The sequence below is a fragment of the Phoenix dactylifera genome, chromosome 2 (assembly GCF_009389715.1).
Source record: "Phoenix dactylifera cultivar Barhee BC4 chromosome 2, palm_55x_up_171113_PBpolish2nd_filt_p, whole genome shotgun sequence".
Lineage (NCBI taxonomy): Eukaryota > Viridiplantae > Streptophyta > Magnoliopsida > Arecales > Arecaceae > Phoenix > Phoenix dactylifera.
The window spans coordinates 21,324,887-21,396,975 of NC_052393.1; the positions used below are offsets into that span (position 1 = coordinate 21,324,887).

Below are 72,089 nucleotides of genomic sequence, written 5' to 3' on the forward strand. Positions count from 1 at the left end.
CTACTTCTTCAAATCCATGGTACAAGATACGAGTAATGGGTTAGACAAGCCATTGCCTACCTCTGTGAAACACGCAGTGCACTAGCCGTTGTAGCACCTTTTCCTCATGCCAACAATTAAGCTCAAATAATTTCAAGCCATTGCTCCTTTCAGGAACAAAAGTCAAGCCATCGCGCTCCACAACGGTCATCTCTCACCGGCAATGACGCCATTCGATGTACCGGCAATGTAACTTCGGGTTCATAGTGGAAGTAAGTATCTCCACATTCAAATTTTTGATTTCATCTCTTATAACCTTATTTATTCTATGAAGACTCTTTAGTTATTAATGATGATCTTGAAGAGTGATGAGCTAGGTGTAAAGCAAATGGGATGCTATCAAAATTATTTTCCATTTAATTTGAAAAATATTTGTGGCATCTATAGTTTTTGGACAATGATTTTTTTATAGATGTAAAGGTTCCATCAGCAGCTGTTCCGTGGTCCATTGAAACGCTGGACTTTGTGTCCACTTGCACCATGGAAGCGATAAAGAATAAAAAGCCATTGCCAACTCTGTCCATCTCAACGGATGCACAATTTTTTCAAAAGCTCACTACGAGCTAAAGTGCGGTCCCACGGGAAACCAAATACGTTCATCATGCGTCCAAGATTATGTTGTGGGAAAAAAAAAGTAAACAGTAAATCTTAGGTCTGCCAAATGAAATCCCAGAAAGAGAACAAAGAAGATAAGCGCGAGCGACCGACCTCCCTGGCATTGTCCCCCACAAGTCTATGGCCTTTTCCAGAACAATCTAAACTCTATTTAACTTCTTCTTCTTCCTTTTTTTTTTTTTTTTTTTTTGCTTGCTTGCTAAAACAAATGACTCATGTAATTCTACTACGAATATATTTTAAAAACTAAAAAATAATAAATTTTGAAACATTCTAAACAGCTCGCTCTCTTTGATATTTTCAGAGTGATTTATCATATACGAGGTCATGCAGTCTGCCATTCTATTAATCTCTCTGTAGATGTGGCTAGCTTGAAATGCCACATCGCCACTGATCAAAGCAATCACGGTCCGGATGTCCTGCAGCAAAGGGTGGCACCCTACCTTTATTTTTATTCATTAATTCTATCTCCTTAGCCTTGGAGGTGGACCACAGATTAAAGCCCACCATTTATTTTGTCCATCACTGCCTCCATAAAGCTTCCATCCAGTCCTTGGATTCCCTTCAAGTCACAGGCTTTTCTTTCCTTGTTGGCTCTATCTTCTTTTCGTTGCTTGAAGAGTTTGAGGAGGGAGAGGAGGAGGGAGAGGAGGAGGGAGAGGGAGAGGGAGAGATGGAGGGGAAGGAGGAGGATGTTAAGGTTGGAGCTAACAAGTTCGCGGAGAGGCAGCCCATAGGTACAGCAGCGCAGAGCCAGGACAAGGACTACAAGGAGCCACCTCCAGCTCCTCTGTTGGAGCCAGGGGAGCTCAAGTCATGGTCCTTCTACAGGGCTGGGATAGCCGAGTTCATGGCCACCTTCCTCTTCCTCTACATCAGCATCCTCACGGTCATGGGTGTGGTGAAGTCCAGCAGCAAGTGCTCCACTGTGGGCATCCAGGGGATTGCTTGGGCCTTTGGAGGCATGATCTTTGCCTTGGTCTACTGCACTGCTGGCATCTCTGGTATGTGGTTTTTCCTCCCTTTTTTTTTTGGCCAGACATTTAATAGTTATCTTGTGTTTTAAATCTTGTTTCTTTTCTTTTCTTTTTTGTTTCTAGTTTTTTAAAATTTTTGGCAGCAAATTTCTGTTTCTAGTTTCCTAGGTATATCTTTGCTGAGTTAGAAGATCCAACTTGAAGAAGTCCTTTCGCTAAGGAAAATTTTGTAGGTGTTTAGTTTCCCTAGTCTATTTCTTTTCTAAGCTCATAAAAACTCAAAAATCCTTGTCTAACCTTGAACCTGTAGCCTATAGGCTGTAGGAGCTTTTTTTCTTTCCATCATTTTTTGAAAAAAAATAGTAATTTTTGTTTTTTTAATCTTTTTTATACTATATACTGGTTTTTGCCTGTTGAACATGGAAATTCTTCTGTACTTAGATCCGTTTCTTTTAACTTCGGTTTGTGTATTACAAAGAAATTAGTAGTAAAACCAGCTAAACAAGCATCCTTGAGAGCTCTAAAAACTCTGATTTCTCAACAGGGGAAAACCATTTTTTTTTTTTGGTTCTTCATATGGAGGAGTATTATTATTATTATTTTTTTTTGAGAGCTCTATATGCTTGTCTTTCTACTTGGGCAGGTGGGCACATCAACCCTGCAGTGACCTTTGGCCTGCTGCTGGCAAGGAAGCTATCCCTGGTCAGGGCTCTGTTCTACATGGTGATGCAGTGCCTGGGTGCCATCTGTGGTGCTGGTGTGGTCAAGGGCTTCCAGACGGGGCTCTATGAAACTAATGGTGGTGGAGCCAATGTTGTTGCCCCTGGCTACACCAAGGGTGATGGCTTGGGTGCTGAGATTATTGGCACCTTTATCCTTGTTTACACTGTCTTCTCTGCCACTGATGCCAAGAGGAATGCCAGAGATTCTCATGTGCCTGTAAGCATTCCTTGCTTTCCCTCAAGATGGAACTGGTGGCTTTTCTTTCTTTCTATATCTCTTGAATCAAATATAATAACTCTGTTCTGGCTTGTAGTTCTGCAAGAGAATATTTGCCATCTCAGAAACTTCTTGTTCCTTTCCATTTGGCTGATGAGAATTATTGGGGTTTTGTTGCAGATTCTTGCTCCCTTGCCTATTGGGTTTGCTGTTTTCCTTGTCCACCTGGCCACCATCCCCATCACTGGCACTGGCATCAACCCTGCGAGAAGTCTTGGAGCTGCTATCATCTACAACAGGCGCCATGCTTGGGATGACATGGTAAGCCTTTTACATTTGTTCAGAGATTGGGGTTCTTTTGTATCAAGTATCCAGCGCTGATAAATTTTGCAAATTTTTTGGTTATGTTCTCAGTGGATCTTCTGGGTGGGTCCCTTCTGTGGAGCTGCCCTTGCTGCCATCTACCACCAGATAGTCATCAGAGCCATTCCATTCAAGAGCAGGCCATGAGCTTGTTTCTGGATTCTGTTCATCAGACCTTGTGGCTTCCTTCCATATCCAACTTGTCCTGCTGTGGTCTTCCATTTTATCTATCTTCTTTTTCTCTCTCTCTATTTAATCCCACTTAATGTATTCCAGGACCCACTGTTGTTTATTAAGTGTGTAAATTAAGTAATGATGTACCACATCTAGTTTGCTGCTGCTTCAAGAGTTTATATTTATCTTTATGCTCGTCTCCATCTCTTACATCTCAAGCTTATCCTCTCTATCATCAAAAAAGCTGTTGGAAGTATGGACTATTCAAGGAGAACTGCTAACAAAAAGAAAGGGGTGGGGTGTATTTAAATGAGGAAAGTTGAAAAGGTGGTGGAGTTAGGTAGTACAGTGCAGGGATGATGATGGTAGGTTTCTAGATTAGAATTGTTGGATGAGAATGGTGGGGAGTGGGGACATGCATGCATCGTCGCATGGGATGTCGTTTGGAGTTACTTTGGGCAGCCTGGCCTTGGGTGGTTCTATATACACCCCCCCTATTGCTCAGGACACCCCCCAAAAATTTAAAAAAAATTAAATACTCTCTACACCCCCCCATTTGCTAAGGACACCCCTAAAAAATTAAAAATTCCTAAATTATCCCCCACCCTCCCCACCCCCTCACCTAAATTGCTCTCTACACCCCCCAAACCCCCCCCCCCACCCCGCTCTTCCCCTCCAAAACACCTCGCCAACGCCCAAAACCCCCCCGTTCCCCCTTCTCCCTCTCGTCGCCGGCATTCTCCCGATCTCCGACCACCTCGCCGGCTTCTCCCGGAACCATCTCGCCGGCTTCTCCCGAAAATTTTTTTTTTTACGGTTCGTGCTCCGTTCGGCACTGGATCGCCGAACAAAAGGCTTCTGTTCGGCTGAACAGTGCCGGACAGAAGCCTTCTGTTCGGCACGGTGCAGCCGAACAGATCTGTTCGGTTGAGGGTTGCCGAACAGAAGGCTTCTGTTCGGCACTGTTCAGCCGAACAGAAGCCTTTTGTTCGGCGATCCAGTGCCGAACGGAGCACGAACCGTGAAAAAAAAAAAATTCGGGAGAAGCCGGCGAGGTGGTTCCGGGAGAAGCCGGCGAGGTGGTCGGAGATCGGGAGAATGCCGGCGACGAGAGGGAGAAGGGGGAACGGGGGAGGAGGGGTTTAAGGGGGGTTTGAGGGATTTTTTTTTTTTTTCTTTTCAAAACGAAACGGAGGAGGAGGAAGGGGGGTGTATGAGAAAATTTCAAGGGCAATATGGTAATTACACTAAAGGTTAGTTTGGGTATTTTTTTTTTGGTTTTTGGGGGGTGTCCTCAGCAATAGGGGGGGTGTATATAGAACTACCCATTGCCTCTTGGTAAGGTATCTTCAGAGCAGAATTCCAGATTCCCCCTCACCAAGACAAGATGGGAAGGCATGATGGCCAATGACATGTTACATGCAGGCATTAAGCACAAAAGGAAGCTCAAGCCCAGCCCGTGTGTGTGTATTTATTGGAGGGATCACAAGCTGGCCATGTTTCAGGGGGTTGGATGGGTGTACTACTGCGGTGAACTAGAATCCCTGCAAGCAGCTGAGATAAGAAGTCATTAGTAGATTTTTTTGTTTGTTTTTTTGTTTTTTTGGAGCATAAAAGGTCTGAAATAGGTTGTATGGTTTCTGGTATTAGATGCATGTATGGATTATGATGGAATGCGGGGGGATCATCAGAGTACTAGCAGTAGAATTTTAAAATATTGTTACATAAAGAAGCATGCAAATGGGTTTAAAATAATTATACTTCTGGAGTCGAATGTCGCCTTCTTGGGAGAGATTGAGATCACAAACGCAGGCAGCCTTCTGAAAATTATTATCTCCAGCTGCTTCAATCCACGTACCTTTTTTATACAACTTCATTTGATTTTGAATCTCCACCAACCGTAGGTTGAAGGAATGTTTTACTAGAAAAACTTGTTTCACGAGTCTTTTTTTTTTCTTTCTTTTTTTGTAGAAAGAAAACCGTAGCTTTGCTTGTGCGTGGGAAACCCTAGGGTGCCTTCTCTCCTCCATAAGAGTATTGCTTCTCTGCTTGCGGGGCTTCCAGGTGAATTAGTATCCAAGATTTTGAGGATAACTGTGGTGGATGGGGCCTACCACCAGGATCAAGTTGGTTGGCGTGATGGCTGTCATCCTAAGGTGCAGGTCTCCTCTGTTAAATGAAGGTCAAACTGCAAGTTCCTTCTCGAATTCAAGCATTTCTATGGAGACCAGCTCGTCAATGTTTCGAGCCGAGGAGGATTAGGTTCATCAACATACATTGGCTGTGACAAATCAGATGAGGATCTGGACGGCAATTATGGTGCAGAAACATGCTCCAAGGCATTGGGAATAGACTGCAAGCATAACTTATTGCCATCATGCAATCCAATTCATGCAGCAAGATAATTATGGTATCTTCAGAATATCCAACTGTTTCAACAGATGGATCACAATATAGGCAATCTGGTTCGCTCCCCAGTGGTGATAGTCGATAATTTCAAGCCTGTACAAGGTCTCCATCACTATACAGGATTGCTTGACAACATCCCTATCTGGGGTAGTCCTTCCCCCTCATCGTTCACCTTGTTCTACTGTTCATGAGGTGCTCTGGGTTTCCCCACTTGAAGGTGTTCTTCAGATTAACTTTGATGGTTCTCTCAAGCAGAATGGCAAGGCTGGAGCAGCGTCGCCGCAACTAGATGTTCCATCCCAATTTTGGAGTTGCATGGTGCATGGGAAGGCCTAAGGCATGCAGATTGCATGGAACGTCCATTTGGATTTGGATAGAGGGTGACTTCCTCACAGCTACTTCATGTACTAATAGGCAGAAAGCATCCTCAACCTCAACTCATCATTGGTTAAAGGGTGTTACCAGATTCCATTACTGATTTCTGGTGCTCGCACATTCCTCGTAAGGGAAATCAGGTGGCTGGTAGGACGGTTCCTCTAGCTACTGATCTGTATTCCCCATTGTCTGGGATCACAATTTTCAACTGGTCCAAATGCATGCTCTACTTGATACCTCTGGACAAACACCAAAGTGGATATGTAATCTTATACTCAGATACCAGACCCCTCATTTTACTCCAACAAAAATAATCAGGTTCAAAAATGTCGTCTTGTAATTTGCTCATAGATTTGCCCTGTAAAAGTGCAGAACAGAGGCGATGAATTGGGTACACAGCCATGATATGCCAAATGGAAAGGAACTGAGAAATAGAAGAGGCTTGCCTTCACCAAGCGAAGCTTGTTCTTCGCTTGTATAATCCAACGGTAACTGCAGATGATTCTTTTTCAGCAACAGATCTAGATCTCTTCTGAAGCGCATCTTACCAACTGGAAATATTCTCTCTTGGCCTTCCCATGGCACCTTCCACCGTCTACTGAAGTCGGCACTCAAGATGCAATCTTCTGAATTTAAGAAGCACCTCAACAATGGCCAGTCCCAAATCATGATGCAGATTTATGAGCACGATAATCACGACAAACATCAACATCTACGATTTGCAACAATGGAATATCGACAACCATAATAGAGTAGATTGATGTTGTGACTTCAGTGAAGTGCCATAATAGAGAAATATCGACAGCCAAATCAATGGAAAGAACATCATGCATTTCTTCCGCAATCAACATATCAATCCACTCCCCAAGTAGTTCTTTCGGTGCCCATACAACCAGCAAGATTACCCACCAAAACCACTGTCGATCAGCACTAGACAACAGCTTAAACAAGTTGATCTTGTTGTTGCTTATCAATCTCGGTCTGCAGCATCAAAAACCCACAGAAATATCTTGGCATCAACCGGACCAAAGCTTCTATCAGCCTCATCTGAAACCTGTTATCTTGGTCGAGGCTTTCCATAACACCAATGCATTCAACATGATTGAATAAACTGGGTCAGGGCATTAACCACAGACATCCACCACAGCTCCCACTCTTAGAATCAAATGTCCACGAGTACATGTTTTGAATGTTACATAGAGCCAATGTTGGAAAAATTAAAAAAAGGACAGGTAACAGCAGTAGAAATATTAAAACACTGCTGCTGACATAACCCAGATTATATCAGCAAGGATAGAGAACCGAGAAAAGAAACAACAGAAGAAATGCTGCAAGATCAGCAAAGAATGCCAGCCGTTTTTTTTTTCTTTTGTAATTTCTAGCAGGTGCACATACAACAATGATATGGCTCTGGCACCTCAACCAACATCTCAATATCCAAACTGACAATATAAATCTGATGAGGTTGGGAATGAACTGGCAACACAATTTCTCGAAAGCTCGACCATCTTTGTGGTGCAAAATCTGGTCACAGAATGTAGTTTCTCATCTTCTGTACAATGGTCTTGGACCCCAAAAAAAGAGTATACAAGCACAAATCCTACTATTTCCAGATTTCTTGCTTCTCATGTTTGATGGTTTCAAATATACAGTCATCAACCATGAACTGTTGAAATCTCACTGTATGCACACTGCAGGTTTTAATATAACCATTGAATGCCGTCCTCAATCTGAAAATTCAACTTCAAATTCCAACAGCAGGTTCACAATAAGACAGTCTATTCTGTGGAAAACCAGTGAGTTGAACAAGTATTAATACAAAGCAAAGCAGTAAAACTGTGAAATTGAGCTTTATTTGCAGTCACTCCATATCCTCTGCGTTGTTATACGACGCCCTAAATTGTCAAGGTAGAAATATGTGGTATTAGAAAGTGAGGTGAACCAAAAAAGTTGCAGCATATGGAAGTATTTATAGCTGGAAATATCATTAATGACTGGCAAATTCTTATTTGCAGAGAGAAAATAACCCATATTATGTATAGAAAAGAAATTTTAGAATTTTAGAATAATCCAAAAGATTTTGTCTGCCACCTTTTTCCCCAAAAGTTTACTTCGTTCCTAAAATTCTTAAATGTTCCTTTCCATTATGAATAGCGATTGTATGGCTAATCATTGTGAGTATAATGGTAGATCTCCCTCATACTCAGTAACCTGAAATTAACTTTATCTGCCCCCCATCTCAACTCCATATTCATTATTATCTTTGAACTGTTAGCCCTTAATCTCCTCTGTTCATTATTATATTGTTTGGAGTTGGGAAAAAAATGATCCGTGGAATTTGAGATGGAGAGGTTTTATAAAATTTTCGGGAGCAAATTTAGAAATATTGTTGATAACTGACACAATTTATTTAACTATAGTTTATTAACCTACAAAACAGGGGTGCAGTTTAGGTCCCCTACGAAGATAAGGGCAATTCCCTAATAAATGCCCCTAGGACTTTCATTAGCAGTATTTCCAAAAACAAATGATATGCATGCACTCTTTTTTGTCTATCTATAATATATTAAATAATGACAATTTTGAAATCAAATAATATTCCTTTCAAATTCTCTCGTCAACCAATTACTCCATTTCTAATAGGACTCCTTAATAACCAGAACTTAACATTAACCCATGTCTCTAAAATCTCTCTTCCCTCTCTTTAGCTGTCTCTCTTTCCATATTCCAGTTCCTCTTTCAATTGTTAACTCTCAATTTCCACTCTTGATTGATATCCACCTTATGAACTTCCCTCTCCCTCCCTCTCTCTAGCCTGCACACCCACATCACTTCCCATTACAGTCGCTGATGTGTATGGGCCACTTCCTAACCATTTCTTGCTGTAATACATTTTCCGCAAGTTATTTTGCTATTTTTACCATTCAAATATCTTTCAAAGTATCCTAATTAGCATTGTCACCTTCCATTGAATTTGGGAATAAAATAAATTTGTCATATGCAGTTCTCTTTTTCCATATAGATAAAATCTCTTGATTCTCTCCCTCTTTTCCTTAAAAAGTAATAACAAAGGCAAGTCTACTAAAGAGGGCTCTATTTAACAATTTAAATGAATATCTCTAAATATGTCAACAGCCGATGAGTGCACATCCAACTGGTGGCATATTCTTATCATATCTTTATTTTACTTTAACATTGTTTTTGCTTAACTTTTTTTATGCTGTTTTGGTTGTGTTTTTAGCTTATTCTATATTGTGTTTTATTGTCATTTTATCCTATATTTCTCTTATGATATTTTTTTTCACGAATATTTTATATTATTTATTAACTTATTTTATTTTTTAAATTCAATTTTGCATATTCTGTTTACCATCTTTCATCTAAAGTTCATTGCATGTGCCCATTTGCCAGAAAGCAGCCGAAGTTTTTTGATTCCAATAACACCTAGTTTTGCACATGTTAGCCATAGAAGATATTGTATAACTAATTAATTAATTAATTACAAACATCTGATTAGTGGATCACTCCCAAGAGGTCTCCCAAGACCACTTAACACTGACAGGCCATAGTAAATTAACAAAGTTGGTGAAACCAATTAAAGCTGCTAGGAAAAAAATAAATAAATATATCAAGGGCTATTACTTTGAGGTAGCCAATTTCGGTAATTCCAGCCAGAAATGACAAAATTCCTACCATTGAAAAGATCTACTGAGAAAACAAGCAAATTAGAAGAGCAACTTACCAATATGAACTTGATGCACGGTGGACATGAACTTCAAGACCACTTCTTCAGCCTCCAACTTTCCAAAAATTTATCCTATGGTTCACCTCGGGCACTTAATCATACAAGATTAGTTTCCTAAGAAAATGAAAATGATCTAACCATGCCAGAACCAACAAAATAATCCACTAAGCTCAAAACAAGCCAGCACTGGCTGACCAGCTCTTAACAAAATCAGATACAATTTGTGCTGCCAAGGATAGAAAAATCAGGGCTTAAAGTCTAGTCAAGGGTTCAGCTTTGTGTGATCTTTCACAATCTGATGAGGCACATGATAGTCCAGTACAGACTGCCTTTCATATGGATCCCAGAGATTCCCAGGTCCTGTCCTTGCAAATTGAGCACTGAAAATGTCAGATTCAGATGCCATCCTTTCCCGAAGAACAGGAGAGCCCTGCTGCATCCCCATAAAAAGATCAAGCTTGGGATCATGATAGGTAGTCCCAATAGGATAGAGATCATTTGGGGATCTTGACATGCCTATGAAACCCTCTTGAAGGTAAGTTGACTGTTTGGGGTGATTAAATGGAATACCATTGCCACCTGTCAAAGGTGTGGATGAGCCTGAGGTGGTTCTAGGGCTTGATATGGGCGAAGGGGACATCCTTCCATTGATATGTTGTGGAGACCTCGAATTCAGAAGAGGGCTTCCGATTGGAGAGACAGGACAAGATATGTTCCCCATATGCATATCACTGCAAATCAGAACACAAGTCAGAAGCATATTGAGTTTCACTTTATCACAATAGTCTGTATTTTGTAAAGAACATGGGCATTAGGTAGAACAGGCAAAAAAATTGGTTAAAGGTCATGGGGAACCCTTTCAAATGAAACATCCAAGGGCATCACAGCTACAGTTGCTGCTCAGAAAACATGCATAACAATATCAAATTACTTGCAGTAGGTAGGATGTCCACAGCCAAACTAGATATCCTGCCCAACCCCAAGTTATGTTTGAAGAAGAAACTAGAACAATTAGTGTCAGCCTCAAGAATGAACATCTGTAGCATCTAAGCAACCCTTAAACACATGCATGAGATCGAAGGATCAAATTTTTTATACAAAATATTAAGCGACTCCTGGCAAAACTGTCTAAAGAAGATCATACTTTTTCAAGAAGACTAATGATAAGCCTGAAGCAATTTTACAAAGCAACACCAGACAAGTGAAGGGTTTGCCCAGTGCCTCGAGAAACTTGCCTGTACAAAAAGCTGAAGCATTGAAACTACTCTTAAAAGGAGGAACCAAATAAATCTTTAAGAATACCAAATTAGCTAATTTACACTTTCTCAGCCCAGCACATTTAAATATTGCTGGCCTGAGACTCATGTCCCTTAACCAAGTCAAAATTTATGTTAATCTAATTATAGACAAGAAATTCCCTCCGGTAATTGCATCCACAAGAAGCTAAAAAGAACAGCATACCCATCAGTAGGAAGGAAAAAAAGAACAGCATACCCATCAATTGGGAGGAAAATTATAAGCACATAAACTATTCATCCATTAAGACCCTGCAGTAAGAGAACTTTTCCATGTGGTGTCCTTAGCTCAGTAGAAGGTGTTACTGACAAGAAACCTCCAATACTGGTATTTTTAAGCTTTGGTGACGATAAAATTAGTGATCAGCTCAGTTGGCCATCCCAAGTGAATCAAATTAGAGTTGATTTCATTTACTAATTGGATTTATGGCTAAAAAGTTCATTTCACCAAGTCCTCAAATAATCGACTGCTTTTTCATTCTTTTGGTGATTAGGGTCGTAAAAACAATGTAGGTAAGTGCACTGCTAGCAATAGCATCAACAGGTTGGAAGGAGCAGGAACAATGAACTCTAAAAATACTTTTAAGGCACTGTATTCACACTAAGCCAGACCGGCCAGCTGGCCCCCGAAACGACTCCTAGAAAACCAACATAATTTATCATAACTCTCTGAATCACCAGCAAAACCAGGGATACCTTCCAACCAATTAGAGTTCAAATGAACCAAAAGGTTTAAATTTTATATAAATTTAATTTGAGGGACTGGGACTGGGGAGTGAGTTCTACTTCTTCCATCCATGAAGATCACATCTCCCTCTTCCTCTTCTTTAACAACCCCTGTGGTGGACAGCTACAGTGGCATCTCCAGCAGCAGACAAAAGATGATGGAAAGTCTCCTCTCTCTCTCTCTCTCTCTCTCTCTCTCTCCCCCCCCCCCCCTCCCCCGCCCTCTCCCTCATCCCCCTCACCACAAAAACAACAAAAACAAAAACAAAAAACAAAAAAACAGAGAAAAAAAATCTGGTTTCCCTCCATGATTGGCTTGACTCTCAAAGGCCAAGATATATGGCTCCAGTGGAGCAACATCTAGACCAATCTGACGGGGTGCTCAACTTTCCCCCTTTTTTCTCACCTCCTGTCCGTACTCCCTCCATGCTCAATCTTGAGCTCCAGCAAGGATAGTAAGGCATCAAGCTCTTGGAAAAAAAAAAGAGAGTGAGAGAGAAGTTATCTACATAACTTAGCCGAAATTTGCAGTTGCCATAGCTTTTACATATTTATGAACAAAGTGAGCGATAATATTCAATGGTTCAGTTTTCTCCAAGGGAAATATATACAGTGGTTTAGTACTAGCAGTTACACTTACCTACCAAGATAGAAGAAAAATATTATAACAATCACGTGCGATGCACAACACACAAAAGACCCTTCCTAAAAGTTTAAATATAAAATAATTAGTCATTACACTCAAAAAAAAAAGTCACAGTCCACTCTTCATCCTCTCTCATACGTTACCAAAGCAATAGAAATTTGAATACGTTAGTTACCATGGTGTGCAGCTTAATTCACCTTAACCGTAAGGAATTTTGATGAAGATGGATAAAGGGACGTTATTGAATGAGTTTGTATTTCACATTTTCTGCACCAATTTGGATAAATACAAGGTTTGATTAAGTTAAAGAGATCCAAGATTTGATTATGTTTTATATGTAAGCAGATATACAATTTTAATGGTTCTCAAATAGTTATGCCTGAACATAATATTGTAGTGATCTGTTAACCTTGAGAAATGTGATGTCAATGGATAAAGAAACTTAAATTTACCAACGTATGTTGCTTTTTGTTTTTTGCTCCAATTTGGATGGTTACTGATACTAATTAATTTCCGATCGTTGACTGAACTAATTAATTTAGAAAAGTTTGACCTGTCCAACACATTGTGCAATCACTAAAACCTCCATAACTTCACCTCTCTTCTTAGTCTTCCTGCCAGTTCATTATCCTTTCTACTTACCTCTCCGTTTTTTTTTCCACTGTCGGTTATTGCATATTTTTTGATGGAGCCTCCCCCGCCCCACCCACCCCAAAAAAAGGGAAAATAAGTAGGCAAACCTTTCTAGACCTACGTACATTTATCCAGTAACACCATTCCATTCCTTTAAATGCTAATCCAGTATAACATGTATGTTCAAACTGAAAGGCTAGGGAAAGGAGAAAAGACAATTATTGAAATAAACTTTTGTACTTATATCTCTGCCCAGATGATCTTATAATTAGAGAACATTTTTTATGCCATGACTCCAGCCCCCTAATCCAAATTCATTACAATGTAATAGATGTATCTACAGAAGCGGCATGCTGCCTACAATATTCATGTGCAATCTTTTTCTAGTGAAAAAAAGTTGGACTTGAAAGGAAATAAGCTGGATACGTTACCCGGTTAGTGTAGAAGCCTTCGCACCCCTTATCCGATGAAATGCCAGTCCTTCCATGTCCAGCGAGGAAAGATTTCTAGCATGCCCAATGCCCTGAAATTTTACCTACAGCAACATGAAAATTGATTGTGGTACATCAAAAAATGAAGTGCATAACACATGCTTTACAAACCCATAAAACTAGTGAAGAAATTTCCTCTTCTTTCCTTGTTTGTACCTAATATGTTTTGCGATCTGGATCTCATCCTTGGATCAGGATCAGTTTAGGACAGAGAATTTGTATCCACAATATGAATTATGCATTCTTTTGGATCAGGGGATTCAACTTAGTTATGATATTTACATATTAAATCATTGAGAGTCTATTTTCTATAATTTATTTGACTATGTATCTTTTAAGTTACTTTTGCTATTAGGTCTTGCAAGTAAAATTAGCAAGCTTGTCTTCAGAGTTCATTAAGTTAAAAAGAAGAGGCAAATTTCTGTATTTTCACAGCCATATGCTAAAGTCTTGTTCTTGTTTTCCCTAGAACATTACCCCCTTTTCTTGACCCAATCTTTTCTTCCTATCTAAAAGGATGATTATATTGAAAAACCAAACAAAATGTTTGTTTCATTAGACATGTTATATATAGGCCTATATTGGTGGATACTCAACTTCTTCTATCTAGTGCCTTTTATTTTCCATTCATCAACTTTATAGTGGACTCATACCTCAATTTTCACATCTCTTTTTTATTTTACAATGTTTTTAAACAAATTAGGAAAAACTTAGAATCTGCCATCCGATCCATGATCTGATCCACCCTAATTCCTTCTAGGATTTACGGCTTAGTCCCAATCTTAAAGACACTGCACATGCTACTTAAATAAACATAATATCGTGACAAAACAAAACAAAAAAAAAAGCAGGCATATTAATCAAGTTCTCATCATCATTAAACTTTAACATTATCGAAAAATACAAATTCACAGACAAATCCTCAAGATACATAAACTAGCTGCTTGGCCGCATGCCGACCTCGACGGACTCTACTGGGTTGAAGGGGAGATGAGTCCAGGATTTGATGGTTGTAGGGGAGAGTAGATGGAATGAGTTACTAATCAGGAAGACCTTTGGGAAGTAGTTGGCTGGGAGGATCCTGGCTATTCCGCTACGTTCGGGGGCAGCGTCGGACAGATTGGTGTAGACGGCCACTGGTAGGTCCAAGGTGTGCTAGAGATATTCAGGGGATGTTAGGAGGAGGTATTGATCGACAGTTGGAGGGCGGATGGATTTGGAGATCGCAGGTTCATTCTCGGGTGGCCTTGTTCCTCAGGATTTCTCCATGCTGTGCCAGGTGTCCCAACATTGAGAAGACCATCAATCACATCCTGCTAGAGTGCCCACGGTCAGTACAAATATGGAGGGCCTCCTTTCCCTTATCCCAGGTCGCCCGATCCTTTGATGAGCTTCTACGCCAAATGAGGAAGGCCATGTGGAACCCGAGGAGGATTGAGTGGGGGATTACCGATGCTTAGCGTATCATGTATGGTTGGACAGAAACGCCCGGATCTTTGAAGAGGAGCGAGCGCCCTTGAGATGTGTGGTGGAGAGTTCTTCTTCAGGCAGCCAAGATCACTAGGGCTATCACGACGACCTCATCTAGGATGGCCAGGGACATATGGAACCCCCTTTCTGCCGTTACAACGCTCAGAATTGTTCTTGTTTCGCGGGAGCCCCCACCCCCTGGCCATCTTAAGGTGAATTTCAATGGGAGTGTGTCCGATGTTGGAGAAAATGCAGGTGTGGGTTTTGTGTTCAGGAGTCACAACTCGAGGCTGATTGCTGCGGGAGGGGCGAAGCATGGCTAGATTGACAGCCATTGGAATGGAGCTCAAGACAGCCTGGGAAGGTATTATCTATGTGAGACGGGTGCCGAGGGCAGAGTGCATCCTGCTTGAGGGAGATTCAGCCATAGTGATCGATTGGATCCGGATGGGGGGACCGAGGGTGATAACTCTCTATTGAGTGACATCTGGAGGATGGCAGGGGATTGTAGGGCCTTTCAAGCCGTACATACATACTATGAGGCGAACAGGGCTGCGAACTGGGTCACCTCCTTTATTGCTCAGCATTCCGACGAGATCCTCTGGACACACTAGAAAGTCTCTCCTCCATTGCTTTGTTATTTTTGTCTCTTGATTCTGTTGGCTGTACTCATGCTAGAGTAGTATAAGCAGTCGTACCAAAAAAAAAAAAAACAAATGCACGAGACTTTTGTTTCTCTGTAAGCATCAGTAAAGCTTGATGTCTCATAAATTAGTTGCTTGAACAGGCTCTCAAACACGAAAATTTTAATTTAAACAACTTGAACTTAGTTTCAAATGCATGTAGAACCTCAACCTCAATCTTCCACACAGAAGCGCACATGGTCCTGGGATTTTTTTTTTTTTTATTTGTTATCTCAACAATCATTGTTACATGTGGTTGCTTGGGCTCCCGATCAATGCCCTAAGTGTGGACTTGACCTTAGTTAGCCTGGGAGCATCCACCAAGGCCAGCACAAATATATAGACACGCACTTACATGCATATACCTATACATATATGTATCCATGTACTTATGTCTGGATGAAATGCCAAAACAGCATAGATGCCAGCGAAGAAGTAAGACATAATCAAAGAATACAATGAATTGTGTTAGAAAGAGAAAATAATATAAACAAGACCAAAAAACTTCTAATAAAGATCATAGTTACATCCAGCAAGCTGGATGTGAGATTCGGGCTGAAGTCGGCAGCCCCAGCCGACTTCAGCCCCGTCTTCCTCTTTTGGAAGGGGCAGAATAGGGGATCGCAGACGCGATCCCCTCCGACTTCTCCGGGCACAAGGACGCCGCAGACCCTCCGCGGCTACATCGCGGACCCTCCGCGGCTACATCGCGGTGGTTTCGCGTCCACCCCGCGGCCGCACGAGCGGCCGCTGATCTCACTTGGCCGCCGTGATTCACGCGGCGGAGAGCCATTACCATAGGGCTATAAAGCCCCTTTCCTCCTCCTCCTGAGACTGTCACCGAGCCCTCCCTCTCCTCCGTCTCCTCCTCCTCCTCTTCCTTCCTTCCCTTCTCCTCTTCTCCGACCGGTGTACCCTCCCGACCGAGCGCCGCCCGGATCCCCCTCGCGGCCACCCCCTGTTCTGAGACCCATCTCCTTGGGTTCAAGCGTCGCCGCCGCCGCCGCCGCCTGACACCGGATCGAGCCTCCCTCGGCCGAGATCCCTCCGCCGCCTCTGCCACCGCCGGTAAGCCCTCTTCCTCCATCTGTTTTGGCCCCATCAACCGAGAGCATTCTCGGTTGATCTCGACCCCAGCCACCGCAACGACCGCCGGCCGCCACTGCGGCCGGCTGGCCGTCGACTGAGGGGTGGCCTCCGGCCACCCCGCCGCCGCTGCCGCCGCCCCTTCCTCTTCCGCTCTCCCTCTCGGTCTTCCCCTGCCGTGGGGGGGATTGGGGGAGGAAGACGACCCTACGGGCCGAACAGGGCCAAACATGGGCCCTGTTCACAGTGGGCCCGATCTGGGCCCGGTTCACTGTGGGCCCAACATAGGCCCGGTTTAAAAAAAAAAAAAAAAAAAATCCGAACCCGAAACCCAGATCAAACCTGAGAACCCGAACCCGAACCTGAATCCGAATCCGAATCCGAACCCGAACCTAAACCCGAACCCGAACCTGAACCTGAACTGAAATCCGGACTCGAACCCGAAACCCGGGACCCGAAACCCAAACCCATTAGACCAGTAAACAGATTATTTGCAGTTAAGCCCTTGGCAGTATGCTATTTCAGAAATAGGATCTTCAGTAATTTGTATTTGATCCCTATAGGAAAGACTTATTACATAAAGGTCCCCAACAATAGTTATTTAGTCCTCTCACTCAAGTTTTATTATAGAACATTACCCTGTAATTAAATATTAGTCCCTGCAATAAATTTTATTGCATAAACGAACCAATTAGAAGCCAACCATGGGGGCCCTATTTAGCCGAGTCTATGCGGGCCCATTGGGCCGAGTCCGATATGGGCCCTATCAGGCCATGCCCATTATGGGCCAACTCTGGGCTCTGTTGGACCATGTCCAATAGTATTATTTTTGAATTTTGCTTAGTCTGAAATTAACAAAAAATTAATTAAACTTTAACAGGTGAACCTGATCCGTCTACCTGAAGTAGGAATCAAGCGAGAAGAGGTAAGTAACTTAATACTTCAAGTGTGATTTCTAAATTATTTGATAAACTGATTATGTTTTGACATATATTTTGTATTCAGTAAAATGGGTCAGGCATGTTAAATTTTATTTGAAAATTTTGTTATATGCTCTGAAATCCGCAAAATATAACTGGATAATTTAAGAAATCTATTTTTCTGTATATATGCATTCTCAGCATGGCTATGATCTGTTCTGTTCTGTTTCTGGCCCCGCCAATGGGGATTATACGTTGGCCCTTTCGACTTGTAATCTGTGAGGAACCGGTTTCGACACCGTACCACCGGTGATTAGAATAGTGGTATTTGGACACCGTACCACCGGTGCTTAATAATAGTGGTGTTTGGCACCTTGTGCAACCCATGCCACTGGGTTACGTGGCCGTAGCCTATTATGTTGAGATTCTGGTATAAGAGTTTTTGGAAAAATGATAATAAGTTTTGAAAACAACAAATGATGTTACTTATGATTTATTCCAGATATTATCCTGCATTTGATCTGATATGTTCTGACCCCACTTTGGGGTATTTTGTTGCTTACTGGGCTAGTGTAGCTCATTATTCTGTTTTCTTCATTTTTCAGATCCAGAGGCTTGATCGCACGGGATTGGGGAGTGCGTTAGAGTTTCCGATGATTCTTCAGTTATTGACATTTTAGTTAGTTTAGTTTGGACATTTGAATTATGTTGGCATATGTTATTTTTGAAATTTTGTAAGTCCGCTTTTGAACAATTTAAATAATTATGTCATCTTTGAATAGCTGTATCTGCTTTGATATGATCTGCTGCCTTGCACGCCTGTGCGGCCCGCCGTGTGGGCGTGCGGCGTCTGCCGCGCCTCGGGCTCGGGGCGTGACAGATTAGGTGGTATCAGAGCTCAGGTTTCAGATTCCTAGGGATTGTGTTTGAAATAGTCAGACGGAGCTTAAGTTTAGGATCTTTAGGATTCGTCGGAAAGTTTGAGAGATGGGTGGACATTAGGCCATTAGACGAAGATATTTATTTGCTTTTGCTATTGATAAATTTATATTATTTTATCAAAATTTTGAAATGCTAAAATTAGAATGCAACCTAATTATGGTTGTAACCAAAGTGTGAATAAGTTATTCTGATAGTTTTCTTGGTAAAGCAATTTGTATTTCAAGTTATGATTAATTAGATTTTGACTAAATTAAGTGAAGGAATATTAATCATGAGATATTATCGTGTAATGTAATTATTTTGGAAGTTTAACTTGATATCAGGCACTGTGGATATTGCTTCTAGTTGAAGTTAATTATTTTGGTGGCAAATTAAGATTCATCTATAAAAAAAATGTTTAAAGCTCGGACTAGAAAATATTCATTGAAATCTGTATGTGGATCATGCATGGAGCTCGTATATAGAAGGAAAATATACTTGGGGATGAGACTTAAGAGTTCTTATTTGGCTCTACTTGAGACTTGAAACAATTAAGATTGATATTTTGATGGAAAGTCAATTAGTAAATCTTGAGAATATTGGTGGATTAAAATGTTTTTGGGTTGGTCGAAAATAGGACTTGTTTGATTTGGAAAAGTTCTTGATGCTTTTCCTTGTTAAAAAAAAATATAAAAAAAAAAGATTGTTGGAAAGTATAATACTTTTGATTTTGATCGATATGGATATCATTGGGTTATTAATAGATTCTCTAAGTCTAGTAGATTTACAAGATCCCGAAATGTTTGCAGTACTGCAAATAAAAATATTTTACTTATTTGAGGAGTTGATCTCAATGTAAAATCATAGAGCTTATATCTGGGTGGAATTTTTTTGTAAATCTTTAAACTAGATTATTAGATTCTTGTGAATTAAATATTTATAAATCAAGGCCATGAGTTGATTATGGATTTTGTCTCACCATATGAGAAATGCAAGTGGGATTTCATGAGAGGCCCAAATAAGTTTAGCCTAAAGAAAAGATTCAGGATGATTGACTAAGCTCCTGAGCAAGCTAATCTAGAATCTTTTAATTATCAAAGCTTAGAATAAATATTAACTTGTATAATGGAATTGTCAAGGAAAACTAGAATTGGCTTAGTTCAAATCTGGATCTAGAATATGATTACTTGATTATATGATGGTACAAATACGACAACCATCTCAAGGGTTAATCATGACCTAGTGTACTTGGAAAGCAAGGATAAAATTTTGCTTGGATATTATATATAAAAAAAAAATGTTGATGATCTGGGATCATTAAGAAATTTTGGAGAATATTGATCAGAGTTGCGCAGCGAAAGTATGATGGATTGAGTCAATCTAAACTGGTCAAAAATATTGACTGTGTTTTGGTAACATGTTATTATGAAAGACTATGTTGTTCAATAATGAAAGATTTTGTTGATTCTCAGGTCAATCATGATATGATTATGTTATCTCTTGGATATAATTTGCTATTTTTTTGGGTATGCTAAGAAAATAATAATAATAATAATTTGAGCGTATCTTGACTCGGGTTAGTTGATTGTTGATCAAATATGGTCTAATTTGTTAAGTATCTGAATAAACCATGCATTATTTGCTCCCATCTTATGATTTATGAGTTTAAGTTCAAAGCTTTGTGGCATATTGAATCATGGTATCAATACTTTGCCTTCTCAGACCTGCTCTTGTGATTTGATGCAAATCATTTTTGAGATAGACCGTTGCTATCTAATGATCATCAGTACATGTTCATTTTGTGAACTACATTTCTAGCCATTTAATGATTTGACTCTAAGGTTGGTCATTGTCCTTTGAGGGATCAGCACACTACCATGATAAGTGTATGAAATCTATTTCATTTCAAGTTCTATCCCAAACACAACTAATTTTAATCAATCCTGTTGTGAATTGATCCTGATTCGATCTCGAGTGAACGTGGATCAAGATGATAATTTCAATCTGAAATTTTAGTCAGTCTGTTATTTAGTGTTAATCTTACGAGTTATATGAATTTTTTTGATAACTGATTCAAACTTATCTATCACACTGATTTTGATCGAGAAGAATGAGATCTTGGATTTATATAGGCTGAGCATTTCTAAATTTGAAAGACATAGATCTCTTAAATTTCGAGGACGAAATTTTTTTAAGGGGGAGAGAATGTGAGATTCGGGCTGAAGTCGGCAGCCCCAGCCGACTTCAGCCCCGTCTTCCTCTTTTGGAAGGGGCAGAACAGGGGATCGCAGACGCGATCCCCTCCGACTTCTCCGGGCACAAGGACGCCGCAGACCCTCCGCGGCTACATCGCGGACCCTCCGCGGCTACATCGCGGTGGTTTCGCGTCCACCCCGCGGCCGCACGAGCGGCCGCTGATCTCACTTGGCCGCCGTGATTCACGCGGCGGAGAGCCATTACCATAGGGCTATAAAGCCCCTTTCCTCCTCCTCCTGAGACTGTCACCGAGCCCTCCCTCTCCTCCGTCTCCTCCTCCTCTTCCTTCCTTCCCTTCTCCTCTTCTCCGACCGGTGTACCCTCCCGACCGAGCGCCGCCCGGATCCCCCTCGCGGCCACCCCCTGTTCTGAGACCCATCTCCTTGGGTTCAAGCGTCGCCGCCGCCGCCGCCGCCGCCGCCTGACACCGGATCGAGCCTCCCTCGGCCGAGATCCCTCCGCCGCCTCTGCCACCGCCGGTAAGCCCTCTTCCTCCATCTGTTTTGGCCCCATCAACCGAGAGCATTCTCGGTTGATCTCGACCCCAGCCACCGCAACGACCGCCGGCCGCCACTGCGGCCGGCTGGCCGTCGACTGAGGGGTGGCCTCCGGCCACCCCGCCGCCGCTGCCGCCGCCCCTTCCTCTTCCGCTCTCCCTCTCGGTCTTCCCCTGCCGTGGGGGGGATTGGGGGAGGAAGACGACCCTACGGGCCGAACAGGGCCAAACATGGGCCCTGTTCACAGTGGGCCCGATCTGGGCCCGGTTCACTGTGGGCCCAACATAGGCCTGGTTTAAAAAAAAAAAAAAAAAAATCCGAACCCGAAACCCAGATCAAACCTGAGAACCCGAACCCGAACCTGAATCCGAATCCGAATCCGAACCCGAACCTAAACCCGAACCTGAACTGAAATCCGGACTCGAACCCGAAACCCGGGACCCGAAACCCAAACCCATTAGACCAGTAAACAGATTATTTGCAGTTAAGCCCTTGGCAGTATGCTATTTCAGAAATAGGATCTTCAGTAATTTGTATTTGATCCCTATAGGAAAGACTTATTACATAAAGGTCCCCAACAATAGTTATTTAGTCCTCTCACTCAAGTTTTATTATAGAACATTACCCTGTAATTAAATATTAGTCCCTGCAATAAATTTTATTGCATAAACGAACCAATTAGAAGCCAACCATGGGGGCCCTATTTAGCCGAGTCTATGCGGGCCCATTGGGCCGAGTCCGATATGGGCCCTATCAGGCCATGCCCATTATGGGCCAACTCTGGGCTCTGTTGGACCATGTCCAATAGTATTATTTTTGAATTTTGCTTAGTCTGAAATTAACAAAAAATTAATTAAACTTTAACAGGTGAACCTGATCCGTCTACCTGAAGTAGGAATCAAGCGAGAAGAGGTAAGTAACTTAATACTTCAAGTGTGATTTCTAAATTATTTGATAAACTGATTATGTTTTGACATATATTTTGTATTCAGTAAAATGGGTCAGGCATGTTAAATTTTATTTGAAAATTTTGTTATATGCTCTGAAATCCGCAAAATATAACTGGATAATTTAAGAAATCTATTTTTCTGTATATATGCATTCTCAGCATGGCTATGATCTGTTCTGTTCTGTTTCTGGCCCCGCCAATGGGGATTATACGTTGGCCCTTTCGACTTGTAATCTGTGAGGAACCGGTTTCGACACCGTACCACCGGTGATTAGAATAGTGGTATTTGGACACCGTACCACCGGTGCTTAATAATAGTGGTGTTTGGCACCTTGTGCAACCCATGCCACTGGGTTACGTGGCCGTAGCCTATTATGTTGAGATTCTGGTATAAGAGTTTTTGGAAAAATGATAATAAGTTTTGAAAACAACAAATGATGTTACTTATGATTTATTCCAGATATTATCCTGCATTTGATCTGATATGTTCTGACCCCACTTTGGGGTATTTTGTTGCTTACTGGGCTAGTGTAGCTCATTATTCTGTTTTCTTCATTTTTCAGATCCAGAGGCTTGATCGCACGGGATTGGGGAGTGCGTTAGAGTTTCCGATGATTCTTCAGTTATTGACATTTTAGTTAGTTTAGTTTGGACATTTGAATTATGTTGGCATATGTTATTTTTGAAATTTTGTAAGTCCGCTTTTGAATAATTTAAATAATTATGTCATCTTTGAATAGCTGTATCTGCTTTGATATGATCTGCTGCCTTGCACGCCTGTGCGGTCCGCCGTGTGGGCGTGCGGCGTCTGCCGCGCCTCGGGCTCGGGGCGTGACACTGGATGACCAAGAAAGCTCAGCAGTTTGTATTATCTGGCCTCATACAACATTAGATATGACATTTTTTCCATTCTAAGCTTCGCAAGAATATCATAAATTACAATTTATCTTCTTAGTGTGTTAACTCATATTAACTACTCATTCAAATATGTTTGTGGCCACACATGCCTTCAAGCATGTTAAGAATTTAGTTTACTAAAAATAATGCAAAATCTGAAAAATAAATGAAATAGTTGAACTTTAAAAAAAAGGTAGCTTTGTACTCGGCACCTAGGCAATCATCTAGATTCATAGAAGATAGGCTAGGTCTATTGAAGAACAGAACCAACGACACATTTCTAACCAGAAAATGCTAACAAATTTCTTGCATCTTGATGCAAAATCAAGTCAAATCCTAAATATTGCATTTTGAAAAAATTAAATTAGACAGAATGGATGATCAGAGTACAGATATAATGATACCTTGGAATTTGCCCCACTTGAAACAACAGTAGGTTGTTCCAAAGGTTCAAAATTGACAACAGACTTTTCCAGCAGAGCTGCATTTTTCACAAACGGATGCTGCAAAAGGTCAGCTGCTGTAGGACGGTTAGGTGGTTCACGTTGTAGACATTGCCTTATAAAATCCTTGCCCTCGTCTGAGAGATGATCAGGGATTGCTGGAAGCTCCTTACTGTTACCAATCTTGAACATAGCTGCTATCTATGAACCAGAAAAAGCAAATGCCATAACTGAAAATTAAGTGTATAAAAATAGCATGTATTGGTAGTATACATAGTGGTAAAATGACCAATATAACTACTGGATTTGCTCCCATGTGGTGAAAAGAATTGAAAGGTATTCAGGTCATTTAACTAGAGCAAACAAGAGTGCCCTTTTCACCATTTCAGATGCACCAACTAAATAACCAGAATAACCCTCTACTTTTTACCATTCCATGTGAATAAAATCAAGGATGTACTACTGTTACACACACCCACATGTAAAACTTGCAAATCCCAATATACTCAGTTGTATCTACATGCACATGTATAGGTACATATGCATACAAACATACATGTTACACACATTGTTTGGAAGGAAATGGCTAGTTACCATAAACCTTTAACTATGCAGTAAATAGTGGCATCGTGGAAGATTTTCAATGAAAAGACAGATGATCAGTTTGAATTTACGATTTGGAAGTATCCAAAACTGCTAAAACTTGATTTTGTTCAAGTTGTATAATAAAAATTGATTGTCTGGATTCCTATATGGTGTATCACACAATTTGCCACCCTAGCTCTAGTGGCACCTTCCATTTTTGCCAAGTAGAGTCATTGAAGTCTGGGCCATGAATCTTTTAAAATTAAACCTTAAAGCTTGAGATGTGACCTATTATGGAAAGTTTTATGTTTTTCTCAATCACATGTTACATTTTGTTATACTAGGAATATTTGCAATGAGGACAAAAGAATAAGTAATAGATTCAGAAATTATCTTCAAAGGCAGTTAGTTGCTCTCTTCCCCTCATTATGTCAATTGCAAACATAGTTGTTTTTCATGATGATAGAAGTAAATGCAGTCATTGAGTTAAACCAATGGACTTAAGTGTCATTTGGCATGGCAGTAGCATGGTAGGCACAGCCATATCATGAAAGCTATCATGATACTACTTTATCAGCATGCAACATTGGCATGGTATTGACTGCAAGCCAATACTTGGCAGTTGGCATGCTGCTGTACCAGTGCATGCTTAGCATTGGCACAAAACCACACAACACGATGTGTTTCCTGCCCTGCCAACCCAACATGCTGCCTGCACACAATACTTTAACCCTTGGTTAAATATGAAAAAAAATAAAAAATTAAATATATTCACAGGGACAAAGAAAATGGGTAGAACATGGCAAGGCAAGTTTGTGCAGGAATTCATGCTTCTCAGACTTCAAGCTTGGCATCACTGGAGCCTCTAACCTAGACAACAGTCAGAGAGTTCCTTGACATCTCGAATCTACTTTGCCCATGGCAACTTTCTAGGGTCAAGTATTGCAAGTTGCAACCTTCCTTCTTGATTGCACAAGGTGGCAATATTACATTATTATTGAGGTTAATCATACTGGTTTTACATCTCAATCCACTTGCAAGCCTCCAAATATATCATTGGACAAGGAATGTAAACCACAGACACGGAAATCGCATTGAAGGAAAAAGAAAAATCCATCTATGGAGTGAAGCTGGATTCTGTCCTTAAAAGGCAAGGAATCAAAGGATTATAAAGTGCCTCCATTGCTAGAACTGTAGATTGAGGAAAATGAAGAAGATAATTAATAAACACAGATCTTAAGTATGTTTCAAAACCAAAACTCTAATCCATGGTTCCTCAAAAAATAATTAAACAAACATAACTAAGCAAACAAAGAAGGAACCATCACAATTGGACTTTGGAAGCCATATACCAACATGAAGGTATTCCGTAAAGATCATAGCTTCTTTTGTATTTGGTAACCATATATATGCATTAATATGTATGTATGTATGCATGTATATACATATGCATGCATGCATACATGTACATGCATACATATGTATGTATGTATATGTGTATCTTCATCGCACTCAAGTAATTGAAATTGTTTGGACCGTAGAAAGGAATAGTCCAACACAAACCCATTAAAACATTGAACACACACATTAAGTGCGAAGGCAACATGCCTCTGGTAGATGGGTAAGCCAATTGGTTTGTTTTCCATATCCATTGGGATGGTCCAAATGCACCTGCTATTCTGTAAACACATCTTTCTCTTTTTCTGTCATTCCCCATCCCCCAAAAAACCATAGAGCTTCCCTTCTGATTCCAACACTGCCTCCCAAGGTAGAGGTGAAGGGCCATTTAAACCCTCAATCACCACTGAGACCAGCATCATCACAAGGGACTAAGACTCAAGAGAGCAGGATGTCCAAGACGACTTCGACAAAAAGAAAAGGTAGCTAAAGCAAACCCCTTATTTTATTTTTCTTTCCTTTGTCGGCTAGGATTTGAAATAGGACCTATTTTGGTGCAAGATGAGCTTTTCCCCGTTTATATCCACCAGGGGAAGACATAAGAGCCGAAACCCCAAGCCAAGAGATCTGCAAACAGCATTATCTATGACATAATGCATGCATCCCATGCGTTGTGCCTTGTCCAATTAGAGAACAGTGTTCATGTAACATTGGTCACTTAAACTAAGGAATAATACTAGAGAGAATCTGAAAGGTTAGCAAAAGCTTAGTTTTTCAGAAATCAGTATGTCAGGCCCAGCCTCACGTTCATTGGGCTGACCTCTAGGCCCAGCCCGGCGCCAAAAGGAGGCCTGAAGGCCCATCCCTGCATCCAAATAGGGCAGTGCCTTGCTCGAACATGGATGGAGGAGGACGCATCCTCCTCCACGAACTCTGCCAGAGGCCAGGGAAGCCTAGCCTCTGCTACTATTTAAAGGCCTTGATCCTCCCAATTCTTCCTCAATGGAAGATTGCTGCAGCCACTGCCCTTTTTCTTCCCTTTCCTCCTCTTGGTTGCTGGCGGTTTAGGCTTACTGCGGCCGTCGAAAACCATAGCCAAGCCTCACTGGAATCCCAAGTGAGGACTGTAATGTCCGGGCCCAATACCAACTGGGCCCAATATTTTAAGGCCCAGTTAGGAGGGTTGGGCCTGATTTTACTATATGGGCCGGACTACTAGGGGTGGCAACCGTGGAGGGCTGCCACCTCATGCTGAGAAAACGAATTGATAGGGCCCCAGCTGGCCGGCAGAGAGAGGGCCAACTCCCAGAGGCCCTCAGTCATGCAAAACGAGAACTTGCCACCTCGCAGCACGGTGGCAAGACCTCGCTCAGTGGCAGAGGAAGGGAGGGGCACAGCTGGAAGCTCTCGAAGCCAGGGGGCAGGAGAAGATGGGACTTCACTGAGCGAGGAGAGGATGGGACCTCTCAGACCGGGGTCTCATCCCTTAAACAAAATCATTTAAGCCTCAGCCTTTAACCCAAATCACGATACCCTCTATCCCCTGGCCCCCTAGAACACTAAACTAGAGAGTCGAAACCCTGGAGCCGGAGGTGGAAGAAACCTTGAAGCTCTAGGAGAGGAAGGAGGGGCCACCCAAGAGCCACTGCCCGATTGCAACCGGCCAAAGTAAGGTAAGGAACACTGTGAATAGGGTTTTAAATAGGAAAAGAGGTGGAGAAACCCCTCTGTGGGGTGTTCTCCCCTCTGTTTCAACAATGAAACAGAGGGGAGGAGACCGGCACGGGAGAAGAGCCACAGGCCGGACCCACAGGCCGCGAGCCGGACTCACAGGCCCTGGGTCGGCCTGAGAACGGCCCAGCAGGCCAGGCCCAGGCCCGAGCCCAACATCCATTGGGCCGAGCCCAACCGAACTCGGCCTGCGGGCACCAAGGGCATCGCAGCCCCGGCCGCGGTTGCCCTAGATTATCCGGCCGGCCACAGGACCACCAGCCCGGCCGGACCACCGCCTCTTCCCCGGCGAAGAGGTGGTGGCGCCACCGTGAAAGAAAGGCCAGAGAAGAAAGAAAAATAAAAAATAAAAAAATAATAATAAAAGCTCACCGGACCCTTGAGGCTTCATCCTCTCCGGCCATACCTCGCCGTGGATGGAGCAGGTGGAGGCTCTCGGGTATAGCCCGGATCTCGACCCATCTCCAAGCCCCCTTCCCCTCTCCGGCATCACTTCGGAGAAGATGAAGGACCGGCCTTCCGCTGCTACTGCCCCGAGGTGGGAACCCCGACCCGGCCGGAGGGCCGGGGAAGTTCCACCCCGATCGCCGACAAGAGGAAGGAGAGAAGACGACTAGGGTTCCGATGGAGAAGAAGAAGAGGGAGAGATCGGAAGGGGGAAGAGGCCGTAAGCTAGGGTTTCCAGCCGGAGGAGGAGAAGGCCGAGGGATCGGCCGAACGGCTAGGGCTTTCGGTCGGAACCAAGGAGGAAAGAGAGAAGGGGGGGAAAAGAGAGAGAGACGGAGGGTTGCTTTGGCCGGAGGCGGAGAAGAAGGCCGAAGGACCGGCCGGAGCAACCGAGGTCTTCGATGGGAACGAAGGGGAGAGAGAGAGAGTGACCGGAGGAGAGAGAGGAGAGCGGGAGACGAAGAGGCGGAAGCCTCTGGAAGGTCAGAGAAAAGGGATGAATCCCTTAACGGGTCCGGCCTAATGGGTCGGCTTCAAGTCCGGATTCGAAACTCGTTAGGCCAAAAGGAAAAAAAGAAAAAGAAAAGGAAAAGGAAAGAGAGAAAAAGAAAAAAAAAATCTTGATAATGGGTTTGCGGGTCGAATCCGAATCCGAACCCGCAACCGTTAGGCCTAAAAACCAAAATGGGTTAAGGGAACCCAATTAAAACGAGCCCAATCTGTTGGGCGAACCCAAATGACGAATTGGGTAAAATCTGAACCCAATTGAGCCCAATTTGAGCCAGGTCCGAACCCAATTAAGTATGTAGGTCTTAGCAGACCCAATTGAATATGAATCAGGCCCAATTTAAGCCCAATTCGACTATTTTGAGGCCAAACTGACCTCGGGCTGACCCTGACTCAGACCCAAATGGGCCACATTGACCCTAAACCCAAAATTTAACCCAATTAAACTTGGGATTAAGCCTATTGACCAATTAGAAGGCCATATTGATTAGAAGAGGCTCGATTTAATTATAAAACAGGCCCAATCCTTTTATTTAAAAACCCAATTAACCCTTATGGACCCAATCTAGGGTAAATTGAACCCCAAAAGCTTTAATGTGGACACATTGGACTTAGGCTAAATTTTGGGTAGGATCCAAACAAGTAAAAAGGAAATAATGTGCTTATTATGATATGATTTTAGGTGACTCAGGATCCGTCACCAGGACATGAGAGACTTGGGGGAAAGCGAATCATGGTAAGTAACCTGCCCTAATCTTTTATGGATCACGCATGTAAGTAACCTGTCCTAATCTTTTATGGATCACGCATGTAAGTAACCCGTCTTAATCTTATTGGAGATCATAAGTTATGAAGCATGTATACGAGTGGCATGTTTTAGTCATATATTTTATGATTATGCATACATTATGCTTATGCAGATTTTTTATGCATGCAAGATAAATTGGATTATATTACCATGAATGCAATTAATATAATTGTGGTATAAGTGTAAAATAAGATGATGAATTGCATCTAGCTATACGCATTGGGAGTTCTTGAAAATTTTTTAAACAAAGATCTTACCATGACTGCTATTTTAGCTTCTTGCAAAGGGTACCTAAGGGCTCTTATTGCTACGGGCCGAATGCAACTGAGCCGGCCTTGCCAGTGGCCGATAATGACTGAGCCGGCCCCGCCAGTGGCTCACTAATAACTGAGCAGGCCCCGCCAGTGACTGATAATGAATTCGCCGTAGCATCCATGAGGTACTACCTACAAGAAGTATTGTTTACGGACTCTTAAGAGCTACTGATCGAATGCAACTGAGCCGGCCTTGCCAGTGGCCGAGAATGACTGAGCCAGCCCCGCCAGTGGCCGCCTAATAATTGAGCTGGCCCCGCCAGTGGCCGATACTGACTTCGCAGTAGCATCTGAGAGTATGGACCACGGCATGCCGGATGCACGGTTTATATGTGCATTTCATGAAAATTCTTGTTGATATAAAACATTGATTTATATACTCAGCATGAATATTTTATCATGATGATTTGTTAGATAGTCTACATGTCAGCTTCTCAAACCCCGTTTAAACATGTTTAGTATTTATAGTTGATCCGACGAGATTATGCAGAATTACTTACTGAGCCGTGTAGCTCATGCCAGTTCATTTATATTTTTTTCAGATCACCACCAGTGATAGCCGCCAGAGGCACTTTCCTTTTGCAACGGGGCTTCTTTATTTTGGGGGTGATATAAATATATTTTTGTATACATAAATTGGGTAGAAGCTCTGTACCTTATATCAACCAGTAGGTTGTAATGCACATATTTTAAAATATGCAAGTTTGACTGCTTTTGACTACCTGTTAACCATGTACGAGGCTACGTGCTATTGTGGACGGCAGTCAGCAATAGCACGGCCGTATCACGGATCCGGGTCCGGGGCGTGACAAGGACCATGATCTTTTTCCCCTTTACTTCCTTGTTCATAAGCCCCACCACCGGCCGAGATTTTGCCACAATAATGCAAGGAAAAGAGGCTCTGTTTATCCCCTATTTTTAGATTCGAGAAACCCCTTTTTATTTTCTTTTTTCGGCCTTCTCCGCTGCCGACACTTGTCGTCGAAGATGCGCACCCATCCCTTGTGCCGCTCTTGGCTGTCACTGGAGCCCCATTGTCGAGGACCATGAAATATGGAGAAAAGGCCAAAATCCCTGTTTTTGGCTGTTCCTTCTCTTTTTCCATCACCAGGCGCCCTATTGCCGACCGTCGATCACCCCTTGTTGTTGGTCTTTCGACTGTCAACTACCACCTAGACGTGGTCCTCTTCCTCTCCTTCATTCTTCTTTATTATCTCTCTTCTCTCTCTTTTCTCTCTTCTTCTCTCTAAGCAAACCTAGAGATCAAAGTCTTGTCTCCCTTTTGCTCGGATCCAAGTCCACCCCAGTGAGGAGACCCTGAACCACTCCGGTACCCAAGTGGCACACCAGCTCATTACCTTGACCCTTGCTAGGTACCTCTGGAATTCGGGCATTATTGACCTTTATTGAGCCATCTAAATCATAGCTGATCTTGACAAGTTGAGTTTACCTTGTTTGGACCGACTCGATCAGTCAAGAACCGCCACTTGGGCGACCTTGTCCTTTCTCTACCCTGGTTCGGGTATGAACCTATACACCCTGCAGTGCCCCAAATTAGATCATTTTGCCCAATTTTAAAATTACAATTAATTTATTAGATCTGTCTATGATTTGTTTTTTGTTTGATTAAATAGCTCAAGCATATGTGTTGTTTTATTCTTGTAAATAAGTTATTTTTGAACATATTATCTGCTTTGGGAAATGGATTTTGAAAAATTTGACTGAGTAATTTATGAAAATTGCTATATATATATATTCTCTGCATGAGATCTAGCCCCGCCAATGGAGATTATATGTTAGTTTAGTCGATTTGTAATCTAAGAAACTAGTTTTGACACCGAGCCACCGGTGATTAGAATAATCGTATCTATTATATAACACTTTGTGCACCCATATTTGCTATCTGACCCATGCCACTAAATTATGTAGCCATAACTTGATGTTGGATTTAGTATCAATTTATGAAAAATAACTTTAGAAAAAAATATGTGTATTATTTGAGATTTGATTTCTTCCCAGTCAGTATTATGTTATTTGATTATTTATTTGTTTGCATGCTTAGACCCCACTTTGATGTATTATGTTGCCTACTGGGCTAGTGTAGCTCATTATTTTTTCCTATTTTTCAGAATTGGAATCATAATTGCTCAGGACTTGGGGGAGTGCGCTAGATTTCTTGGAGATACTTGAGTCATCTAAATTTCTAGCTTAGTTTAGATTAGTTCAATTTAGTTTTGGATATTTTATTCAGTTTGAATGATAACAATTAGCTAGAACACTATGACTCATGTTACTTTTGGATATTTGTTTATGAAAATGATTTCATTGGATCTTGATGAAATTAATTTTGAGGATCAAAACATTAATATTATTGCTCTGAAATTATTATGATTTGATCAGTAGCCTTGCATGCTTGTATGGTCCGCCTTGCAAGCATGCGGCATCTATTATGCTCTTGGTTCGCAGTGTGACACAATACTTCCACCAAAAGGATTCAAGGAGCTTGATCTTGTCAAAGAAGATTTTCGGGGAAAACATTTTTTTAACCATCAGTTCATAAAAGCAAAGGAAAGACAGGATGAGGACTAGTTGGACTGCTATATTAAAGCTAGAACCAGAATACTGTGTCTAGACACTGGAGTTTGAAACATGGAATCTTTTCACTCTGCTCAAGCTTGTAGGCTGGCCCAGGAACAATATCAGACAGCTTAAGAGAAACATTGGGATGCTAGTTACTGGGTAGGAGCAAACAATCTACTAGTGGTTAATTTTTTAAATAAGAATTTATCTATCCAAGACAGGTTTTGACTGAAAGAAGCAAATTTGTGGATATCTTAAAAAAAAATACTGAATTAACACAGCGCTGGTCCTGACAAACCTCCAAGGTTAAATGGGTTGCCAACAACTTTTTGTACTAGACTAAACAGATTGTGGTAAAGAATGATGCTTGTTGTCCTATCTGCAAGCACTAAAATCAGGAAGATTTCTGAAACAGGTGGATCAGACTCCTAGTATTGATTACTAAATCATCAACAACATATTCAGTGCACCACTACAGACCAATGACGCTGCCCAAAACACTAGAGGAAAAAAAATCTCCAGACCATTATCCCATTCAGAGAAGTTATACCAAAACTCATAAGCACAACATATGGCATTTATTAAATACTGAGAATTTCAACAATATAATCAAGAGTATTACCCTGAAAAAACGAAAAAACAAATGAAACATGTCATGCCATATATCAGCATACCAGACCCCTAGAAAATCACAATGAAAGAATTGATTGGTTACACTAAATTTCTAAAGTACATCAGGAAATAGAATTAGCTTCCATAAGAAGATGATTAAAGAAGCAATTTTTTTCTATTACATTCAAAAAACAAAGTTTAAATATTTAGAATTTATTTTTTAATATGCCTTGTGGATTGCATTCAAATGCTTCTATAGCATTTCACAAGTACTTAAAAAGAAAATGAAACAGAAACAACTACTTCTGCAACAGTATATTAAATATCATAATACTACTTTAAAAAAATGGGTAGGCCTAGAGACACTATTTCCATCAAAAAAATAAAAAGAAAATGAAGAACTCTGAAAATTAACCATTTATCTCATAAGTCCAAGTACAAACCCCTTCGTACTGGCTCCATGGTGGTTTAGATGTAGCCATCTCCAAAACAGTGCATCCTAGGCTCCATATGTCCACAGCAAGATTGCAGCCATTTGTGTTTTTTATAACCTGAGCAAACAATGTCAGTGAGAAATGAAACAGAAAGCATAGCACTGTAAGGGGAAGGAAGGAAAAAAAATGTGTAATTATAATTTGAGAAGGACAAAAACTATCCATGCTTAAAACATGCTCACCTCTGGTGCCATCCAGTAGGGACTTCCCTTGAATGATAGGGGACATGATTGTCCAGTAATCTGGAAAATAACAAGCATGAGACACAGAGTTATGTATAACGTTCAAGTACCTAACTAAATTATTTAAGTTTGATCTCTCCTAGAATTTCAACACTTATAAAATAACAAATGCTAAATTATGTCACGGTCATGGTTTCAAGTTCCTGCATGTGTCATGATAGCACCATTTATAAACAACACCATCAAATTCCATAAAGTCCCATATTTGGTGTATCTAATCCTAACTAATTGTACATTATAGCTAAAGCATCATACATTATCACAAACATTCATGCCGAGTGTTAGCGACAAATATAAGACAACACCTCTGGTTCCTTATAAAGAGCTGAAGCTCTAAAGAACAGGAAAAAGCAAGAACTTTGCAAAAAGTATGAGCATAAGATCCTGAGCATTAGAGGACTTAAACTATAAAATCATCAAATTTAATGCTAGAAGAGAGTCAAGCAGCACAAGAAATAGGTAACTACATATTCACACAAATAATGAAAGGCTATAGCAAATGTAAAATTATACATGTTTTGCCATCCCAAAATCTGCCAGCTTAACACGGCCATTTGGGTCTACAAGAATATTTGCCCCTTTGATGTCTCTGCACGGGCAGCAAAAAATTAATTAGAATCAGAAATAATAATCTAGGGGCAGGAGCAGCACATACCAAGAGGAAAACAGTCAGTAAAATGAAAACTAATATTGAATTATACCTATGGACGGTATTCTTAGCATGCAAATATGCTAGGCCTGAAAGGATTTGCTGAGTATAGCTACGAATTGCTGGTTCACCAAGTTTCCCATACTCTTGAAGAAGTTTATGGATGGAACCGCCAGAGACATATTCCAAGTAGATATATAGCTTATCATCTATCTGTTTAAGAAACAAAAATACAATATCAGGTCACTGAGAAAGAGAAAAGGCATTGTTGCTCATACTCTCCTTTGAGGGTGAGAACATAACAGGCATTATGACAATATCTACCAATTGTGAAACCATGCAAGATAGTTCGCTAAATTCCTGTACTACCTTAAATTAAATGTATTAGTTTCTTACTTTATTACTAAAAGAGGTCTTTGCATCACCTACCCCAGCACTAGACTGAATTATCTAATAAATATTTGTGTAATGAGACGACTGTAGCTGTATCTTTCATAATAATCAACAATTCTTGTCCCATCTATTTTCACATGCTAATCCTTATCTTCATCTGTATTCCTACCAAGGGTGTAGCATTGGTCATCTATCAACACCAGCTCTTCATTGCAGAGTGCACTCCTCCAACAGACCACAACTTTAATCCAAAGCTTCTTAGGGCTTCACCACCTTTTTCCTAAACTCTCTAGGATTTCCACAAACCAAACCCCTTCGTTTATAGAATCTCCCATTGATCTTTGTTGCAGAAACCCATGCCATCTGCTCCCTTTATCCTCTTGCAAGTCCTTAGCTTCCACTATGACAAAAGTCCAGTATGTCTAGACACTCTTATTGTCCAACCTGATGAACCAACTATAGTCTTGTACCAAGAATTTTGTATTAACATTCAAAGGCAAGCAGAAGAGCCTTGCCAGTCCGTCTACCCACTTTATTTCTAGTACATACGACTTCATTCTGAAATCTTCTTTTAAATACACTATAGACAGTGAAATCTTATTTCTAGTACATCAATTCTATTACAGCTGATGGCATCTAATCACAAGCTTTCCCCAAGTAAATAACATCATCTTATGATTATTTTGAATGAATTTCTCAAATGAAAAATCAACATAGATGTGTCAATTCATTCTATGCCCATTCCTACCTTAAGGGATCGCATGGAAAAAGATTGAACAGTTTCCACACACCACAATTCCTAACACATTTAAATGGGATTTAAATGCTTAATTAGACCTCCACTTTTGTTATAGGAAAATTAGGGAAAAAGTATTAAGCCTGATATACATTGCTGAACCTTTCCCTACCAGCTTATGCTCTGGTGGTTGGTCAACATCATATTAAAGCTCAGGTTTGCTGGAGGTTGCAAGTCCTAATCGCCTCCATATTATTTATTTATTTAATTATTGCAGTTATAGTCTTGACTCATTTCAGTCATTTTGTCCCTCCACATGCATGGTCCAGGCCGCACATCAGTGAGGGTCTTAAGCCTGATATAGATTGTTGATCATGTTTTCCTATCACCTTAATATTTTGGGGTCTGATTGTTAGTTAACAAAAGGAACCTCTCTCTCCCATATTTAGTCTAAACAGAAATAATCATATACTTGATGATGAACAAGTATAACTTACTTAACCATAAAATAAGGTGGTAAGAAATACAAAAGAATCGCTGTTATGAGAGTTAAGGCTCTTAACAACATACTCAAAATAATTTATCATTAATGTCTTGCCTAATGTTTGTTCTATAATCAAGGTAAAATATGGGCCTCCTAAAATACTATATTCCAGAGTATCTCATTGATTTTCAATAACTAAAGTTACAGGAGGAAAAAAGACCTATACAGCTGCTAGGATTTTGTGCACATTACCAACCTCTAAATTAATTATCCTGCAGATTAGATACTGCAGCTATTCAGCAGAAGGGGCCAGCTAAAGATACCCTTTGGCTTGACAATGCTAGTGAGGAAGCAGGCAAGGCAATCAGTTCAATTGGCTCCTTTCTTGGGCCTCAAGTTTGCCTTACTTTTTTTTATTCTCATTTTCAGTTTTAGGGTATTTACATGGTTTCTTGCATCAATATGGGCTGTAACTAGCCTCCGAAACTGTATTTATTTTCTTCAGGGTACCGCCCAGTCCCAAATTTGGGCTATTACAATTTTTTAATGGGGTTAAAAATCAGTTGCTGATTTCCAATTTTGATGAGTCCTAATGTCAACCAAATTGAGCCCAGTCTATATTTGAGCGGCTATCATTCAGTTCTGCATTGCCCATTTAGGAGTTCTTATGATGACGGACAGCACAGGAAGAGAAAAAGGGAGAAGAAGGGAAAGAGAGGAAGGGAAGGAAACTAGGATTCATGCCTCGCTCATGCTCTTGGCTTCACACCAGGGCTAAAAGAAAGAGAATCAATTTTTTTATTCATAGCATACCCCATACGATGTATGGTCCAACATATTTATAAAACCCAAAAATACAAAAAACACCCTACAAAGAAGCAATCTCACAAAAGACCCTCAAAGATAAAAATACCTAAGTAAACTCAAAGGCCAACAAAATAAAATAAAATCACTCTAACCACAATGAAACTGGCTGGACCATCCCCTTGCGGCGACCATAAACCCGAGTAATAGGTGGTCTAGTACTGGTGCCCGCACCAACTCTCTCCGGGTGGGAAGAAGACGACCTCAACGAATGCAGCTCGATGTAGCTCTGGTAGTACTCCAACAGGTCCAGATCAAACTGCTGGAGCTCACCTCACATGATCCAAGTGGAATCGGACTCTGGTCGTCCTCGCCAACGAACCAAGAAGCGCCGGATGCCTCCATCACTGGTAAAAACTGTCTGATCGTCTAAAATGGCATCAATTTGCTTTTTTTGTGTTGGTGGGAGGGGCAAAGGGATCGAAGCTGGTATAGGATCAGGAATAGGGAGGTCATCGGGCTCAGGAGAGGGCTCGGCAAAAAGATCATCGGAGATTGTTGGTGGGCCCTTGTAAGCAACTAAATCTTCAATATTAAAAGTTGGGCTAATACCAAAATCAGATGGGAGATCAATGATATAGGCGTTAGTGCCAACCCTGTGCAACACCCTAAATGGCCCAGCACCACGAGCCTGCAATTTCTTAACAGTTTCAGGTAGAAACCGCTCAGGCCGAATACGGATCATAAAATAATCCCCAGTTTGAAACTTCTTATCACACCTGTGAGAATCAGCTTGCAGTTTATAGTGAGCATTACTTGCATGAATGCGCTTGTGAATTTTCTAATGCAACTCATGAATGTGGTGTGGAAATGCATGTGCAGACTCAGAAATTCTAACATGGGATGACATGGGTAAAAGATCCAAAGGTTTTCTAGCTTTGTAACCATGCACTACCTCAAATGGACTCATGCCTATGGACCTATTGACTGAATTATTGTATGCAAATTGTGCTACAGGAAGGATTGAATCCCAATTGCGGATGTGTTCGCCCACAAGATACCTCAAAAGGTTACCAAGACTTCGGTTCACCACTTCTGTTTGGCCATCTGTTTGTGAATGATAAGCAGTGAAAAATTTGAGCTTGGAACCAACCATGTGCCACAAGGTCTTCCAGAAGTAACTCATGAAGCATACATCTCTATCGGATACGATGGTTTTTGAAAGTCCATACAGTTTGACAATCTCATCGAAGAATAGTTTGGCCACTTTGGAGGCATCAGAAGTTTTGAAACAAGAAAGAAAATAGGCCATTTTAGAAAAACGGTCCACAACCACAAGAATAGAATCGTGTTTTCTGAAGGTACGGGAAAGGCCAAGTACGAAGTCCAAACTAATATCGTGCCAGGGACGATCTGGTACAGGCAAAGGGGTATATAGGCCAGTGTTTTGTTCATGTGTTTGGCTAGTTGGCAAGTTCTACATTAGCCAATGATTTTGGCAACGTCCCTTTTGAGACTTGGCTAGAAGAATTGACGTTCCACCTCTTCATTGGACTTGTCTCGTCCAAAATGCCCTGAAAGACCACCCGCATGCACTTTCCACACTAAGAAATCTCTTACTGAGGTTCGTGGAATGCAGATCTTGGTTTTATTAAACAAATAACCATCTTGAAGATGAAAACCATCTATCAAGGATCCTTGTCCATCAGCGAGGGTCTTGTAAAGTTTCCCAAAATCAGGGCAAGACAAGGAGTCCTCTTTGAGTTTGTCAAAGCCCATGATATTGACAAATATGGCCGAGAGCAGGGCTACTCGACGACTCAGCGCATCAGCAGCTTTGTTTGTGGCACCTAATGTGTGCTTCAGGACAAAAGTGTATTCCTTAGAGGAACTCAACCCATTTGGCATGGCGAGAATTCAACTTGTAGGAATTGAGGTAGCGAAGAGCTTCATGATCAGAGTAGAAGACGAATTCAATGGGTAGCAGATAATGGCGCCAATACCGTAGAGCCTGGACTACGGCATAGAATTTCTTGTCGTAGGTGAAATACTTCTACTTAGCCTCATTTAGCTTCTCACTACGATAGGCGATGGGATGGCGTTCTTGGCTGAGTACTCCACCTATACTGAGGCCAGATGCGTCGGACTCCAAGAAGTTGACATGAGAAGTAAAGAATGAACACTTCTTGAGGTTGGCATACAGATTCTCATTCCTCGGGGCGGGGCGACGGAACGACGTCTAGGCTCTCAGGAGCGACCATGCTCTTCTCCCTGGACCCGGACGAAGGGCGGCAGATCAGCATCGGGAAACTCAGGAGCGGCGGCGTTCCTCTAAGATCAGGAGGACGGCGGTGGCGGAATTTATTTTTTTTTACCCGGAGGGGGAGTGGGGGCACGGGAAGCGTCGCGGAGGGGCATACGGCCTTTCCTCCTCTCTCGCGTCCGGTAGCCGGCCGTCTCAAGGGGGGAAGAAGACTTTCCCTTTTCCTTCTCGTGCGTCACCAGAAGAAGGGGAACACACAGGAAAAAAGGGTTTGGGTTTTTGGTTTGAAAGATGAATAGGGACCCCTTTCTCAGCTTGGAGAGAAGATACCTCAGAGACAACATCCTTCGCGTTCTCCCTGGGGAGAACGAGTCTGACCGAGGTCTGGATCTTGCATGAAGTCTGAGCCCCCACGTGAAGGTCAAGGCCCACGGTAGCCCAAGAGAATCTTTGTTTTTATTGTCGTGCTCTGATACCAATGCTGATGCCGGACAGCACAAGAAGAGAAAAATGGAGAAGGAAAAGGGAGGACGGGGAGGAAGGAAACTAGGCTTCACACCTAGCTCTTGCTCTAGCTTCACACCAGGGCTAAAAGAAAAAGAATCAATTTTTTCATTCATAGCATACCCCATACGATGTATAGTCCAACATATTTTTGAAACCCAAAAATACAAAAATCCCCCTACAAAGAAGACAAAAGACCCTCAAAGATAAAAATACCTAAGTAAGCCCAAACGCCAATAAAATAAAATAAAATCACTCTAACCACAATGAAACTAGCTGGACCATCCTCCTACGGCGACCATAGACCTGAGAGATAGGTGGTCTGGTACTAGTGCCCGCACCATCTCATATGACTCAAAAAGGTGCCTGACTAATCTATGTTGCGAAAGATTTCAGTCGGCTACTGCTCTAGGTTTATTTCCACATATTTGTATGCCCTATTGGGAGTAAGAAAGCTGGTCAATTACACCTAATACTTGTAATTGGTTGTTTTGGACATTGCAAGTACCAAAGTCCGCCGTACTGATTGTACCAACATACCGGTAGGCATTGGTCCCGGTACGGTACTGGTACCGTACTGAACCGAATCCAGTGAAGACAAAAAAAATACCGCGCGGATGCGCGCGCGGACGCGTTAAATGCCACAAAGTGGACGCGGAAAACAACGCGGGAAACAGCGCGTGCGCAGGGCCCTGCCCGCAGGGCACGCGAGGTGCCCACGCTTAGACCGGTGCGAACCGGCCCGGTACGCACCGGTACCAGCTTGTACCATGCGAATCGGGCCGGTTCGCACCGGTACACGTATGGAACCATAGAAAGGGTCGGAACCGAAATTATACGTCGTACCGAACCGGTACCGGAACCGACCGGTTCCGATCGGTTCAGCATACCATGATTACAACTGAGTTGTATGCTGAGACATAAGCGAGAAAAAGAAATCTATATATAGAAAGCGAGAACAAAAATAACTTAACATAAAAAAGACCAACATATGGAATGTAAACAAAACAGAAAATGCAAAAAAATATAAAAAGAAAATTAAATAAATTATAAATAAAATAAAAAGGAGGAAATGTTCAATAAATCGACCTGAATCCGTCAAGCATAGATATAATGGAAATTATTCATTTACTAATTTGTGCATGTGAATTGTTAAATTAACTCATGTATTTTATTAACTTATTACCTCTTTTATGTATCACCTTCTCCGTGGAAGAAAATCAAGAAGGTGAACATATAAAAGAAGGGGCATATATCACCAAATCTCATTCAAATTTATTAAAGGAGAAATTGGTACTGATTGCTGGACATATTTGTTTGCTCAAAAAATTGACCACAGACACACTACACAGAGTGAGAAGGAGGGGGGAGAGATTTTAGGTGCAAGAGACTACAATAAAATATCCATCATGCTTCAGAAGCTTGAATATCCACATATAAATGCAGTTCTGTGACAATATGAAGCCAGGTGGGTTGGATTGCAGAATTTTATCAACAGCAAATGGCTGGAAATTGGGAAGCAATTTAATGGATATCAGATGCTAGGAACCAGAAAGCAAGCAAATACTTATATAAACTAGAAATGAACATTGAATCGAATGCTGTGTATTTCCACAAGAGAACCCAAAGATCTTCATTGGCCGGCCTGCTACTTGCACCAGTTTCTTGGATTGGCAGAAACTTTCTAAAATGAAGTCCCAGTATAGTTCCACTATATACAAGATGTTACGCACATACAGCGTTTTTGTCTACAGTAGCAAGATTGATGCTGGTGCAGAAATATACCATTATAACCAAACACATAATCTGAAATCCAGGGCAAATGCATCTGGAGTGTGAACTTCAGCAGCACTAAGATAGCCTCTAAGTAAAACATTGGTTCACTCTGTTTCATAGTATCCATAAGTGCAAGTACTGCTGCATAACTTAAGATGGACATTGGTTCAGCTAATGCTCTTCCAGTCACTACAGTTGATTAGCAACATGACAAACATATAGTGATGTCTGTGAGTATGTGTATCAATTAGGTGTGCACATATCGTGATTCCATTCCTACCATGCATGTATGCATGTCCATATGTGTATACATGGATGCAGGATGGAATAGTTTTCTTGACAAACTAAAATATTAACATACTGAATTTTAGTTAGCAATCTATATGACAGCTCAAAAGAAAAAGTTTCTGTTGAATGCCTGGAAGGCTTCAGTTCCATATTGTATTTTGTATTGAGTGATTAAGTTATGCTCGAATCAACGTATACATTCCCATAAACTACTGGTAGGGGGTATCTGTAATATACATATGTGAAAACTAAATTTGCTTAGTTGATTAGCTAGTTTCCAGTGCATAACTAAAAGAATTGATAAGATATGGCACAAAATAGAATGGGAAGAAGAAACCAGAAAACTATGGAACGATAGAAACTTCAAGCAAAAGCAAAACATTATAATGAAGCATAATTAATAATCTAATTTAGACAATAGACGGACACATATGGCTAATCAAGGAAATGATAATACCATCTCACTTCCATAATACTGCACTATATTCTGATGACGTAACCGACTCAAGAGAGATATTTCCTGTCAAAATAAACCAACAATAAGAAACAAAATTTCTTACCAAAAAGTAAAGAAACAATATAAATTATATGTATGCTGCAGAATAAACTAGTAAGATCTGAAAAAAACACTCACTTGCCCCAATTGCTTTGTGCTCTCCTTTGACTTAGGATCATCCATGAAGAGGGTAACCTCCTTCATTGCACACATTTCACCACTCTCACTAGATTAAAATAAATTAAAAAAAAGCAAGTCATGATCACAGAAGATGAACTAAAGCAATTAACAAAGGAAACGATTGAGAAACGTCATGAATGACTATCTCTATTACAAAAGGATCTCAGAAAATTATTAAGTCAATTTGGAAAGTGAAAAAGACATGAAGATTTGTTTTAAATCTAAATCCTGTTCAATAAACAACTAATCATATGTCAGGTATCCGAATTGGCCTCATAAATCTAGTTTTGCCATTTATTTTCATACAGGATGATGTTTTCCATCATAGGCAGAAGCTTTAAGTCATCTATGGCTACCTGTCTAAAGAGTTCTCTTTAACTTGATCCTTTGATCCAGTCATTCATCGCCACAACTATTTATTGAGCAAAATGTCAATTACAATAATAAAACTAAAACAGGAAATAGAGCCCATGTGGTTAAGAGCGCGTTGGTAGATCTGATTTACATGAAGGTGAAACTACATGTACAGCAGATTCCGTACTCCATGATACAAAAATTTCCTCAATAACTGATGTCTTTTCTATTTTTCCTTCTCTACATCATTATTATTCGCCTTTTTCTGCTAAGTATATTGGTTCTTCCTTTTCTATCTCTAATTGTATTTCTGAATACAATATCTTTTTATATATGAATATATGCATGATTGCAAAGCAAGCATGCATGTAATAGTAGGTTATCGTAAGATTTCATTATGAGACGTCTGACAATTTTAGCCAAAGGACCAATAACATTTTTGACAAGTTTAACCATGCATACTTGAGTTTTAATAATAGAGGCAGTACTACTTCCACCATAAGAGTAAAAAAAAGGCATGAAAATCCTTGATGAAAAATAAAAACGACATAGGCACCTGTTAAAACCAACATAGACATGGCCAAACGTGCCGCGCCCAATCAACTTTCCCTTCTTCCACCGTGATCCAGGGCTCGTGGAATTCTCTGTCCTTCCAGGACTTCGAGGTATTGAGGGAGGAGTATTTAATGTTGAGTTGTTTGGAGGAAAAGGAGAAACAGAAATATTTATTGGGGGTAGTGGCAGCCGGTGGCTTTGCTTCTTCCCCTCATCATTCCTGCTTGTAGGCGATCCTGGTGCTGTCCCCCCAGCACGGGGATGCAGCGGAGAGACAGTTCCACTGTGTATCCTAGAGCTAGGACCAGGACTTGTCATTCTTGGGCTAGGTATTGGAGAACACTCTGGGCTACCCCTGCTGTGCTGCCAGAATAACTGCCCTAGCATATCTCCTCCCATTGAATTGTGCCCAGAGGTCTGACCAGAGCCTGGACTGGAGCATTGACCGGATCCAAGAAAAGTGACATCTGCATGAGGCTTCGCTGCCCAAAAAGCTGAGGTGGGAATCTGCTCCGGGCATACAATTCTCATAGGACTTCTAGAAGGACTTGACATTGAACTGTCTGGGGCACTTCCAAAAGCACCATGCAGAGGAACATGGATATTGGAATGGTTACTGTTCAGTGCACCTTGCTTGGGTGATGTTGAAAGAATTTGGTTAGTGAAAAACAAATTTGTTGGCTTGTTAATCTCTCTCAAGTTCTTTTGAGTAACTACATGAGACCGATCTTTATGCACCACACTTCAAATAGACACAATAAAAAAAGGGGGTAAGGGTAAGTTTTTTATAATGAATTTACAATATAATCAAATTGAAGATTAGCAGCACATCACATAATTCCCATCAACTACAAGGAAATTTTACCTGGACTGGTTGTTAGCAATAGCTCTGTTTCCATTTTCAAAATCATTTCCTACAGGGCTCTGAAGTTGAGAATCTGCTGGATCATCACTGTCAACGGAGCAGTTACTAGAAAATGAAGCAATAGCCAAATCTCCATCCACATCAGTAAGATCTGGCCTTTTTGTATTGTGATTAGGTCTGGGAAGTGGTAAATGCAACTGGTGTCTGCCACCTTCCAAAACTGGCTTTGACGTACTGACTTCTGAGGAGGAGCGTGTAATGCCTGAGCGCAGGCCAGGGAGAGGAAGTGGTTGGGCATGTGGTCTATCTGCAAAACTTTGACAACGTGATACCTGTGTAGATGGTGATGTTGACCGTGATTCTGCTCTTGATCTGGGCCCCTTCTCAGAGTTTATATCACTACCACGTCTTTGAGTCCCTCCTGATTTCACATTACCCTTTTGATCAGTTGGATTGAAAAATCGATGTAACGTATCAATGAAAGTATCCTTTGTTGGCTTCTTCTTCACATCTTTAGTGGAAGATTTCCCCCACCATGGAAGCATTTTAAAAAGGTAAAGAACTCTTATCGCAGTTATCTAAGAATCCTAATCATAACCACAGCTCTAGAATCAACTGGATAAGAAACTCTTGTATTCATTTAAAACAATAGCCTCCACCCTCAATAGCAGCATTCAAAAGAAAAAGGACCGACAAATGATGAAGCCCAGCAAAGAATGGATTTTCGTCCAACAGATACCAAAATTGAAGGAGCTGTCCTTCTTAACCTGAATGAAGAGGCATCAATAGTAAGGCCACAGAATATTATTCATCAAATATCGTCAAAAAATATATCATTCTAGGCACCCAAAAACAAGCTTTTACAATTGCCACCTTGTATAAATCTCAAATGTTTCCTCTATACGAGAATTAGTAAGAGAATTTAGATGAGTGGATCAATATTGACTGCAACACCATAGAGGGACAGCCTATGTTATTTGATGTTGAACTAACTACAAATTTTAGGATACAAATGATATTTGAAAAGGCTATATTAATAGGTTGTCTGCATATAAACCTCCCTTTTTATATTAATTGTATCCAAAGATCCTTCATTTACATATATGTAGATTAAGGCTTCCTTTATCCAAGAAATGCCCCAATAGGACCCCCATTCGCTATCATAAGCCATAGAAGAATAATCCCATGCTTCTCATCCCTCAGCCCTTCATCACTCAGCCCTTTAAAAAATCTAGCTAGCAAGCCGCTCGTGCTTTTTGACACTGTAGTTGTCCGATTCGAGATTTTGGGCACCACCATTGTTAAAGTTGAGATATTGATTCTGTCTCGAATTCAGATCAAAGTATTAAAGAGCAACGTAACACACTAACTAGAAGCTCAAAACATCAAATTTTCGAGTGAGGAAAGGAATAGAAAGAAATGTGGTTAATATTCTACTATAACCAATGGAAAGTTATTTTTGGGGCCTATTAAACAATTTCTAAGGAATGGGATTTCTTGATCTGCAAATATGGGGAGGAGTCTCTATAGAAAATTAATCCATAAAGGAAGGAGTTATATGCAAAAAAAAAAAACTCATTAATAAGAGCAGTCATGGTTGATTTTGTACATTCAACAAACTAAAACCATTCATAGCATGATATCTATAAGTCCTTTTTTCCTTTATTTATCATTATCTCTGAGTTTTTCTTCTGTTTTCTAAGAAGAGACTCCTACCCAGGGTTGTCAAGGCAGCTAGGGCATCCCTAGTCAAGAGGGATCCTAAATGCCTTGGTACCTAGAAAACAGCCTAGAAATTTAGGCAATTCATCTTTCAAAAGCGCATGAAAACACATAAAAGGACTAAGATCAGGGTCTGCCGAACCGCCCGGTTCAAGCAGTCTTGAGCAGACCCGGTGCGAAACAGAGTTAGTTCGGTATTTCAATTCGGTTCCGGCCCCTACCAATCGGAACCCCTATCGGACCGGCCGGTACGATGCCGACTCGATGCGAACTGGGTTGACTGTGGCATTACTGCCACAGTGCCAGCTTCGTGCCAGCAAGGCTAAGGTTGATGCAGGGCAATGGGTTGAGCACAATATTCCACACATTCCTACAGCTAATCAACCACAACCACAACCACAGAGGAGCCAATCACCATATGACTCCTTGTCCAATACATCCTTTCAAAGATATGATCAAGAGAAACCTAGACAAGGCCAGTACGTTACTCAGTCGACTCGATCAGGAAAGCAACATAGCTAGGCAGAGAGGGGCACGAAGGTTAAGAAAGTAGCTGCTCAGCACACCGAAAAAGAAAAACAAAAGGCACCTGCAGCCCCAATGAAAAGTGTCGAGGAATCAGTACACTCAGATTCAGAGACCTAGAGCAGCAGCGATGACAGTTCTAGTGATCATGGATCTGCTGACCATAGAGAGAGCGGAGGACAGGAGACCATTGTTTATAAGATACAGCCACAAGACGGTCTTCAATTCACCAGTGAGTCTTAGTTTATACATGCTACACAGAATAGGCACCACGGTGGACGATCAAGTAAAGCTGCGAGGATACGATTGCATATAGAAGATAGGCTCCTCGAGATCATTTAGAAGGACACGATGCAGCTGCAGATACCTCGCACGTGGAGGATCCATATGCATATCAGATTTTGAGTCGTAGGATCCTATTATTCGCAGCCATAGGCAGCCTATGACTCATACCGATACGGATATGGATATGGTGCATCCGAAGCATCTTCCGATGACTACTACCTTACGCAGCCCAGAGCATCTCGCAGGTTGAATTTTGCTGCTAGTACATTCAGATGGACCCTTCCACACCATATTATCAGCCAGAGCAAGGTCCGCCGTACCGGTACCGGTCGGCGTACCGATGGCGGCCCGGACCGATCCGTACCGGTCGGCATACTGGTTCCGTACCGGTCGGTGTATCGGTCCGAACCGGTTCCGTACCGGTTCTTCAACAATAAACTACCGGTACCGGATTCCACGCTGATCCGGTACCAATCTCAAGCCAGACCAGTACGTACCAGCCTGTACCAGCCGGTACGGATCAGTACAGCAGACCATGAGCTAGAGGACACCTCTCAGAGCCAGAGCTTCAGCGAGAGATTTCAGAGTTCTTATAACCCAGTACGTGTTTCTTATGGGATAAGCGTATAAGACTACAGCGTCGCTTGGTTAGAGAGGTAGGTTAATGTGCCTCCTGACTATACTGCTGATCCGGATATCTACGAGAGCCATCGCCATTCAACCCGATTTTAGATATTGGAATGTATGTTGTACTTTAAATATATATAAGTGATTGTATTATTTTAAAATTTTTACATCACTACTTGATTTGAGAATATTTTATGTTATTTCTTGTAGCATGCAATATCTTACTAATCATTTTAAAACAATAAAATGTATCATTTAGGTTATGAAGCAGCAGATACCACAGGAGAATCAGCCGATAAGGAATATCTTTTTTTTTTAAGAAAGGGAACGAGTGGAGTATACGAAGCGAAAAGGGCAAAGTGTCCTTCAGGTCCCCACACTGAGGTTATACGTCAGAGATAGAAGACTCCGCTTGCCTAGCTTGGATACTACTCCAAGGTAACCGGGTGAACTCCCTCGAATGCCAGATCTTCAAATTATTCAGCCGAAAAGCGATAGCTAAGGGCAGTAGAGAAGAAAGATAGGGCATTAGCAGCTTCAACTCGAGAAGCAGCATCCCCATCCGAATCCGAATCCGCTGAAGAGGAGACCTTTTGTCTCTTGAGTTCATAGTTCATTCCACTCAACAAGCTGACCCAGCCTGAAGGAAGGGGTTTTCATCCTATAGCCGACTCTCCTGTTGAGTTTTGTCTTTCGAATTTAGCTTACTAGGATCATAGAAACATCAAAAAACATCAAAAAAATATCAAGAAAACACCAAAAAAATATACAATTAGACTTAAAATCATAAAAAAACTTCAAAAGGAGTGATTAAATATTCTTGAAAAAGTAAAAAAAATTGGGCGTGTCGGCACGTCCTACACGTACCAGTTCTGGTTCAGTACTGAACCATACCGGCCTCCGACCGGTACGGATTCCGATATCGGTTCGGTGGTCCTTGACCAAAATAGCTTAATTAACCTCTCTTTTTTTCAAATTATGCATATGAATAACCACATACATCGTTATAGCGTAAAGGGAGTTAAGACTAATTCAAACCATGACATAATTTCATCACATATTAATCAACCAAGTCAAATATAAGAGTGATAAATGATAACAAAGCAAATTGTTGAAAGCTAAATCTAAATTTGAAAAGTCCAAGGAAAAAAAACTAAAGATCATGAGTCATAATTGAAATCCCACATTTGCATTTTGAAATAGAAAAAGAATTGCAACAGGGAAGAAAATAGAAAACAAACAGAAAAAACAAAGAAAGGAGTCGAAAAAATGGAAAATAGAATAGATGGGGTTGAAAGAAGAAGAAAGGAAGGATCTTTCAATGAGAAGGGGTAGAGGAGGAACAATATGGGACAAGAAAAGGATTAAAAACAAAGAGTACGCATATGCGGAAAAAAGAAGAAAATACATTAGGGAGCTGTTGAGTGAGTGAACGTGAGCCTCTTGTTGGTGGCACATATAGAGCACAACTCACCCTAACATCGAGAGATGAGGGAGGCATCAAGTTGGGAGAGATGGGGGAAGGTATGAGCAAAGCAAAAGCATTGTTAATTATACTTCTACTTTACGAAAAATAAGTTAATTTCAGCCATAATAGTGAATATAAGGTTAAAACAAAGGAATATATATATATATATATATATATATATATATATATATATATATATATATATATATATATATATATATATCACTTGTAATATAGGAGTGCCTAGTGCCATAGTCCCATGTTAACTAATAAAAGGGGTGCCACATGAATTTTTTAACCTAGGTCGGTCCTCCTCCCAACAGCTTAAGCTTTTAGGCTACAAGCCCGTGACAAGCGATATCGGAGCCTGGCCCATTATGTGTTACCATCTTTATTGGTCATATGGGTCCCTCACTGAAGCTTACTAAGGTCAGGGAGGACCCAATAGGGTTGAGCAAGAGCCAGGCTATAGGTGCCCCCCCCTTCCTCCCCCCCCCCCCCCCCCATTCTCAAGTGAGCACCAAATATAATGAGGGCATCACGAGGATAGGTGGGGAAGATTGTCACAATACTACATTGACTAATAAAAGGGATGCACATGGGTCTATTAACTTGGGCTGATCCTTCTCCACAACTTAAGTTTTTAGGCTGTAAGTCCATAACGCTGGTCAGCCACTACCTAGTACCTACACAACCTACTCTCTCTAGGTGCCTAGGCAACCACCTAGGAGCCTTGGCAGTGCTTTTTTGACAATACAGAATACAGATCCTACCGCATTGTCTTTCTTTTTGTTTTATCTTTTATTTTTGTTTATTTTCTTTTTAAATATGTATCTTTTTTTCAGAAGTCAAATTGTTATAGCACTATTGCATATTTAGGAAAACTTACCTATTTCAGCTTTTTTATTTTTATATTTTATCTTCACAAATATAATTGTACAATATTATGATATGATATAAATTTGTCAAACATCCACCGTACATGGTTGTTTGCTAATAAGCATTACACAAAAACTTAAACTGTAAGACGATTGCGGCATCATTGAATAAACTAAAAAAATATTTCACTCTCTTTAAAAAACCGAGCTATATTTTTGTTTTATATGCTCCATTGAGTTTATGGAAAGCAAGCTATATGCAACATAGCATACTATAACTATCACATATGGGTATTAATGGGTAATGGAGGTATCAGGAAATTAATGGGTTACGCGTCATCAACAAGTAAGCTTATCCACGTGCAAGTATTCCTTTCTTTCCTCTTCCACTTGGTACCAGGCTAATTAGAAATCATTACGGACAACATTCATTATAGAATACCTGTAACAATCCGACACACAGGTTCACTTTTGGCCCAAACCTCTCTGCAGATTTTACAGATGTCATACTGCTGCAATTTGTGACCTTAATTCCACATATTACAAATGATAAGGTCTTGGTTAATGACACGGAAGAGTGTGGGTAAGGCATACAGCAATGGAGTAATTTAGAAAGAGTACATGTAAAGTGAAGAAACCATCTGGAAAAATCAGCAAGACCTACCAAATATTGTTAGAACCTCTTCGATCGATCATACAAAGGAATGATAAGAACATCCTATATAGGATCTAGAGATAGCTATAATAGATATGTGCCTCCATACTTTTGTGTGATCATCTTACATTGATCAAGGCATAAAAGTATGGCTATCTATAACAATTATATGGACCGTGCATACGGGTAACAAAAATACGTGAGGATAATATGCCCCATAAGAGATGAGGAAATTAAGGCAGAAATGTGGCCAAGCAAGGAAGGATGCTTTAGAAAGGAAAAATGATGGAAGCCTAGAAGAAGCATCAAAAGAGGATCGAGTGAGTGATAAATAAGATGTCCTGATAAGTGTGGGCTAAAGATTCCCCCATTAAGGAAAGCTTTCAGAAATCAGACAAACATTATGCAAAGTATATGCATAATTGGATAAGTACTGTTTCATTGGTGACACAACACAATTCTACCTTTATAGGTTATCAGAAATAATTGGATCAATAAACCAAAATATCAGTCAAAAAACCGGTGTGCTCCTTTGAGCTTGAAGCCTTGAAGGTCTGTACAGTTCAAAAACAATATGCACAGACATGCCCATCAATCCATTGCGGTATAAGGGTGCCAATGTACCACTCCATGTTGGATTAAGAAATGATACGGGGCTTGACAACTAAAATCCTGTGAATAGGAGCATGTTGCTGCCCTCAAATTGAGAGCATGGGACATTGTGTGCATGCTTACATTTGCAAAGCAGAAGAATCCTTCACTTAGTCTTCTGACCAATAATCCTCCACTTAGTCTTCTGACCAATAATCCTCCAATATTACAAATTCTTTTTCTCCTTGATTTTTTTGGGCTGTTTTAATTAAGTTTGCATATGCCCTTAAAAAAGCGGAACTGCTATGTTCCTTTCTATTCAGTTGTAGCATATCAGCTGAAAATGAAATAAGTTGCTCATTTATTTGAATAGAGACAAATTAACCTTACCATCCCTGACACTTCCAAAACTACACTAAGATGTGATAAAATAAATTCACTCCAAAGACAACTATGAAACATGTAAATTTCATAGAAACTACAAAAAGAAAACGTCACTTAAGGACTTCAATACTTCTCTCCTAAATCCTCTTGTTGACACAATCACACAAGAACTCATCAGCTCCCACACCTCCATCGTGTTCATTTATTCACCATTCCAGAAAATTTAAAGAAAGAAGGAGGAAACGTTTCAGCCATTCCAGCATCTCACCAACCATCCCTAATTTTCTTACAATGATACCACCCTGAAATCAAAATTATCACAACGAAAAGATCCAATCCGAGAAAAAAAAAGGGTCCAACTGACCTACCCGCAACCAAAAATCCAAACTTTGACCGCCCGATCTCATCCTTCTCTCCAGCACAGATCTAAAATCGCAACAATCAACTAAAACGAACAAAAAGAAACTAAACAAAACCAATTCATTCACTAAAACAGAATCAGCAAAATTAACGATCCTCTTACTTATCAGAGCAAAGCCATTCGAACACCCGGGCGAGCAAAATCCCACGAGCTCGTCCAGCAATCTACAGATCAGCACCTCGCAAAACCCTCCAATTCCAGCTCAATTAAAGAAGCGAGGAAGACCAGCGGGAAGCCGGGCTCAGTCCTCATTTTGCTCGAGCTCGTTCCAGCGAATGGAGCACCCAAAAGCCTAGAAACCCTAGAAGCGAAAAAGAAGCCATGAAAAGAATCCAAGAAGAAGATATTCCAAGAACTGAAAGTCGCGAGCAGAGAGAAAGTGACAGAGAAAATGGAGAGCGGAAGGCGGAGGGAAGAGAAGCGAAAAGGAGAAGAGAAGGGTTCGATTTGAAGAAGAAGCGAGGAGAGAGAGAGAAAGCGGATGGCGTGGTTTGCGTCGTGTCCTAAGAAATGGAGCTGTCCTCAAGCATTAAAAAAATCTGTTAAACTACTGGATATTGTGCGCTAGTCCACCTTCGGAGACCAAAACCAAGACTTAGTTCTTAGTGGCCCTTATCGGCCTCATATTTTGTGGGACCCACGTAGTGTTTGTGAGCTGTTTCTTGGTTGCGCATCATTTCGGTGTCAGTAAATGACCGTTTGGAGTTTGGCGATTCGTAAGTGTTAATATAAGATTAATGGGTTGGCTTTAGCGCTTAATCAACGCACTTGTGGTGTACGCAATAGCATTTTAAAATGATTTAGAGGTGGGGCTGGGGAGGGTGGTTAGTTTCTTCCTTCGGTCTGGTTCGTTGCCACGTTCCGATTCTGCCCCTTGTAGGAATTTTTGGAATTGACCAGCGACCTTGTTCTTATATTTATATATATATATATATACACACACACCCTTGCATGGTTTGCCCAACAAAATGGTCTGCCAGTACTTAAATGCTGCTGGTGTAACGTACTCACATGTAAAAGAAGCTACCATGTTGATGGGGGTCTTCCGTGGGTGGAAGACCTACGGATGAGGTTCTCCTCACCCTCCTCTTTTCTTTTGTTTTTAAATACACACGCATAGTAGACATGTAATAATGATTAATTAAGAGTTTGTTTTGAGACAAGGTGCCACACAAATCTGAAGGATGGTTATTGGTTGCCCATATCCCATTGTTAAATTTGTGCTATCAAAAAGGCTATACCCTAACTCGATCACAATAAATGATTCAGTAATCTAAATGATAAAATTGGTCAGAGCTTCTTTAGACATTGGTTTTGTCACTTTTTATGAGGACGAGAACCCATGCAATGTTGGGTTGTGTTATAGTGAATGGAGCTCGTAACTAAAGCTTATTCCGGATATTCCCTCTTATAAGAAGCATATAGGGAAAATTAGGGCTTGGGCATTAGTTTTTGTCTCTGTGAGGACCCGTGTGGCATATGTTTAGTCCCACATTAGTTATTCGCTGGGTAGATCTTGAGTACTTATACAGGATCAAGGAACCTAAATAATACCTTTCAGCTAGCTATTTTGGGTGAGGTCCTAGGTTGTTACAAATGGTATCAGAGCAGATCCGGCCCATAACCTATGTGAACTAGGGAACACTGTAGCACGGATCCATTAGAGCTGACCACGGGCCGATCATGATATTTGTGATTAGATTTGAATAGATTTGAACCCTTAGCCTCATGAGGACACCAGGATTTAAATGGGGAAGTATATGAGGATCCGTGCGGGCGTATATTTAGTCCCACATTAGTTATTCGCTGGGTAGATCTTGGGTTCTTATACAGGTCAAAGAACTTAAATTAGCTTCCGACTAGCAATTTTAGTTAAGGTCCTGAGTTGTTACCGTCTCCTTAAAGTATATCAAAAAAAAAAAAGTGCATTTTTTCTGCTAAGTTGAAAAGCCACACTCACAATTCTAAGGCCATAGTTCTCGACATCCCCATATTGGTGTTTTTCAAAGGGTCTGAGCTCTCCATGTGGGCAGTGAATACCCTTTAACACCTTACATATGATGAAAAATTTCTATTGTATATCAAGAGTTATTGTCCCTCAATGTGTGGAAGCTTCTAGGTAAGTGTTAAAGAGGTTGCAATCCAAGAATATAGTTCTCTTGATGTTGTGATCCAAAAGTATGATTCTCTTAATGTTGTAATTTAAGAGAGGTGTCTCCTTGTGTTACGATTCAGAAAAGTGATTCTTTTGATGCTGTGATCCAAGAGAGTGATTCTCTTGATGTTGTGATCTAGGAAAGTGGTTCTCTTGATGTTGTGATCCTCGGCTTGACTAAGTAGAAGAAAACAACTCTTGTAATCCCAATATTTCTTGGAGATATAATGCTTGGTCTGAACTCGATTCCTTGTTTTCTCTTTTTGGGATTTTCCACATAAAAATCTCGATCTCTTGACGCTTGATGTTTTAATTTTTATGATTGTTTGTATGTTTTGTTTTTATATTCCTATTTCTCTCAAAGAGAGATGATTTTGCTTCTGCCATTTTCCAGTCCCTGTGCACTGGTTTCAAATATATATGCACTGATAGCATCTTCTGTGTGTATTTATATCCTTCACTATGTGCACTAGTTTGACCTAAGAGATTGTTTTGAAACACATTTTGCTTTCCTTTCCTGCCACAACAAACTAGTATGAAAGCTAGCAATTATTACAAGAAATCCTGGTAAGTTACCTTTTGGGAATAAACCCATATCAGTGGAAGTTAATTTAAGATGTATCAATTGAAAGATCAGAATTAAATGTATGAGGAAAGTCCCTTGATTGTGCAAGCCCCAAAATAAGGATCGCACATTCCTTTGAAAATGTGATTTACGTTGTTTCCCTCGTTCATCAAAATTGTCTCCCTAATGTCATTTTTTCCCAAACTCTCATATTTTTAACCATAAATGGCTTGCTCCATGGATAGGTTGTCCAAGAATAAAAAAAAGCCCTAAAGTATTATTGTATACATATTAATACATATCTTTTATTCAAATAAAATGATTAGAAGATTAATGTGCCTAATGATAGTCATGAGAAGCAATTAAACACAATTACATTTTTTTTAGTTTGCTTAGAATTGAAAATCAAGATTATATCAAAAATCAACTGAATTGCCGCCTTGCAGATTGTTAGTTTGTTAGCTCACCTTTTAGACTGTTGAGATACACCCATGTTTGCAAGCGTTAAGCTTGATATACATTGCTAATCTATTAATTATTAATTTAGGTTTTTGTGTTCAAGTGCTAATTTAATATGGTATTAGGGTCAACTTGCTAGGGAAATATGCATTAAAATACTCTCAAAATCAATTACTTATGTTCTTGACTGAGTTATTATTTGCACCTATCTTATGTCATAGCCCGATCTACATGCGAGAATGGAATGTTAATTTTGATATGCATTGTTTGCTCATTCCCCAGTAACTTAAGTTCTTGGAGTCAAGCAGTTGTTTGACATTGACGTGATAATTTTTGCATGCTCCAAATTCCTTTTTTATTGAAAAAGTTGCATGCTCAAAATTCAAAATGAATATGAAATGGTTTATCAATAAAAAAAATAACTAAAAATGCATAACTAGAAATAATAATATTAACAAATTTGTGTTAACATATTTATTTATGTAAAAACTAGCGAAAAGAAATAACACGAATAAATAATACAAAGACTATCACTATAGCCTCTAGTAGATAGCATTATGAATAAGAAGGAAATTTTTGGTTGTTGATACTTTCTTGGATCTCTAACTTTCTTTGCCTCCGTTCACGATCGATTTCTTTAATTTCTCCTTTCTAAACAACTTGATTTCCTTTACCATCGAATTCTGAAAGAATTTTCTTCATCATTGCCCATGAATCTCTTTTTTATATAGACATTGGTATTGTCAGCTTAGATTTATCTTTCTCTTGGCAAAGATAAAGTTCAGCATAAGATAAAAGCTCAAGCACTGAAGGTCAACTCTCACCACTCTAGGTTGGCTATATAAAAGGTCAGCATCAACTACTTACAACATTTTCATGCTGGTCAAGATCTTGGTTTTATCTTAATATCAAAATCATCTTACCAATATAATATTTAGAAAATATCAGTCTTCCAAAGTCCTAGGTGATATAAATGGATAAATCTCAAGAAATCAATTGATGTGATATAACATGTCAACCAATATTTTCTCACCACCTCAATATCTTAATATACTTGCTAATATTGGTTTTATTATATTGATTGAGATTTAAATACTGCGGTCCTAAAATATTTAGTGAGATAGCAAGATATGAAAAAAATCTCAATTTCTTCAACATTAACCTATTTTCCATGTTGATCGCGACAAACCGAGATTCAATTCATCTTGGTCTTGGTCACCTAGCAAGGTAACTGGGATCTCAACTTACTTGCCTAAAGCTACAGCTATTTGAAAATCATTATTCTCTTTCAAAAATTTGTTGCCAATTATTGTATCAATATAATTTACTACTATTGATTCGAGCTCTACCTTTTTTTTTCTCTTTTTGAGAGAGAGAGAGAGAGAGAGAGAGAGAGAGAGTAGCGATTCCCCCACTTTTCTTATTCGTGGGAAGGTCCTCCTATTCGCCCATGCATGCAACCCCAATTTAACTCTATTTCATATTATATATGTGCGTGTGAGTGTATACCTAGCAACCTACTAATGGGCTCCACCTGAGATCATTCTAAAGCAGAAAACCTCTTACTTTCGGATGCTTGGCAGACTTTTATTGGCTCCGAGCTCTAAGCTTCATCTGATCGTTAGGTCTAAATGGAAGGGAATCTTATCTAGATATGTTCTGACACAAACTAGGATTCCAAATTTCTATGATTCCCATCTTTAGATTTTCTAGACTACAATGTAAAGTGTGGATTTTGCAAGTGACATCTATTGCCAATGCAAAACTCTAATATTTATGTCACATATCCATTTATTATAGAGAGTACATGGGGAATTATCTCAATTCTAAAGTTCTATGGTGTGGAGCACCTCGAGAGCTTTAAGGCTATTATCCTCCCTTCCTTTGAATTTTGTGATTGGGGAATAGCTTCAGAGGGAGGTGTGCGAGAGATCTTGTGATTGGAAAAAAGCTCCCAAAATAATTTAATTGAACTGTGCTCAGTTAGGTTGCACGTTGAGATCCAGGCACCCCTCTACATGCCCCTTGGATCATCAGCCATCTTAGTTAGGCTTGCTATTGGTGGCCTAACAAAAAATCCAAAAATTAGTTTCTAAAAGTATTATATTAATAAAATATTTATATATGATGATAATAATTATAATATTTTATATCTTTATTATTATATTATACTATAAATATAATATTTTATTACATTATATATATTATGTTATAAAATATCAAGTTATGTTATATTATGATGTTATAGTATACGATATTATATTACTATATTATAATAATATTATATTATATTACAGTAATATTATATAACATCATATATTTATGTATTAATACATATTGTATTTTATTATTTTTTGTTGTATAATACTATGCAATGTTCTCTTTTTTTTTGATCAAAACAACATTTCATTTCATATAACTCTAATGTAAGTATGATCTGCCAAAGCAAGTGAAAGTAAACAGTACAATGGGTGTGGAATGCATGCTAAGCTTGTCTAAATGATCTTTTCAGAGTGCCAGGCAACATAAGAGACGACCCAATCTGCTGCACTGTTTGCCTCTTGATATACATGAGCTATCTGGCAAGAGGTCAACTCTCACACTAATCTACGGATAACCCGTATCAACGAGTGGCCATCTCCATACCTGTCCACTTTCCGAATCCAATCAATCACCATGGAGGACCTGGCATGCTCCCTCTCCAGCTGCAATAAATCTGCCTCCATGGTCCCTAATAACAAAACCCACGCCCCTAGAGGCGCCATCCCCTGCCATGCCTCCATCAAAATTCACATTAAGATAACCAGGAGGTGGGGGTACCCAAGAGACATAGATAAACCTGGACGCTGAGACAGTGGTACATATACCCCAGATATCCCTGGCCCTTCCAGGTGAGGACGATGTAGCCAGCATAGTAACCTTTGCCGCATGCCGCATGGCTCTATCCATCACAACCCCTGGGGATGACCACCTACCCTTAAATAGACGGTCGTTCCTGTCCAACCATATATGATAGGCCAAGTAAGCAACCACGATCCTCGTCTCAGATACCAAAGCATATCCTCCACTGACTCCCACAATGAAGGGAGTAGCACAGGTGAACATCTCCAGATCTGCACAGCTGTAGGGCACCCAAGAAGTACATGGCTGATGGTCTCCTCAGCATCCAGACATACCTCACATAGCGGAGTCATCCACAAACCCCGCTTGGCAAGCACACTCCTGGTCGGTAGGCAGCCCCAAGCTACCTTCCAAAGGAAAAACGCCATCTGGGGATGCACCCTCATCCTCTAGATCCATCTACCATCAACCCGCCTGTCTGGCTCCCTACTAGTCCATACATGAAGATCTCTGGAACGCACCCTCAACCGTCCCGACAACATCCAAACCAATATATTTGACTCCACCTGTGAAGGAATCGGTAAGGCCAAAATCCTTTCTACCAACTACTCCCCAAAAGCCTTCCGGATCAATTCCTCATTCCATCTTCCCTCACTTGGAGCTAGCAAAATCACATATCTTATGTCCTACCAGCCTGCCCGAGTCCACCATGAACGGTAATCTACTAATCGATTGCTCAGTCGCCCAGCAATCCTCGAGGACATCAACAGAAGTCCCGTCCCCGACGGCCCATCGAATCGCCTAGAGCACCAATGGAACTCTGGCATAAATCTCCCTCCAAATGGGGGAGTGATGACATCCTGCCCAAACTCCGACCGACAAGGTACCATACTTGGTCCTCATCAAGGAGGACCATAAACTATCAAGCTCCAATAAGAAACTGTTTGCAAACCGCATCACCGATACCTTCCGTCTTGCCACCAGTGACGGCACTCCCAATCCGCCATGCCTGAGCGGTCCCTAAGCGGCATGTCCAGCCCCGGCCAGCGGATTTCTGTGATTCGGTGGCTAAGTTGGTCCCTAAACCTATGGGTTGGTTTCGCCCAGCGCCCGACCAGTGCGCTACCTCGGTACGGTTTAAGAAAATATAGTTGTGCCTTCACTAATACCTGCAGATTTTGGTGTAATGGTAGTGCTTGATTCTAACACATCTGCCACCCCTCCATCCTGTATCGGATACTAAGCTCAAGAAAGGAGCAATCTCCTCTGCGCAGATGTCATCCCAGGATTGGAACACCCAAGTATGTCAATACACTATCATGCTCGCCTACTCCCATAATCTCCCTGATCTCGGCCTTCACATTAGGCTTGGTCTTTGGGTTGAAGAAGATTGTAGACTTGGCCAAGTTGATCCGTTGGCCAAAAACAGCATAATAGACTAGGAGGATCCTCCTGATCATATAGGCGGCATGCTTGGTCGCCCGGGTCAACAATAAGCAATCATCGGCATACAACAGATGGGAGATCGACATGGCCCCCTACACTAGCCTGTAAGCCTTCAGGGTCTGAGAGCCCGGCGTACCGAAGAGCTCTGGATAGCGTATCTGCATAAATAATAAAGAGCAGAGGGAATAAAAGGTATCCCTGGGGGAGCCCAATAAATGAGTTAAAGAAATGAGAGGACGTACCGTTCACCAGAATGGAATAGGAGGGACCCCCCACACAGCCCATGATCCATCTGATCCATATCTCGTGGAAACCGAAACTTTGAAGAGAGAACCGAATAAAATCCCAACACATTCTGTCATATGCCTTCTCCATATCAAGCTGGACCCCCATAAGGCATCTCTTTATCGGAGCCCTGATGAGACCAAACATAAACTCCTGGGCGATTAGGTCGTTGTCAGATATGCTCCTCCCCCCTATAAAAGCACCCTGCTCTAGACTAATAATCCTGGGTAAAATGTCCCTCAGTCTGGTTACCAAGATCTTTGGCATGGCCTTGTACAATGTAGTGCACAGGCTAATTGGCCGAAAGTGGCTCAGCTCGGAAGCGTCCTGACGCTTAGGGATCAAAGTAACAAATGTCCTTTGCCACTTCGAAGACATCACAGCTGTACTGAAGAATTGTTGGATGGCCTCAATCACATCCTGTCCAACTATCGACCAATACCGGTGGAAGAACATTGGTGGAAAGCCATCCGACCCGGGTGCCTTGTCCCCTGCTGGAGACCGCACCGCCTCCTGGATCTCCTTCCTCGACACCGGCCTAATCAGTGCTGAAGATTCCTCATCTGAATCTCCCTCTGATGGCATGGGTAGATCAGCAGGTATTCTACTCTCTGTCCGCTCGGTCCATCTAGCCCCAAAGAACTGCTCCAACACCTTACGTATCGTATCCGGATCTTCCGAGATCTGTCCATCCTCGCCCCTGATAGCTCTGGTCCTGTTTCTCTACCTCCTGATCAGTGTCGACTGGTGAAAGAATTTAGTATTCATATCCTCCTCCAAAATCCACTGTATCCTTGACTTCTACCTCCAAAAGATCTTTTGTTGACTAAGAAGAGAGTCATGCATAGCTAGGAGTGATCTAAGCTCTGACAACTCATCAACTGATAATCCCCCCCTCGAAGCCTTCTGTGACTATAACCTGGTAATGGATTCCTCTAACTCCTCAATCCTTCTGAAAATGTTCCCCACCTCCACCCTATTCCACCTCCATAGATGTCTCCTGGTCAGCTCCAGTCTGCGAGACACTCAGTGCATAGCGTCCCCTCACATCGGCATACCCCATGCCTCCCTCACAACATCCCATGATCGAGGGTAGCACAGCCAAAACTTCTCAAACCTAAAAGGGCAGTGAAAACGAATGGACAACTCAGTACTCATTAGTATTGGGTTGTGATCCGATACTATCCTCGGTAGGTGGCTAACATGGTAGTCTGAAAAATTCTGAATCCATCCAGCCGTAGCAAATGCCCCGTCGAGCCCCTTCCAAACTCTAGCCGGGCCCTGTCGGTTGTTGCACTAGGTGAACCTGGACCCTAAGAAGCCCAAATTAATCAACCTGTTTGCTGTCGTGAACTCCTGAAATTCTCTCATCTTTCTTTTGTAGGAGAAAGCCTTCCCCCCATCTTCACCTGTGGGCCATCTATACAGTTGAAATTGCCTGCTATTAGTACTGGTTGTCCCTAGTCAACCAACTTTGATGCCTCTTCTCATAATATCCTCCGTACCCTAAACTCTGTGCTAGCATAGACTACTGCAAATATCCACGGCCTTCCACTGCCCTCCGAGATCACCATTATCACCTCTTGGTTGCATACATTAAAAATGTCCATCTTACAACATTCCAATTTTCAAGTAACAATAATGCTTCCAGATAACTCTTGGGATTCCATGGCATAGAACCCTCAGGATCTCGACAAGGCCCTCCTAGCTCTCATAATACTAATCCCGGCTAACCAAGTCTCAAACAAAATGTAGATATCCGGGTTGTGCTGCTGCACCAACCTGCGAAATGCCAAGGCAAAAGTAGGTTTTCCCGCCCCCTGGCAATTCCAAAGGATAATCTTCATAGATAACCCGCGATGCTAGCCCGACCCTCTCCCTCAGAACCGACCCCACTGTGCTTAATCATGCATCTTTACTACTAGTCTCCCCTGGTGCCGTCTTCTTCACTTCTACCATGATCTGAGTGAGAAGCTAACTGTGGCTTGGGCCACTATTTTTCCATGCCAAATGGCCCAAAGTATCCACAGTGCCATCTCCTGCTGTAGTTAAGTTGATATGACATCCCTTCTCACTGCCGGCCTCACCATTCGTGCTAGCCCCACCCTCCCCCACCACCGTTGTAGTAGGATCATCCAGGAGTTGCGCCACTGTTACCGCCACTTTCACCGTCAACAAGCCAACCATGGATTCCCCAGCCGAGGAGGTGCGGGGTAACCTCCATTGTGGAGCCCATCCATCCTCGGTGCTCTTGCCCTCCCGCCCACCTCTGGCTGCCAACGTTGCCCTAGGTGGCCGGTCGCATGCCGTCGTCGTTGGCGGGGGGAGCTCTGGCTCCTTCGGCGGACACCCACCACCGTTCGTTTAGATCCCTTGTTCGGACGAGAAGGGCCAAATGAATCACGGGGGTCCGTTGACATACCCAGTGGCTGCTTTGTCGGGCTTCCGGCCCGCTTGAATGGGCTCAAGCCTGACCCACTTCTCAAAGTACCATTGGGCTGGATTGAGGATGTCAGGCTTGGGCCCAGCCCATCGTCAACCCCGGAACCCGGCCCTTCACTAGATTTGAGCGGGTCAGGGCCTGCCTTCACCGCCCGCGATCCGTTGGAGGCTATGGGCTGCGGTTTGATCTGACTGCCAGCCCGGCTTGCATTTAGTTGGCTCGGAGTAGTGGTGGCTTTGTCCGATCCAGCTTCATCACATGGCTCATCCTGGAACTCGGTCACATGCCGGAGCAGACTCACCCCCCTCCCAAGTCACCATTTGAGTTTCCTCCAATGTGTTTGTCCGGCGACTTCTATCGTGCGATTTTGGACGGCTTCTGCCACCCGTCTAAGTCCACCGGCGAGTCAGATAGGCTGGTCCCCCCCTTCGATGAAGACGAGCCCAAGCACGGCGGCGGCACCACCGATTTCACTCCCCCACCAGGTGTCATCGGCTTCCTAGGCCGATTTCCCCCTTTTGTTGTCCACAGAGGTCGAATTCTGTGGGTTACCATCCACGGGCCATACCTCGGAATCTTCGCCTGGCTGCCCCCCTTAGCCCCGCCATGTACGGAGGCCTTCGTTGAAGTGATCCCATCCTCCATCATCGCCTCACCTCGAGTCTTCACTAAGTTAGCGGCTGGCACAGTCGTGGAGGGTGAACTGCAGATGGATTCGCCATGGCCCACCCTGCCACACCTGTAGCAAGGATTTGGCGGATTTTCATAGATGAAAACCTGCCAAAAACTCTCCTCCGAATGCTTTAATTTCCTCTTCACAAAGGTTCCTCCTCTTAGTGGGACTTTGAGATCTACCTCGACCTTAACTCTTGCAAGGCCCAACTTCTTCCCTTTCTCCGTTGCCTCGTCCACCCCCAGGGGATTGCCGGCCTTCGCCGCTATCTGAAGGATAACAGACTTCTCCCAGTAATCTAGAGGCAACCTGAGCAACCTCAACCAGACAACCACCCTGTTGAGATCACCGGAACCGGGGACGAGATTGGGGCGCCATCGTTCCATAGCATGTAACTGCCCAACCACTATCCACGAACCCCACCTCAACACCGTCTCCTGGTGCTCCTCGCAAGCAAAGCGAACCGCGAAGTATCCATCCATCAACGGGAAGATTTTAGGGTTATCATCCATTTTCATCACCTCGCGGATCTTCCTGACCACCCACTCAGCCGGGACAACCCTCCCTAAACTCCGAATCAGCACTATTGACTCCTTCCACTGCTTTCTCGTTTCCTCCAGTATATCCTCTTCCACTTCTAGCATGTCGAGGTACCGACTCTGCATCGCTTCCAGCTCCTAGGTGGGGTCCAGTGACTTGTCCAAAAAGGTTGGCTCAGTGCTCCTCTTGCCACCGCCGACCACGACGGGCCGCTGCCCCCTATCTCCTCAGTGGCCTGCTTGTGATTCCCAGATATACCTCTCTCCGCCGAATTCTTCCTCCCCACCTCTGGCTCCGCCATCACTTTTGCTCACCCCCGTTCAAGGAAATCCCCAAACGACCACCACTTAGTCGCACGAAGATTAAAGCATGCAATATTCTTAATTTACGGTCATTTTGTCATACCAAAAGTATTTTCTCAATTTGTTTACCCAACACATATTAAAATACTTTAGAAATACAGTTACCAAATAGCAAATAGTTTTTTATAAAAGCTCTACTTCCGAAAGCTCTGCCAAACGGGGCCAAAGTCATTGCTTTCCCATGCTATTTCTCTTTGTTCATATTCCCGAAATCTTTTCTCCTATCATTTTCTTTCTCATTTACCTTATTCCAGTGTTAATCTTGTGTCTTCTGATATTTCCCACCCATGGTTGATGCACTGAAAAGCTGATGCTACATTATATTATGTTACCTGAGAATGAGGCTGGTTGGGATATGAACATCAATAGCTATCTGATGGTCCTCGCACAACCACCATGGCTAGATGCTTTTGTACCATGTCTGCTCCATCATCCGTTTTTTACTCGTTAACTGCAGGATATTTGCTTTGTTACTAAAACACCTTTAATTATCTCCATTGCACGAGCAATGATCAATACTGGACGTGGAAGCGTAGGCTTTGAAGGTGTTTGTTTGTTGAGCATTTACACCCTTCAAAGGTGAGTGATGGGCCCGTCACCTTTGTTTTCTTGGGAGATGATCAAAGAGATAAAACCCTATTGGTAACTAGGATTTTTTTAACATATGCAAGAACTCCAGGGGCCCCAACCTTTTTATTTCGGAGCGTAGAGGTTTCAGCTACAGGCCTCTCAGGGCCCGTGACTCGTACCGAGGACTAAAGATGCAGTTCTTGCTGGATCTAAGTACAGTCACCCAAAAGACTTTTGCAATGGACTCGCTCTCCCACCTCTGCGTGCTAGGATACGGATTTTTCTTTTACTTAAATATTTTTTTATAAAAAATTGATATCCATAATACCTAATATATATATATATTTCTAATATATATATTTATAGTGTCTTATTATTTAGTTAAGTGTATATATATATATATATATATATATATATATATATATATATATATATATATATATATATATATATATATATATATATAATATTTATTATGTTTTTAATTAAAAAAATTGATGTCATTCAGCCTAAAAGTTTTAGAGTGCTTTTGGAAAAGAAATCCCACTTTTTAGTCAATAAAAATGAAGACTTTTTATATTTTTTTGATTTTTTTGCATTGATATCCTTCTAAAAATTTAAATTTGCATAAATATCTTCATAAAATACTGTTTTTGCCAACTACCTCTAATATAACGATTCTTCTGACACCATGAATAAAAACCATATTATTTTAATTAAAAATAAAATAAAATTTTGAAATTACTATTTTGCCTTTTATTGTGATCGCCTTATAAATTTTTTTTTTGTTGCATATCTACCTATTAAAAATATTTTAGTTATTTTAATTTGAAACCGTTAATTTTTTAACGATGCTAGATGGCGTGGGTACATGTGTAAAAATAAAAATAAAAAATAACAGAATAGCAAAATAAGTGTTTGTTTTATGAGGATATAAATGTAAATATCAATTTTGAGACGATATTCATGCAAAATTTGATATTTAAGAAGAGGAGGAGGGCATTATTAGGGCATACCTGGCCTACCATATCTGGTTGGACCGGAATGCCCGTTTGTTCGAGGGCAGGAGGCTCTCGGCGAGGATGGTGGCAGAGAGAGCTGTGCTTCAGGCTGGGGAGGTTTTCTCTTGCTTTGGCGAGTCTTCACTTGGGATGACTAGGGACATCTGGGATATCCGCAGTGCTATTTTAGCGCCCAGGTTTGCCATTGTGTCTTGGGTACCCCCACCCCCTGGTTATCTTAAAGTGAATTTTGATGGTAGTGTGGCGACGGACAGGAGGTCGGGAGGGGCTGGATTTGTTATCCGGAACCATTTTGGGAGTATGGTGGCAGCAGGAGGCTGGGGCACGACGGGGCTCACGGTCGTTGGGGCAGAGTTGTGGGCTGCTTGGGCGGGCATGTCCTATGCGCGGCGGGTGCTTGGGGCTAGCCGGCTGTACCTTGAGGGGGATTCCTCCATTGTCATAGATTGGATCCGGGGTGCTGATAGGTATGGAGACGGACATCCGCTCATTCGGGAGACCCGCAGACTGGCGAGGGAGATGGACGAGTTTCAGGCCGTGCACATTTTCCGGGAGGCGAACAGGGCTGCTGACTGGGTCGCCTCCCATGTTGCACGACATTCTGGAGAGCTCCACTGGACGTCCACAGTGGAGTTACCGCCACATTTGTATTTTTTACTTTCTTCTGATTTGGCAGGATGTACTCACGTTAGAGCTATATGAATTGCCGTTTTGACACAAAAAAAAAAAAAAGAAAGAAAAAAAGAAAGCCTCCTCTCAGTTGAAATTAATAGCACCTTCGTTTCCCGAAGCTATAAAATTCCACAATTGACCTGTGTTAAGCATTGAACAATTGGAAAAGCTAAATTCAACAATTGACAACTATAAAGTTCTCGGCTTCTTTTTAGATCATCTTCTTTGGCCAACTAACGTCCATCATTCTCTTATTTAGGTCCATAACACCAACCGTAACATTTGAATTTTAATTGTCCCTAATAAACCCATTAAGGACATAATAATCCTGATCTCTTAGTGAGATCAAACTCACACCAACTTGTTTACTTACTATCTATCTACATTCACCCACACCACCTCCAAACTTATAATTCCAATATTCTTTTTGAGCTTAAGAAGGAACAAGAAACTTAAGCACTGGACGCTCCAACCTGAAGAGCCTTCACAAAGCCTCCGTCGGCGGCAAGGCCACCATTTGCCGTCGTCACCTTCGGCTTGGCCTGCCGGAGCTCCTCGGCGATAGCATGGAGGTCCCGGTCGAAGACGTTCATCCTGAGCCCGTACTTCATGAAGAGAGTGAGGGACATCTTCTGCTCGACGCGGTGGCCAGGGGCGACGGCGAGGCGGTGGCGCAGCAGAACGGCGGCGGCGATGGACTTCATCTGGAGGTACGCGAGGTCTTTACCAAGGCACACCCTCGGCCCGCCATTGAACGCGACGAACTTGAACGAGTCGTGGGCCTCGAACCGCTTCCCGTCCGGGGAGAGCCACCGCTCCGGCCGGAACTCCATGCAGTCCTCGCCCCACACCGGCTTCATCCGCCCTGCCGAGTAGATGGAGTAGGTGATGGCGGAGCCGGCGGGGACGAAGGTGCCGTCGGGGAGGACGTCATCGGCGACGACGTGCTTCGAGTCCTCGGGGACGGAGGGGTAGAGCCGGAGAGTCTCCGAGAGAGCCGCTTTAAGGTACATAAGGCGATCGACTTCTTCAAAGCCGAGGGGAGCGGAGACCCAGGCGGCGGGGTCGGCGCCGCGGGTGTCGGAGAGGACGGTGGCAAGCTCGAGGAGAATGCGGCGCTCGACGGCGGGGTGGGTGGAGACGAGCCAGAAGAACCAGCTGAGCGCCACGGAGGAGGTGTCGCGGCCGGCAAGGATGAAGTTGAGCGCCACGCTCTGTAGAAAGGAGTCGGAGTAGGTGCCCTTCTTCATGAAGCGAGAGAGGAGGTCGTCGTGGTGGCCACCGTCGGCGCCGCCGAGCTCGAGCTTTCGGTTCTTTATGACGGCGGAGAGGTAGCCATCGACGTGGGAGACGCTGTCGGAAAGAGTGACCTCGCTGCCGGCGCGGATCCATTTCTTGAGCCGCCAGACGAACTCCGGGAAGATGAAGCGGTGGAGGGTGGCCTCGGTGGCGCGGTCGAAGGCGTTGGCGAAGGCGTTGTCGGGGAGGCCGGGGGAGAGGGTCTCGGGATCCTTGCCGAAGGCAAGGCCGCAGATGTTGTCGAAGGTAAGCCGGAGGAGGAGGTCCTGGAGGTCGACGGAGGCGGAGCCGGCGGTGTCGGCGGCGCGGCGCAGGATGGGGAGGAGGCGGTGGTGGATGGAGCGGGAGACCCAGCGGTTCATGGCGACGCGGAGGGTCCGTGTGGTGAACTCGAGGGCCGCGGTCTTGCGCTGGAAGAGCCAGGTGTCGCCATCGGAGTTGAAGATGCCGTCGCCGAGGAGGTCGCAGAAGACGGCGTGCCATGTCGGGCCCTTGGGGTAGTTGTCGAACCTCGTCTTGAGGACGTGCTCCAGGTTGCGGGGATCGCAGGTGACGGTGACGAGCCCCTGCCTGCGGGCGAGGCCGGGGACAGCGCAGATGCAGGTCTGGTACGTGCCGCCGGCGGCTCGGAGATTCTCGGCAATCCAGTCATGCATGCGCTCCCCATTCTGGATCAATCCCGGCACGCTCCCGAGCAACGGCCACACTCGCGGGCCGCGCAACCCCGACGCTAGCCGCGAGAACCACATAGCATACGCCGCGATGCACGCCAACACAACCAGCACCGTGCTGGTCTCCATGCTCTCTCACTCTTTTTTATAGTCTTCGTGTGTGTGTGTGGTTTGTGTATACAATGAGTTGCAGGTGCAGTAAACAAAAGGAAAAATGAATCAAAGAAACATAGTAGTACCAGTAGTGGTGTTATAGGGTGGTGGGGAGGAGGTGGGGAGGAGAGGATGCAAAGATTTATAGATGAGTCCTGGAGGAGATGAGAGGCATTTAATAGGACAGACTGGTTTATTTTTCCACACCAGCTACCACCTCTACTTCTCTTTCATGCACTCTAAAACAATATACTTCTCGGTCTAGCTCTCTGCATGAACGCTCTTAAATTGCCGTCAGAGGTCGCTGGGCGCAAAGGAGGTGAAGGAGGGAACTAGGCTGGGGCCAGGACGAACGAGAGCTTTGGCATATGTTTCCCACAATGTAGTCGTGCCACGTGTGGCGGAACAGGCTATCAAGTCGACACATGAGAGGTAGTGACCTTGCCTCCAAAGCTGGTGTGCATCGGTAGGGACTTTAAAGTGGGGTTGAAGCACCTAATTTTGAAGGAAAAGGATGGCCTCCATTAATGAGGGCATTGAATTGGAGTAAATTGGACAGATTTGATGCCGAAATATAAAGGCTGTAATAAAAAGTGGACTGCCTCCTGTGAGGAGAAGGGGAAAGAGGAAGAGGAGGATGATATAGGAGGAAAGAAAACAGGAAGAGGTGACGGAATGGGAGAGGGAAGATGAAACAGGCCAACAGCTCTTCGCCTTTGGGGGTTTGTATATAGGTCTTCTTTTATTTATCGAGCAAGGAAAAGAAAAGAGGACCTCTTGGTGTGACGGTTTGGAGTTGGGTGACCGAACCCACCAACGTGAGAACCGGGCTGGAGCCCTAAATTTTTACAACTCGATCTTGCAATTCCAATAAAAAAAGCTCGAGAGGCTTATCTTGGGACTCCAAGTTTACGTGTCAGCCATTGAGACCGGTTGCTTCGACAGATCAATAGCCTTCCTTGTATTTGTGTATCTTATTTCAAAATGCCGGAGTCCATGGGAGACGCAGCTGTCGTAACTACCAAGATGTTGGGTGCGGCCACCGTTGACTGTGCGGACTCCCGTTCCATTTGGTATTACTCGCGTGCTGGGCCGTCCGATTGGGGCAAGCGCATCAAGATGCGAGGGCAGCTAGATACGAACGTAGATTCCATTAGGTTCTCGTTTTCTTCGTGTCTGCACCCCCTCGTGGCCGGCTGCCAACCCGCCGCCGTTTCCCTGCATCCTCTCCGGCGACTAGGGCTGTGACATCAACTACGGGTCCTCTATTTTTGAAGACGGGAAAGAGAAAATTTGTTGCTTCACTTTTCTATCTGTGAGGACCCGTGCGGGCGTGTATTTAGTCCCACATCGGTTATTCGCTGGGTAGATCTTGGGTACTTATACAGGATCAAGGAACCCAAACAATACCTTCCGGCTAGCCATTTTGGGTGAGGTCCTGGGTTGTTACAAATGGTATCAGAGCGGACCCGACCTATAACTTATTTGGACTAGAGAACACTGCAGTACGGATCTGGGGTTGACCACGGACCGATCGTGGTGTTTGTGATTAGATTTGAATGGATTTAAACTCTTAGCTTGACGAGGACGTCAGGACTTGAACGGAGGAAGTATGTGAGGACCCGTGCAGGCGTGCGTTTAGTCCCACATCAGTTATTCGCTGTGTAGATCTTGGGTATTTATATAGGATCAAAGAACCCAAACAATACCTTCCGGCTAGCCATTTTGGATGAGGTCCTGGGTTGTTACACTATCTATAGGTTTCATAATTTGTCTCCGATCTCCTTCTCCTCCCTCTTTCTTCTTTGTGTGAAGGATAACTATCTAATTCGATGGATGAGAATCTTGTGTCTCTCCATATATTTCACATTAAATTATGAAAAATAGAGTTTTTAAGTATGACAACTTGATGCATTTGTTGCTCATAATGGGTTTTTTTTTGGGTGATGGATCAGCTGCTGGGAAGAGAATGGTTAAAAGAGGATGAGCAGAGGGGGACTGGTCCGGCGGTAGAGGAGTCGCCATGGTAGCGTTTTTGAGAAGTGGTGGTGTTTGCACGGTGACAGGGATCAAAGCCTTTCTCTCTCTTCGGTTTAATTTTTCTGGGTAGATCTGGAGAAGAATCTGCGGAAGCATCACCCGAACCAGTGATGGGCACCCTCAAGACTCGTTTAGTTGGCGAGGAGTATTTTTTTGGGGAAATTACTTTCCCATCCCTCTAAAGACTCCACTGTAAAAAAAATCCATATTAATTAAATCTAAAACATTCAGTCCAAAAACTTTCCAAACTATAATTTTCGGTCCCTGAGCCTCTTTTATTTTAAAATAAGATACAGAAAATGCCCATTCCCCCATGATCTCCCATCCTCTCGAAGAAGAAGAATTTCAGAGACTTTCCAAATTGTAATCTTCCAGCCGCGGCCGCCGCCTCCCGCGGCCTGCCCCCTCCCGCGGCCGCCGCCGGCCCCGGCTCGCCTCCTCCCGAGCCCCCTCCTGCGGCCGCGCCGCCGGGAATGCCTCCGCCCCCGCCCCCATGGTGGGAAGGTGCCGAAGAAGAGGAAGAAGGGCGCCCTCCCGCGTCCTGCGGCTGTCGCCGGCCACGGCCCGCCCTCCTCCAGCGTCCGCCGCGGCCCAGCCTCTTTCCGGCACCGCCGGCCTCGCGGGAGGAGAAGAAAGAAGAAGAAAGGAAGAAGAGAAGAAAAAGAAAAGAAAAAAGAAAAGAAAAAAGAAAAGAAAATTTTGAACTGGGGTCCACTCACCTCTGCTGGGGTCGACTCCTGCTCTGCTGGGGTCGACTCGTGAGAATCTTGGGTCGACTCGCCCACTGCTACAACAATTTCCTAAGAACACTTAAATGTGTGCACAGTCCTGTTAACTGTGTTCGCAGACAACTTAACTGTGTGCCGCTAGCTCGCGGGAGGAGAAGAAAGAAGAAAGAAGAAGAAGGGAAGAATAGAAGAAAAAAAAGAAAAAAAAAAGAAAAAAAAAAAAAAAGAAAAAATAAAAATAAAGTTAAATAAGCTTGGAACATAGTTAAATCATTCCAGAACATACTTATTCTACCCCGGAACACAGTTATTTCGACTGTGCACACAGTTATTTATTTCGGAACACAATTATTTTGTCTGCGAACACAGTAAATAGAACTATGCACACAGTTAAGTGCTATTAGAAAATTGTTGTAGACTTATGCTGAGCTGGGGTCGACCCCTGAAGAGCTGGAGTCGACCCCTAAAGAGCTGGAGTCGACCCCTGAAATCAGCAGAAAAACAACTCTCTGGAAAGCTTGAGAGAGTCGACTCCAAGTGAGCAGGGGTCGACTCGTGCTGTTAAGGGGTTAACTCCAGGTGAGCAGGGGTCGACCCCAGGTCTGTGAACACAGTTAAGTTGTTTGGGAATACAGTTAACCTGTCTAGGAACACAGTTAACTTGTCTAGGAATACAGTTAACTTATGTATGAACACAGTTGTCTAGGAACACAGTTAAGTCGTTTGTGAACACAATTAACTTGTTTAGGAACACAGTTGTCTAAGAATACAGTTAAATTGTTTGGGAACACAGTTAACTTGTCTAGGAACACAGTTAACTTGTCTAAGAATACAGTTAATTTGTCTAGGAACACAGTTAAGTTGTTTGTGAACACAGTTAACTTGTTTAGGAACACAGTTGTCTAGGAACACAGTTAAGTTGTTTGGAAACACAGTTAACTTGTCTAGGAACACAGTTAACTTGTCTAAAAACATAATTGTCTAGGAACACAGTTAAGTTGTCTGTGAATACAGTTAACTTATTTAGGAACACAGTTGTCTAGGAACACAGTTAAGTTGTTTAGGAACACAGTTAACTTGAAACACAGTTAACTTGTCTAGGAACACAGTTAAGTTGTCTGTGAACACAGTTAACTTGTCTAGGAGCACAATTATCTAGGAACACAGTTAAGTTGTTTGGAAACACAGTTAACTTGTCTAGGAACACAATTAACTTGTCTAGGAACATAGTTAATTTGTCTAGGAACACAGTTGTCTAGGAACATAGTTAAGTTGTTTATGAACACAGTTAACTTGTCTACGAACACAGTTGTTTAGGAATACAGTTAAGTTGTTTGGGAACACAGTTAACTTGTCTAGGAACACAGTTAAGTTGTTTGGAAACATAATTAACTTGTCTAGGAATACAGTTGTCTAGGAACACAGTTAACTTGTCTAGGAAAGCCTGAGAGAGTCGACTCCAGGTGAGCAGGGGTCGACTCATGCTGTTAATGGGTCGACTCCAGGTAAGCAGAGGTCGACCCTAGGTCTGTAAACACAGTTAAGTTGTGTGTGAACATAGTTAAGTTTTCTGGAAACATAGTTAACTTGTCTAGGAACACAGTTAACTTGTCTAGGAACACAGTTGTCTAGGAACACAGTTAAGTTGTCTTTGAACACACTTGTCTAGGAACATAGTTAAGTTGTTTGGGAACACAGTTAACTTGTCTAGGAACACAGTTAAGTTGTCTGTGGACACAATTAACTTGTTTAGGAACATAGTTAACTTGTCTAGGAACATAGTTAACTTGTCTGTGAACACAGTTAACTTATCTAGGAAAGCCTGAGAGAGTTGACTCCAGGTGAGTAGGGATCGACTCGTGCTGTTAAGGGGTCGACTCCAGGTGAGTAGAGGTCAACCTGAGGTCTGTGAACACATTTAAGTTGTCTGTGAACACAGTTAAATTATCTGTGAACATAGTTAACTTGTTTAGGAACACTTTATTTTTATTTTTA

At 42.2% G+C, this 72,089-nt stretch overlaps 3 protein-coding genes and 1 long non-coding RNA gene across 7 annotated transcripts; 2 read left to right on the top strand and 2 right to left on the bottom strand.

Moving 5' to 3' along the window:
* Nucleotides 1-1,148: 1,148 nt before the first annotated feature.
* LOC103717431 (probable aquaporin PIP1-2) lies at nt 1,149-3,298 on the top strand. The gene is made up of 4 exons (XM_008805812.4): nt 1,149-1,658; nt 2,275-2,570; nt 2,751-2,891; nt 2,985-3,298. Exons 1-4 carry the CDS (start codon nt 1,328-1,330, stop codon nt 3,078-3,080), a joined length of 864 nt encoding a protein of 287 aa, XP_008804034.2. The 5' UTR covers nt 1,149-1,327; the 3' UTR covers nt 3,081-3,298.
* Nucleotides 3,299-4,438: 1,140 nt separating this feature from the next.
* LOC120109913 lies at nt 4,439-6,735 on the top strand. The gene is made up of 2 exons (XR_005510716.1): nt 4,439-5,807; nt 5,847-6,735. It is a non-coding gene; the product is annotated as an uncharacterized LOC120109913 (long non-coding RNA).
* Nucleotides 6,736-7,015: 280 nt separating this feature from the next.
* Nucleotides 7,016-51,689, bottom strand: LOC103717430 (mitogen-activated protein kinase kinase kinase YODA-like). 4 transcript variants are annotated; one of them, XM_017845265.3, is made up of 14 exons: nt 51,273-51,688; nt 51,118-51,175; nt 43,615-44,381; nt 42,751-43,491; nt 41,799-41,886; nt 41,622-41,684; nt 33,969-34,129; nt 33,781-33,856; nt 33,208-33,267; nt 32,975-33,082; nt 23,511-23,750; nt 13,368-13,471; nt 9,634-10,367; nt 7,048-7,786 (listed from the first exon to the last, which is right to left on the bottom strand). In XM_017845265.3, exons 3-13 carry the CDS (start codon nt 44,157-44,159, stop codon nt 9,899-9,901), a joined length of 2,655 nt encoding a protein of 884 aa, XP_017700754.1. In that variant the 5' UTR covers nt 44,160-44,381; nt 51,118-51,175; nt 51,273-51,688; the 3' UTR covers nt 7,048-7,786; nt 9,634-9,898. The 4 variants fall into 4 exon arrangements, with proteins under 4 accessions (XP_008804033.1, XP_017700754.1, XP_026664371.1 ...); XM_008805811.4 differs by lacking the exon at nt 51,118-51,175 and having other exon boundaries at nt 7,016-7,674; XM_026808570.2 differs by lacking the exon at nt 51,118-51,175 and having other exon boundaries at nt 13,368-13,459; nt 51,273-51,689.
* A 13,631-nt stretch (nt 51,690-65,320) lies between these two features.
* LOC103717433 (cytochrome P450 86A8-like) lies at nt 65,321-68,037 on the bottom strand. Its single transcript, XM_008805813.3, has one exon. The coding sequence runs from the start codon at nt 67,300-67,302 to the stop codon at nt 65,656-65,658; it is 1,647 nt and encodes a 548-aa protein (XP_008804035.1). The 5' UTR covers nt 67,303-68,037; the 3' UTR covers nt 65,321-65,655.
* Nucleotides 68,038-72,089: the final 4,052 nt, after the last annotated feature.

Coding starts and splice junctions, on each gene's coding strand:
- LOC103717431 (XM_008805812.4), top strand. CDS start 1,328: ATGGAGGGGAAGGAGGAGGATGTTAAGGTTGGAGCTAACAAGTTCGCG. Junction 2,571..2,750: donor CCAGAGATTCTCATGTGCCT/GTAAGCATTCCT, acceptor GTTTTGTTGCAG/ATTCTTGCTCCCTTGCCTAT. Junction 2,892..2,984: donor GCCATGCTTGGGATGACATG/GTAAGCCTTTTA, acceptor TTATGTTCTCAG/TGGATCTTCTGGGTGGGTCC.
- LOC103717430 (XM_008805811.4), bottom strand. CDS start 44,159: ATGCTTCCATGGTGGGGGAAATCTTCCACTAAAGATGTGAAGAAGAAG. Junction 41,685..41,798: donor GCACAAAGCAATTGGGGCAA/GTGAGTGTTTTT, acceptor TTATTTTGACAG/GAAATATCTCTCTTGAGTCG. Junction 33,857..33,968: donor GCTAAGAATACCGTCCATAG/GTATAATTCAAT, acceptor CTGCCCGTGCAG/AGACATCAAAGGGGCAAATA.
- LOC103717433 (XM_008805813.3), bottom strand. CDS start 67,302: ATGGAGACCAGCACGGTGCTGGTTGTGTTGGCGTGCATCGCGGCGTAT.